The sequence below is a fragment of the Solanum tuberosum genome, unplaced genomic scaffold, assembly GCF_000226075.1.
Source record: "Solanum tuberosum cultivar DM 1-3 516 R44 unplaced genomic scaffold, SolTub_3.0 scf00308, whole genome shotgun sequence".
Lineage (NCBI taxonomy): Eukaryota > Viridiplantae > Streptophyta > Magnoliopsida > Solanales > Solanaceae > Solanum > Solanum tuberosum.
Window position 1 is genome coordinate 182,104 of NW_006239234.1, and position 53,861 is coordinate 235,964.

Consider the following 53,861-nt stretch of genomic DNA (forward strand, 5'->3'; position numbering starts at 1 on the left):
TGATTAACGTTTCAAGGACACTTCATCCAATTCTAAGTGTCAACGATCGCTAGTCAGTATAAAACCCAAATAAATGAGTTTGGGTCGAATCCCACAGGGAGCAGTACGTGTTTGAGATTCAATAGTAAAGTGTGAACATGGTCAAATCAGTCATAGGAATAGACATTATCGAATAAAAACATAATTCAAATCAAGGGGTGACACAAATGTCAAATCATAGGGTTTTGGTTTGAAATTGTCAACTACAACAGCAGCAAACAATATGAAATAACAATAATGAAACGAGTTCTTGGGATGTGATTCGATTATAGGCTAATATAGACAAATGAGTAATTGCATCGGTTTGGAAATAGCTTGATATTAGTGAGTAAGCTAGACTATAGAGGTAAACTTTCTCTCAAACAATTTACCCCGAATCAAGTCGATTTCTCTCGAACATTGACAAGCATGCAAAATAAGAACAGCCCACACCTTAGTCCATTCACTCTCTCGAGCTGAATGTGTGGAATTGGGTTTAGCATTCACTCTCTAGAGCTGAACCCATATCGACCCAATACCCACTGACCATCAATCAATAATCTTAATTTTAAAACCTCTCTCTCAAGCAAGCCAAAAACGCAAGGGTAGAACTGTATTTGTAACTACAATTCATAAATTAAACCACAATTAATGATTGAACTCACGTCTAAACAGCATTTAAACTAACAATTAGCAATACCCATAAATCAGCCCATAATCACATAATCACACCCCAAGAATTGGGATTTTAGCTAGACATCATAAAAAGATAAAATCCATTACCAAATTGTGTTTCCATCAACTTGGTAAGAATGATTTCGTCCTTACAATGGTCCAATTCGGAGAATCTCAAAGACTCACTTCCAATTTCTCAAAAGTTAAAAACTTCAATTATTCAAAGCTAAAGAAAAACTAGAGAAAACTTGTCTCATATTTCAAAAATCTCTAAATATGAACACAGGCACTATTCAGAATGACTAATGATAGATAGATACTAAACTAAATGTTCAAAAATGAATTTACAGTCACCAAAAATATGTTGCGACGAGCCTCGACGCAGTAAGTCGGGCTCGGCGATCCGCCCTTTGGTCAATTGCATCACCCTTCTTCCTTGGCCTTCAGCATCCTCAAGGTCTGTAACTCTGGGTAATCCAACACTACATCGCGGAACCACTCGGCGATCCGCCGACTGCTCCTTTCTCTCGCCAACTTGGTTCTTTCCTTCAGGCTTGTCACACTGGAACTTTAGGTAGTCAAGAAGCCATTCGGTGACTCGCCAAATGGACTTAGCGATCACTGGACTTGCTTTTCTTCATTCTTTTAGCTCGCTTTGTTCCTTTTTGCAAATTAGTGTCCTTGCTTTGCTGCTTAATCCATACCTAGAAATCAAAGGTTTTACATCAGTTATTGGCACAAAATAAGCATTTGAGGATACTAAATCATTGTAAATAAAGACCTAAATGAGTCCAAATCTTGAACTTATCAGTCGATTAGAGAAACTCCCACAGAAGTATTTTGTATTCTTATATGCATTCCAGAGTTTATATTGTATCTTTTAATACATACATAGTTACTATTGTATTTCTAAATACACAGAGTTGTTATCTATATTTTTAAAAAAATTCTCTATACTCTGTTCATATTATTGCTTTATATTGAAATGAGTTAAGTTAAGTTGAGTTGAGCCCATGTATGTTCTTTTAGTTGCTTTCAAGCTTATGTCTTGTTTTAGTATTCCCCTCGCATGCTCGTACATTCAATGTACTAATGCCATTTGGCCTGCATCGTTGTTATGATGTAGATAGAGGTAACCAGGATCAGCATTCAATGCTTCGTTGATCCAGTTGAGCATTCAGAGTCTTGTGGTGAGCCTCCTTGCTTTAGTAGTTTTCAGTTGTTAGGATGATCGGGGGTCTTGTCCCGACATCCCTTTATCGCAGCTCAGCCCTCTTTGTTGCCAACAATTCATCATCTTCAGGCTCTGAACAATTTTAGAGGCTGCATAGATAGACAGTTAGTTAGTTCATTTGTCACTATTTTGTTATTGGCTTATGTTTTGAAACTTGAGTTGCCATCTTGGCTAGTTGAATGTTTCTTTAAGACATTCTAAGTTTATTTCATGAGTTCATCATTTGAGGCTATTTTTTTTTGTTTAAGTCTTCCGCTATGTAGTAAGCTAGCCCAAGGGTTCGCTTGGGGCCAGCAATGGTTCTCGAGTGTCAGTCCTGCCCAGGGTATAGGCTCGGGGTGTGACAAACTTGGTATCACAGCACAGCATTCAAGAATCCTAGGGAGTCTATGAAGCCGTGTCTGTAAAGTCCCAAAAGTTTTTTCCTAACTCGTGATTGCGCGTGTCTTTCTGATCATACCTCAATGAAGAGTTGGCATAGTTCATTCGGCTAGAAGAAATGCTGAACCACATGAACAAGGGGTACGTAATGCACCAGAAGTTCAACCCAAAGGAGAGGTCACCATTGCTGAGTTCTGTTAGGCCATCCAGATGTTGAGCCAAGTTGTGACCAACCAAGGCTCAAAAATCTCAAAAAAAAATTGGCAAGTCGGCGATGGGAAGGCATTTTAATGAATCGCTGACAGATTAGCCTGCTGAAAGTTACAATTTAATTAAGGGTTAGGGGCGCAGACAAAGGGCAATGAGAGAGAGAATTGACAAGAATTAGCTGATACTTCAAGGATCCGTGAATTCTTGAGGATGAATCCACCGAGGTTCACTGGTTCAAGTGCTACTGAGGATCCAGAAAACTTTGTTGAGGAACTTAGAAGTTCTTTTAGATCATGCATGTTGCTGATGCAGAGAGGGTGGAACTAGTTGCATACCAAATGAAGGGTGTCGCTAGGATCTGGTTTGATCAATGGAAGAAGAACCGAGCTGAGGGTGTACCACCTGTGAGTTGGGCTTGTTTTGAAGAGGCCTTCTTGGGGCGTTTCTTCCTCTGAGAATTTAGAGAAGCAAAGGTGCGAGAGTTTCTTACTCTTAAGCAGGATTCTTTAAGCATTCATGAGTACAGTCTGAATTTCACACAACTTTCCTGCTATGCTCCGGAGATGGTTGGTGACATGAGAAGCAGGATGAGTTTCCTGTCAAACAAGGAAGGCAAGGCAGCTATGTTGATAGGGGATATGGACATAGCAAGGCTAATTATCCATGTACAACAAGTGGAGGATTACAAGCTGAGGGATAGAGAGGAGTTCAAGAATAAGAGGGATAAGACATCAGGGAATGAGTCCAGGTATAAAAAGATTAATGCAAACCGGTCTTACTTCCAACATAAACAAAAAGTACATGTTACATCATCTGCTAGTGCACTTGCACCAAAGAACAAAGGCGAGTACAATAGTCAGAATTTCAGAGCTAAATATGCCTATTCTCAAGGTAGTATGGAACAAGGGGGTAGTGAGTCTCCTGCATGTGCAAAGTGTGGTAGGAACCACTAAGGGATGTGTCGTGATGGCTCCACTGGTTGCTTCAATTGTGGCCAAAATGGTCATTTTATGAGAGAGTGTCCGAAGAACAAGCAGGGTATGGTAATGGGGGCAATAGAGCACAATCTTCTTCAATTGCTCGACCAGACAGGGCTGCATCTAGAGGAGCTACATCAGGGGCAGGCGGAGGAGGAAACCGTCTTTATGCTATCGCCAGTCGCCAAGAGCAGGAGGATTTGCTAGATGTTGTCACTGTTATGATCCAAGTCTTTAACTTTGACGTTTATGCTTTACTAGATCCAGGATCGAGTTTGTCCTTTGTAAATCCTTATGTTGTGATGAATTTTGATGTTCTTCTTGAGAAACTTAGTGAGCCCTTCAGTGTTTCTACACCTGTTGGTGAGTCTATTCTAGCAGAGAGAGTCTATCGTGATTGTACCATTTTCATTAATCACGAGGGCACCATGGTTGATTTAGTTGAGTTAGACATCGTAGATTTTAATGCCATTCTAGGTATGGACTGGCTTCATGCATGTTATGCCTCAGTTGATTGTAGAACACGAGTAGTCAAGTTCTAGTTTCCTAATGAGCCAGTTATAGAGTGGAAGAGTAGTTTAGCAGTGCCTAAGGGTTGTTTCATTTCATACCTTAAGGCAAGGAAGTTAGTTTCCAAGGGGTGTGTCTATCACTTAATCCGAGTTAATGACTCTAGTGTTGAGATACCTCATATTCAGTCAGTTTTAGTAGTAAAAGAGTTTCCAGAAGTCTTTCCATATGATCTTCTCGGAGTCCCGAGCGAGTGAGAAATAGACTTCGGTATAGATATTCTTCTTGATACTCTACCTATATCTATTCTGCCATATAGGATGGCACCAGTAGAGTTAAAAGAGAAGTTGAAAGATATCATATAGAAAGGTTTCATTCGACTAAGTTTCTCACCTTGGAGCGTTCTGGTCTTTTTTGTAAGGAAGAAGGATGGTTCTCTTAGAATGTGTATCGATTACTGTCAGTTGAACAAGGTTACTATCAAGAATAAGTATCCTTTTCTGAGAATTGATGATCTCTTCGATCAACTTCAGGGTGCCACTTGTTTCTCTAAGATAGACCTCAGATCTTGCTACCATCAGTTAAAAGTAAGGGAATGTGATATTCCAAAGACAACTTTCAGGATCCGTTATGGTCATTATGAGTTTCTGGTCATGTCGTTCGGCTTAACTAATGCACCTACAGCGTTCATAGACCTTATAGATAGAGTATTCAAGCCTTATTTAGATATGTTTGTTATCGTATTCATTGATGACATACTAATCTATTCGAGGAATGAGGAAGATCATGCTAGTCATCTCAGAGTAGTTCTCCAGACTCTAAAAGATAGAGAGTTGTATGCCAAGTTCTCTAAGTGTGAGTTTTGGCTTGAGTCTGTGGCATACTTAGGCCACATTGTTTCCGGTGATGGAATTAGAGTCGATACCCAGAAGATAGAGGCAGTGCAGAATTGGCCTAGACCCACATCTCCAACTGATATTAGGAGTTTCTTGGGGTTGGCTGGATATTATAGAAGGTTCGTAGAGGGTTCTCATCTATTTCTTCTCCTTTGACCAAGTTGACTCAGAAAATAGTAAAGTTGCAATGGTCTGAAGCTTGTGAGAAAAGCTTTCAGGAATTGAAAAAAAGGTTGACTACTGCCCAGTATTGACCTTACCAGAAGGTATGCAAGGCTTTGTTGTATATTATGATGCGTCTAGATTTGGTTTGGGTTGTGTTTTAATGCAAAATGGCAAAGTTATAGCTTATGCCTCCAGACAGTTGAAAGTTCATGAGAAAAATTACCCAACCCATGATCTAGAGTTGGTTTTCGTAGTATTTGCTTTGAAAATATGGCGTCACTATATTTATGGTGTTCATGTAGATGTGTTCACTGATCACAAGAGTCTTCCGTACATGTTCAGTCAAAAAGAGCTTAATCCCATACAGAGAAGGTGGTTAGAGTTGCTCAAAGATTATGACATGAGTATTTTTTATCACCCAGGTAAGGCTAATGTTGTTGTTGATGCCTTGAATAGATTGTTTATGGGTAGTACCACCCATTTTGAGGAATATAAGAAAGAGTTAGCTAAAGAGGTACATAGATTTGCACGATTAGGAGTTCGACTAATGGATTCCACAGAAGGAGGAGTAGTGGTGATGAATGGGGCTGAATCATCATTAATGTCAGAAGTAAAAGAGAAGCAAGACCAAGATCCTATTTTTCTTGAATTGAAGGAAAATATTCATAAGCAAAAAGTAATGGCTTTTGAACAAGGGGGAGATGGCGTATTGAGGTATCAAGGTAGGTTATGTGTACCAAGGGTGGATGAACTCCAAGAGAGGATCATAGAGGAAGATCATAGCTCCAGATATTCTATCCATCCGGGTTCCACAAAGATGTATCGTGATTTGAGAGAAGTTTATTGGTGGAGTAGTATGAAGAAGGTCATTGCAGAGTTTGTTGCTAAGTGTCTGAATTGCCAACAAGTTATTAAGGTAGAGCATCAAAGTCCCGATGGTATGGCTCAGAATATAGAACTTCCGGAATGGAAGTGGGAGATGATAAATATGAATTTCATCACAAGTTTACCAAGGTCTCGCAGGCAGCATGATTCTATTTGGGTGATTGTTGATAGAATGACTAAATCAGCCCACTTTTTATCGGTAAAGACTACCCATTCAGCAGAAGATTATTCTAAGTTGTATATTCAAGAGGTAGTCACACTTCATGGGGTGCCAGTTTCGATTATATTAGATAGAGGTGCACAATTTACTGCACAGTTCTGGAAATCTTTTCAGAAAGGCTTGGGTTCAAAGGTGAACTTAAGTACTGCTTTTCATCCTCAGATGGTCAAGCGGAGCGCACTATTCAGACTTTAGAAGATATTTTGAGGTCATGTGTGATTTATTTCAAGGGTAATTTGAATGATCACCTACCTCTCATTGAGTTCGCTTACAACAATAGCTACTAATCTAGCATCTAGATGGCTCCTTATGAAGTTCTTTATGGGAGAAGATGTAGATCTCCTATTGGATGGTTTGAAGTTGGTTAAGCTGGGTTGATTAGACCAGAATTAGTTCATCAAGCTAAGGAGAAGGTGAAAGTTATTCAAGAGAGGTTGAAAACAGCACAGAGTCGTCAAAAATCCTATACAAATGTTAGGAGAAGAGACTTAGAGTTTGAAATAGATAATTGGGTTTACTTGAAAGTTTCACCCATTAAGGGTGTTATGAGGTTTGGTAAGAAGGGGAAACTTAGTCCCCGGTAGATTGGTCCTTACAGAATATCCAAGAGGATTGACAATGTATCTTATGGGTTGGAGCTACCACAAGAGTTAGCAGGGGTCCATCCGGTATTTCATATTTCCATGTTGAAGAAGTGCATGGGAGATCCTTCACTTATCATACCAACTGAAGATATTGGTATCAAGGATAGCTTGTCTTATGAGGAGTTTCCTATTCAGATTCTAGACCATCATGTTCGCAAGTTGAGGACCAAAAAAGAAGCATCAGTCAAAGTTTTTTGGAGAAATCAATTTGTTGATGAAGATACTTGGGAAGTTGAGGAGGATATGAAAAAGAGATACCAACATATCTTCGAATCTGGAGAAGTTCCAAATTAAGGTACGAATCCTTTTCTTGTCTTTTATTTTAAGTTGGCCTGTTGTAATTACATTTTTCTTGTGAGTCTTTGATCTAGGTGTTAGATATTAAGCCTTAGCCTACTAAGAGTAGTTTCATTCGAGGACGAATGTTCCCAAGGGGGAGATACTGTAACACCTCACTATTTGAAAGAACTAGAAAGGCTTAGAATTAGAAAGAAACCGTTTTTGGAAATAATCAAATTTGGAAAGTTTGACAAAGTTAAGCTAAGTATGAGTTTTGGGTCAACTTCAAACGACTATAAATCCTATCTCAGGATGAGTTAGGTGTTCTAAAATATACCATAGGAAAACACCTTTGAATTATCTTTTCGACGCCACTGATTTTAATCAGTTTCGAGTTCGTATGAGGGAGATATGCTCATTTGAAGTTGGGATGTCTAGACAAGGAAAGTCAAAACCGGATTTTTGAAGGATATTATGGTCTTTTCACTACCGAGTTAATTAAATTCATTTTTGGTAATTAAGTTGGGGTCTCAAATGATGGTATTCAGTTTACTCTATTGAAATAAGTTAGGGTTTTGAGAGAAGAGAAAACAAGAGGAGAAAAGAAAAGAAGAAGCAATGAATCGCCAAGTTCTTGAAGATTTGCTTGTGGATTTCGCCAAGGGGTGATCCCTACGAGCTATGTGAGATCACATAGCGTTGGATTAGTTCACCCACGTGCCAATCATGATTTTATTCAGTGAATTTGTGTCTTGAAAGAAGAGTTTATGATTTCTTGATGACTATTGTTGAAAGTTTCGTTTGAATCTTGATTGTTGAATTTGTTAAGAAGATCTTAATTTAAATTCATGAAATTAGATGTCGTTTTGAGTAGATTCTTGCATATTTTGGTTATGTAGTCGAATCTAAGTATTTGGGGAAAGACCCAATCGAATCTAGAGGGTTTAGAGTTGAAAAACAACTAAGGAAGTTCATCAAAATTTTGGGAAAAAGGGGTAGGGCGCCGCGCCACTCAGAGCGCCCCACAAAGTGTTCTGTAGTTGGGGCTCTAGGGTGTCGCACCAGCCAGTGCACCCCAACTTCAGTTCTGAAGTTTTGGTTCTGGCACCCCGCGCCACTCAAAGCGCCAGGGACGCCAGGTCTTCTACCCTTTCCCACTTCTTTCCGTACTAGTTCCCTTGAAATGTACCTATGTTTTCTAGTGGATTTCTACACTCTAAGGTACGTCTAAACAACATGAAATCATCCATAACATGATATCATGAGCCTTGAATCCATAATTAATTCAAGAAAAGTTAAGAGTCAAGTCAAGAGAAGTTCATAGAGTTTTCCTAAAGTCTTTTACAAACGTTTTAACTTTGTTTTAAGACTTGAGTTTTGAGTTGAGTAAAGAGTAAAGATTGAAGTTCATTTCTTCAAAAGAGTATATCGGGACTATTTATTCCCAAAGATTAAATATTTTCACATTTAAGCAAAAAAGGAAACTTTAATTTCTAAAAGAGCCTTTGAGCTAGTTTTCAGTAAAGAGTAAATGCTTTCACAATTAAGCAAGAGAGGAAACTTTGATTTCCAAGAGAGTCTTTGAGCTAAGTTTTGAGCAATTATCTCAAACCACAGAAAGAAGTTATATTTTTAAAATAAGAGATAGTATCATATTTTGGGAGTAGTATTGAGTACCGATATGGGGGAGAGTTCAGACAACTCCTAGCCCCCATAAACCATGTAGCCATCATGGGTAGAAAAGGGCCATACTTTTTAGATGATTCATTAGTGCTTTTTAGCATAGACTAGTGGATTCACTTAGTAGTCGGGTTCTATACCCTCGGCAAGGTATAGGACGGCCCTGGCAGTGTGAGGCAAAATGTTGTATCATCACAATAGCTCTTAAGTGATGGTTGTCGGTTAGAGAAACTCCCACGGAAGTATTTTGTATTCTTATATACATTCCAGAGTTTATATTGTATCTTTGCATACATACAGAGTTACTATTGTATTTCTAAATACACAAACTTGTTATTTATGTTTTAAAAGTTTTACTCTATACTGCGTTCATATTATTGCTTTATATTGAAATGAGTTAAGTTGAGTTGAGTTGAGCCCAGGTATGTTCTTTCAGTTCCTTTCAAGCTTATGTCTTGTTTAGTATTTCCCTCGCATGCTCGTACATTCAATGTACTTACACCCTTTAGCCTGCATCGTTGTAATGATGCAGATACATGTAACCAAGATCAACATCCAATGCTTCGTTGATCCAGTTGAGCATTCAGAGTCTTGTGGTGAGCCTCCTTGCTTTCCGGAGGATCTCGATTTACATTGCTTTAGTAGTTTTCAGTTGTTAGGATGATCGGAGGTCTTGTCCCGACATCCCTCCCAGTTTTAGAGGCTTCATAGATAGACTGTTAGTTAGTTCATTTCTCACTATTTTGTTATTGGCTTATGTTTTGAGACTTGAGTTGCCATCTTGGCTAGTTGAATGTTTATTTTAAGACATTCTAAGTTTATGAGTTCATCATTTGAGACTATTTTCTTGTGTTTAAGTCTTCCGCTGAGTAGTAAGCCAGGCCAAGGGATCGCTTGGGACCAACAATGGTTCTCAAGTGCTAGTCCCACCCAGGGTGTAGGCTCGGGGCGTGACACCCTTAACTTTCCACTTCTTTATCATGTCCACCTCCATACAGATGCTCCATGGAGTATCCCAAACACTTTCAACGGCATTCTTTAAAAATAAAGAATCAGTTTCCAATATCAATATAAACAGATTGTTGTTCACACAGAATTCCAGTCCATCAATGTACAATCTCTTCTTTACCTATTGATTTGGCAAAAATAACATTTTTAAATACCAACACTTAAGCAGAAAGGTGTATAGAGAAATAGAAACATATGTTTATATTACCTCGCAACCAACTAAAAATACATTTGGTGTAATAATGTTGTGTCACGTATATTTTTAATATATTTTTGTTGTGAATTTAATTAAGACCTATAAAAGGAGAACTATAATGTGCATCAACTAAATAATGAATAAGGTATATATAATTTGATAAAGAATATGATATGTTTAAACGGTTGGAAGCTAAAGGTGAAGAAATAAATACATGACACATATTAAACTTGTAAATAAAAAGTTTATAGAATTTGTACATGTCTAAAGGTAGATGAAAGTTCTTCCCAATTAATTTTTATAAAAATAAATAAATGATAAATATACTTTTAAAGGACATTTTATTAATTCAACTTATGACTTAGACTCTTTCAACGTTTAATAGAACTAGTTTCACGGCACGTGCGTTGCACGTGTGTATCATATCATATAGTATACGATATTGTAAAATAGAATTAATATTACTAAGTTAAAGTTTTTAAGTGAATAATTATAACTGAAAGAATATTGGACAAGTGCTTTTAAATGATTAATATAGATTTTCATAGAGTTAATTGTTTTTTGAGACAAAAATGACCAGATATCATTGAAACGTTTCAAAATACATTCAAAAAAATTTAATATGGGGAGAAAGTGATATTTCTTAAGTAGTATTGTTCTTTACGTTACTCAATTCGGTAAATAAACTTAACCAACAAAACAAAAAAATAATATCAAGATAAAAAAATGGTCAGCAATAACTTTTCCTCTTGAGGTTATGACTGTAAATGATGGACACCATTTAAGTACAATTATTTTCTTAGATATTAATACTTGAAATTTAATATGTGCATGACACTAAGAACGATTGTCATAAATATTTTAATATTTTATCTTTAAACGTGATATAACTTTTAGAAAATATTACTATTCAATTAATATTTGAGTAAGGCTATGATATAGATGTAATTTTACAAAAACAAAAAGTGTTCTTATAGAGTGAATGTCAATACTTTTATAAGTAGAAAGTTATAGATAAAAATATATTACGTCAATAATTAGTTCTAAAAAATAATATCCTTTGTTTTGCCGCATACATATCATATAGATGTTGTCTTATGAGAGTATCTAGTATCTTATAGATGTTCTATCGTGACATAAAACATTAAACTTTTTCAATTAAAAAATAAAAAGATGAATAAAATTTAAAGTATTATTTATAGAATCTTTAATTTGATTTAAGATCATTTTATGATTAATCACTATTTTCTTTTCATTTTTATATAGCTAGAAAAGAGTGTATCTTGTGACATAACATTTTCTTAGATCAAAATGATCCCAAAATAACAGGAAATTCATACTTAAAAATATCATACTCAACATAAATATAAAAACGTAAAAATATGTGGATCAATTCATAGCCAATGAAGAAGGAAGACTAAAATATATGTTCATGATATATTCACGCTAGTGTTTCATTTGATTGAAATCTCTTTTGTCACCAACATTTTACTTTCTCCGTTCAATTTTACTTACATATCTATTAAAAAATAATTATTATCATGGTTATATTATCATATTATAAGTAAAAGTGAAAATCTATTTTTGAAACAATAGACTTAACATCAAAACTACTAATTCAATGGACTACGTTGATGCCCGATGTTTTAGCAAAATTAGGAAGAAACTCCTTCATTTGATGTTAAAAGAATATGAAATGGAAATACAAAGAAGAAATAGCTTACCCCAATCATGTGCCTTTTTTGTATTTGTTTATTATTATTGTCTCTCCCACATTTTTATCTATTTATTTTATTAGAAAAAATAATCAACAATGTGTGTATTTAAAATCTCTCTCAAATGAAAATACAAAAGAAATTATTCAAGAAACAAAATAAGAAAAATGAAAGAAAATTCTCGAGCACTTTCTATAAAAGTTTTCTGTGTGAAGCAAAGTGATAGAAAATAGCATACACAGCGGAAGCATTCCAGAATCATACATCTTGCATGAGTATAGACAACAATCACAAATACATATCACACACAAGGTATGCTGAAAATTAACTCAGGATTACCTCTTGAAGCGTGTGCAGATATCTTGAAGCAAATCCAACTCCAGCTCTACAGTCTTCTACAATGATCCCAAATAACAATTGAACTCTCTCAATACTTGGGTGGGCAAGTATCGTATAGAATCTTGTATCCTCTCTCTCTCTTTCTAGATCACAAGAATCCCTACTTATAGAGATTTCTTCCTAGTCCAAAGAGGATTCCTTTTCTTTCAAGAAAACCCAAGAAACACACGTTTCTTTTTTTTTTCTAGAAGAAGCACGCTTCTTTTTTCTTTTTTTTCAAAAAATAAGATTCTGAGTTCTAGTTAAATTGGGCACTGGAGGGACCACAAAATTTATTAGTGAGGCTTCCTATTATGGAAATAATTCCAAACCATTAATTCGAATTATTCTTACCATAATAAATTACAAATCATTTCACTAGAAATTCGTAATTGCACTCCTCTATTTATATTTCGAAATTCACCATTAAACACTTATGTAATTCCCCATGTTAAGATTTCAGATACTAATCAATAAATTAAATTACTGACGAATTTAATTTAATGATTAATTTTCTTTAGAGCAACACTTAACTTATTTCGTGTGCCAGATTCATAAATCTACCGGCCGGGTTTACACATGAAAACTTATAAGTTTCTCATAAAAAGGTGTATCATCAATCTCTATACTGAGACATGGATTCCATCAACTAACTAATTATTTCACCAATATATATTATTATCACCCAACTTACCAGGCATATTGATCCATCTCAGAATCTCACCTTTTAATAAATCAAAACAATAATTAATATATACAGATCATAATAGTTATACAATCATGTGCATGTTTTGTATTTGTTTATTATTATTATCTCTCACACATTTTTATCTATTTATTTTATTCGAAAAAATAATCAACAATGTGTGTACTTAAATTCTCTATCGAATGAAAATACAAAAGAAATTATTCAAGAAACAAAATAAGCAAAATAAAGGAAAATTCCCGCGCACTATCTATAGAAGATTTCTGTGTGAATCAAAGTTCATAGATAATTGCATATTTCTTTGTTCTCTTCTTTTCTTCTTTAATAGAAAGTCAATACCTAAATTTCAATGCTAAGAACTTCCGCAAAACTTATCAATGGATTCGGAATGAATCATTTTTGAAAATTTTAAATGATCTCAAATTGTCACAGAAAAGAGATCCCCAAGAATTTATAAGGAGTGAATGGTTGTGATTTATGACCGAAGAAACATGAAGGTAGAAATTATTGTGACTATTCGTAGGAAATTTGTCTTTTCTTAATGAATAAAATATGTAGGTTAATTAAAGAGTATTAATGTTCAAAATGATATAAATAATATTGATGTATGTATGTGATGAAAATCATCAGAGGAAAATATGAGTGTGAATGGATGAATGATTTGCTACAATTTGTTCACCAACTCTTTCTTATTTGGTACCTCAAATTTCTTTGGGTTTCGAACTTAATCAACTATTGCAAAGACTAGTTGAGATTTTTTAAGAAGAAGAAGAGTATAAAACCAAAAAAATTGTAGTTTAAAAGTGAGAGGAAACCCCTCTATTTATAGCTAACAAATAGTAGTATGAATACGTTATGATTGTGTCTTGTTAGATAAGTCACAACCCTTCAAAAAAGTCCATGCTAATCGGAAAAGACATAACCCTTTGAAAAAGTCACAACTCGTCGGATAAGGCACAACCCTTTGGTAAAGTCATATCCCTTTGAAAAAATCACAATCCTTTAGAAAAGTCACAACTCATCGGAAATGTCACAACCCGTCGAAAAAGTCACAACCCTTTGGAAAAGTCAAAACTCATCGCAAAAGTCACAATCCATTAATGTGAAAAGGTATCAACCTTTAATATAACATAATGAAATAAATTGAGTATTTTTAATTGGAGTATTATAGTAATTCAACATTCATGTTTGGGAGTTCATGCTTTTAAGGTAGTATAGATGATCTTGTTGACTTATATTACTAAAATCTAAACAAAATGAAGCTTAGTTACTCCATTCTCATAATATTTTTTACATGATTTTAATTTGAGAAATAGTTTTTAGTAGTATCAATTAAGGGTCGAAGGAATTCATAAAGAAACAACCAAAATGTCCAAAAGCAAAATTGTCGTCATAAAGCTTCCGTTACTATAGAAAATTAAATTGTTAAATCTCATATTGTATAAATTATAGAAAAATAAAAAAAATGAAAGGGTGAAAATGAACAATATATGTATGTGTTCGCAACAGTATGTTAGATAGACGATAAAGTAACACAATCAAAATCTTTTATTCAAAGTAATAATTTTTTAGCAATCTTTATTTAAATTACTTCTATTTTTTTTTAAAAGCATATTGCATAAACTATTCAAGTATTATCAAACTCATCCTGTATTAATAGAAGTTTTGTCAATTAAGTAACACTTATAAGAATAATAACACAAAAAAAAAAAAATTCATAACAATGCAAAATGGTACATAATTACATAAAAATATAGGTTACATACCAAATTTATTTTGGACAACCATACCTTAACTCCATAATGGAAAAGAAAAACTTAAAATCATAAGCTAACATAAAAAAGATCCTAAAGAAATATATAGGCCATATCTTATACTTCTAAACTTAACACTTGAATTTTATTGTAAGAAAACTCCTCTTTTTAATTTCAGAATGAAGCTATCTGTTCTTCTCCTCAGTTAGTTTCTTGACGACATGTATTTATATCACTATCTAGAAAAAAGAAAAGAGAACAATAGATGATAGAAAATAAAAGAATATGATGATCTAGGGAGCAATTTATTGATATTGATAGTGATATTTAGCTGTCTTTTCATCTTTCAAATTTATTAATGGAGCACATTGAGTCATGATACATACATTTTATTTCGGTTTCAAAATTCAAAGAGTCACCGAATTGGAAGAGTTTCATACGTTATTTTGTCTTCTACTCTAATTGAATTTAACGTAATCAATTATAATTATAATGTCATAACTAAAAAATTAAAGTGTAGTTGTTGGACTTCATATTCTACCATTATATAATTAAAATATTAGTATTTAATAAAATAATTAATTTTATTTTGATTTAGTGGAGGAGCAAAATGGTAATCCAACTTTGAAAGTTGGAGCTTCCCATTTTAATAATATATGATATGATATATAATGATATGATGATGAAGAAGATCTCATTTTTAACACAACCTACCTTGATTGCCTAGCTAATGCTACCATCACAAGCAACCTCTCAAAGAATAAGGAGTGAACGACCCTTCTATCTAGATAAAAAAGATGGTCACATATGGGTGTACATGAGGATGAAGTAGTTTGATCAATTCAATTTTATTTCATTGGAGTTGATGATAAATCTTGAACAACCCAACCTCTTTACAGAGTTCCTTAAGGTAAAAGGCGAAACTGCAAATTTGATAAATGAGTAACTGCACATGTGAAATTATATTGTCTGTTTTATGCATAAAAAGAAGGAAGATATCCGGTTATCAACAAAAAATGATATAATTTGGCAATGTAGTGTTGTCAATGTGAATGGTAATTGACAGGTATGTAAAATTCATAGTTTAAGTTGTGAAATTGATTATAAAAAAAAAAACTTCTAAGTGAGCCTCTTCTTGCTCTCAACAGCTTCTTTAAGTTTCCTTCCAAGTGCATATGCCAAAGGAGGTGGAACAGCATTTCCTATTTGCCTGTGCTTGTGCAAAATGTTACCAGAAAATTGGTAGCTGTCTGGGAAACCCTGCAATACATGATACTTATTATTATTATAAAATCCCATCAAAGTACAATTTCTGCACCAACATTGACTTGTTTCCTCTTTATGTTTGAAAATCATTACTCTTCTTTCCTAACCAAGCAATTTCAAATTGTCATGCATTGATGAAAATACTACACCCTCAGACTATGCCTTCACATATTCTAAAATGTGTCTTCATTTTGTAAGACTTACTTGAGAACGCGCACATTCACGAACTGTAACAATCCTGTCTTGCTCTGGATGAAAGCACATCCCCACCTTACCCATCGGCTGGGGGTCAGTAATGGAAGTGGGGAAGTTCCCATCCCAATCCAACCTTCCAAACAGCCCCTTCCACTGGTTGTGCCTCTTAGCAGTGTTAGGCAGGCACCATGGAATCAAATCAACTAGTTGACCGTTAGATAGTTTAACCTGCACCACACAACACAAAACATCTTATACACCTACTTAACCCTTCAAATCACAAAGCACATATTGTTTCATCATAAGCACTGGATGATTGCCACAACACCTTTTCATCCTCAAGGTCACGCCAATCAGCTCCTGGCCGCTTGGGGATTCTTTGGCACCTGATTAGGTTAAGCTCATTCATCTCTTTTGAAATGTGATCAGATAATGTTATTGAGCTTCCCCGAATCTTCTTTTGGAACCAGGATACTGGGTCACCTTGATACTGCATTAAGAATGAATAGCATAAATTACAGAGTACGAACAAAGGCGTGATATGATTGCATAATCTATAGAAACAAAAGCAGCATTGCCCTCTTTCTTCCAAATTCAGAAAGTAAAAGTCCCTACTCAATACACTGTCTTTCCAGTTCTCTAGTCAATTCCTGGAAAAGGTGAAGGGTTCAAGGAAATTCAAGTTTAGTACCTTTATACAAGTCTTGCATGCCCCATTGACAACAACAGGAAGATCTCCAATTGTGTCTCTAACAGTAAGTGAACGGAATGGAGCTCCACTAGCAGTACTCCTCACAGCTGCATAGTGTGAAGTTTCAGATAATGCGATTTTTAATTCTGGGACAGCAAAAACATGCATTGGTTCTGGCCACTCTGGAAGAACCTCCTCTGGGGAGGCAGCCCAGATAAATGCTCTCTTCCTAGACTGAGGAACTCCAAAGGCTCCGGCTTCAAGGATACCAAACCTAACCTGATCACAAGAAAATTGATTGTCAGTTTTGATAATTAGTAACATACATACATATAGAATGTGTATGTGTATATATAGAGAGAGAGAGAACAATATGTACCTGATAACCCATCTCAAGAAGGGAAGCAACAGTTAAGCGAAATGTTTGTTTTTGGCTAAATGACACAAAATTCCTAACATTCTCCAAGAGAAAGAACTTAGGCCGATAATAATCAGCAAAGGATAAAAATGCCAGAATCATCTCACATTGTACTTTACTCCAGGTGCTCTGATTAAATCTATTCATTCCAGAAAACCCCTGCAAAAGAACACACCATTTAAGCTACAAAGTTTACTAAACATCAGGTTAGATGTGAAAGAGCTTAACAAACCTGACAAGGAGGGCCTCCATTAATGAAATCAACTTGTCCAGGAAGTGGCAAACTATTCAGTTCGTTCTCGTCCATTGCTGCAGCTAATTCAGAAGCCTCTGGAGTTGAGATACAGTCATCAGAATCTCCACACTTCTGCATGACAGCCCTGAATTGAAACCAATATCTGGTCATTACTGTTATGTACTTAGATATGTTCATAAAGGAAAGAGTAAAGATTGTATACCCAAGGACCTACCTCAAAATCACATTGCAATTATGTATGAACACCTTTGTCTTTGGATGATTAAGTCTAAATGCTTCTCCAGCAGGCTCTTCGTATTCAATTGCCCAATTTGTATCTGTGACACCTGAAAGAATAAAACTTTCAGACGAAAGTTCAAACTACATCCATTACAACTACAAATAAGCAGAGAGAAGGAAGTTACCCGAATGCTGCAGCCCCTCAGACAAGCCACCACAACCAGCAAAGATATCTAGTGTGGCCAAACGATTCTGAGGAGAAGTTTCATTTAGTTCCCCAACTTCATCCTCTCCTTCTTTTCCCTTCCCTTTCCTCTTCCTTGATGTCGCATCATCTAGCTTAATTTTTGAGAATCTCAACTTTATCTGAGCTGGCAACTGCTCAAAAGTACAATCAACTTAGACTTCACAAGAAAAATAAAATTCAGAAACAAATAGGGCAGATAAATAAAAGGTAAAATGTATTGTACTAAAAGGACTCTGACCAATTGCTGTTAAAATAAGAATGCAAGAGTACAAATTATGAAATGGGTACCTTTTTAAGGGATCCATTCAATGGATCATACAAATATTCACAAAAGAAAATATGGTCGAAGATGGCAGGGACGTCTTCAGACGAAATATCATACTTCTTCCTCACTTCACATTTACCTTCGATTGTTTCCACAGGAACTGTGTGTATATCCTCACTGTAATAGATCTGGAAGAGCAGTAGCAATCAGAAAATTATAAATGCAGAAAGGTTTGCATAGGAAAAAAAGTAAAATCCCCTAATAGACATCATTACCTAGCTGATTAAAAGTTTAAAACAAACTTCCTAACATGACATAGTAAAAGAATTAGCATATATTAACAACTCTATCCAGCTATTAGTGTGGAGACAAGTTATAGTATTATGTAGCATATACCTCCCGGATATCAGAAGTGTATGCCTTAACTGAAGATATATCCTCTGGTCTGAAGAATCTCCTTACTTTGACGTTTGTAGAATCTACTTTAGCTTGTTTAGATCCCTTGGGACCAACAATTTCTAGTAATTGACATACTACATAGGCCATCAACCCCACATTTCTTCCAGCTTTGAAAGTTCCACTTCCCTCTCTTTCTGCAGTAAAGTGATCGGGGCTTACATAAACAAAGTCATCAACTGAATACTCAGTCCCCAGATATACAAAACTGGAGTTGGACATATCAAACTTGAAGGATTCCTTTTCCTGATCAGTTCGCTGCAACTCACAGGAGTAGCATAAACCATTACCAAGACCCATCTTATCAAACGGGAGTCTGAAGAAAGCACCTTTCTCAGGGCTATAAAAGCTTTTGCAGTAAAATTCAGTCAGCAATCCCTTCCTCTTCCTGTCTTCTGCTTTTGCTCTATCAAGTTTATCAGCATTCGTGTTTCTATGCTGGTATCCCCAAGGCATCATTCTGATATTGACAGCTATACTTTCTTTGACATCTCCTAGTTGCAGATTCATGCATTCATTGATCAAAAATACCTCTCTCTCATTAGCTGCATTTCCAAGTACAGTGTCAGATCCTCGTTGCATCATTCTTCCATGAAGCATTTTGCTACCATCCAATTTTTCAAACATGTATTCAACAAAGTAAATAGAAGGAAGCTCATCTGGTTCATCATGTTCCACTAGAACTGAGTCCCCAACAGCTATCTCATGTCCATGAACTCTAGCCCTTTTAAACAAATGTTCACCAGAAGCTGTTTTACCTATTGATTCCCCATCCCACTTTATTTCTTTGCTGTCAGAACATGACTTAATATGCCTTCTTGTAGAAGGTGTATGAGCTTTCTCTGGAACATCCAAGTTCTCCTCCGGAACATCATCCTCTTCATTTTCCTCTTGCTCATCTGCTTCTTCATCATCCTTCACCTCACAATCAACCACCTCTTTTGACACCTCGGGTGAGTAATTGGAATAGTATTCCCCCCAGATTCTGTTGATTAGCCTTGTTGTAGTAGCCTGCATAGCTTTCCTTTTTACAGATGGCGCCATAGATGCTCTAGGATTTAAGTTCTGTTCAAGTCTCTGCATCACTTTCTTCTTCTTAATCACCCATTTTGTATGGTGCCTCTCTTCCATTTTCATTGAGAGACCAATCGCAAATGCACAATTCCTGATGCTTGCATCAGGAAATTCAGAGAACTGCTGCAGAATAATTTGCCCATGTACAACCACATATCTTTCCACCACATCTACATTAGATGATATATAAGCAGGATGGTCTTTCTTGAACTCTGAAACCCTTTTAATAACTTCTCCAAAAGAAAGTCTAGCCACACGATTCTGTTCCTTCAACAAAGTAATGATGCTCACTGCCAATCTTGCAGTCTTTATGACTGGTTCGTACCAAGGAGCATACTGTTTCAACGGCTTCCCAAGCCTATACCTGAATTAGAAATAATATGCATGAGTAAAGCATCTACAATAAATCTGCAAGCAAAAGCAAAAGCACAAAAAGAAAAACAGTCAAGTTTATCAGAATATAAGAAATAGTAGTCCCAGCTATTGGCGTAATAAAGGGAGGTACTTGCAAAATAATTAAATCACTCAAAAGGAATTAAGTGTAATACCAGGCCATATCAGTCCGAATTGATATAAAGATCATTGAGGACCCAAACTCAATCATCCATTCTTTTATAGCACTCAAGTAAATTGGCATACCATCAATCTCAGCTGATCTAGAACCACCTGAAGAGGAATGATTAGCATCAGTGTCAAAATTGTATCCAGACCCATCATCAGCAGTCATCACTCCAGACCCAAAAATGGTTACATCAATATCAGCACATGCTTTCATTGGCAGGAGTTCTAAAGAAATTAGCCTTGAGTCCGAGTTGTACAATGCCCAATTATGAAGCATACTGCGAGGCAACTCATCAATATGGTATGTATCAACCCCACTGTCAAAGACGATATACTCATCTGTCTCTTCATTAGATGTTTTGTAATATGCAGGTAAAGGATAATCACTTGCAATCTCATCCTCATTGATCTTGATGTATATTTTGCTGGATGAGGAAGACGTATTGCGGCCTTTCTTCTGCTTCAAGGAGCACCAATACTCCTCTTCATGTAACAATTTTGCCAATTTCAGATTTTCATCTTCTGGCGCTGGACCATTAGCCAAACCAGATTCATCTATCTTGTCTTCTCCATTTCCTGCTTTTGGGCCAATATGTAGAGCCTTACCAGATGATATATGCTCTGGTTGTGCAAGTGTCTCCTGCTTACTGCTTTCATCTTTAAGGGAAGCCAGGACAGGTAGCTCAACAAAAAGTTGATCAGTCTTCTTTGATGTATCATCCAGACCAATAAGTTGCTTATAGATGAACCCGCCCTGAGTGATGACAAAGTCCCTGATGGATACACCACCTGAAAAGCATTTTATGCCAGTCATCGCTCGGACAACCCCAGCAAGCAACTCGTCAAGGCTTAAATCAGGATTCCCTCCAGATGACTTTGAAAGCTTCTTATAAACCTCAACGCAAGCCGTTGCCTTGGCCAAGAAGTGGTCATAAAACTTCTTATAACTACCTGAGGGTTTTATACAATCATAATCAGCTATCTCAGTTGAGATCCAAATGACAGGAGTTCCATCTTCATAGCCAGAGATAGCCCATTCTTCAATACGCCCAAAGCCTTCACATCTAATTCTTTGTGCTTTTACTTTGTCGAGACTGTCCTCAAGTGGTAAAATGAGACCACTGATAAACAGATCATCAACCTCAGACATTCCAAAAGGTTGTGGTATTCCTTTTGAGTTATGAAATACAAAATCCGTTAATCTTCTACAGGGTCGTTGAGAATCTTGCAGACCTGCAGTTAACCTAATAGCCATATCCTCTTCCTCTACACAATGGTCCTTCTTTGTTTCAATGACTGAAGAATTTTTTGATAAATGCACAGATTTCTCTTTAAAATCTGAACAGGCAGCAGCTCGCTTAGGCCTTTTACGTGCAGCAGTGGGCTCCTCAATAGTTTCAGAAACAGGCTGCTTCTTTTCCTTCTTATCAGTTGCAGATGCCTTCCTTTTTGACACAGAATCTTGTTTGTGTTTGTTCTTTTTGTGTCCTGATTAATCAACAAAAATACAGAAGGATGAGCAATAGCAAGAACTGTAATATTTCTGTTATCATTCTCACAACAAAGACAAAGCACTCCAAGGAAATTTAGTACAGGGTGGACCAGAAGCTAAGAAAGAAGCTTTCTGAACTTCCCTGTGAAAGAGTCATTATTGAAAAGCATGAAGTGGAATTGAACATCAAAAGAAGCAGCAAAATTAAGAAAATGCAGCACTCAAAGTTAGGCAAATACACTTGAGTCAATTGGTGTGAGGGACAAGGTATAATAATCCCAAGGATAAAATGCATGATTGTTCTATCCTGCGCTTGGTTGGAGGTACTAGGCAGTCCTGAGACTATTTATCCCTCCATTTATACCTTAGTGATGGATAAGTTATCCCATATATATGGTGGAATAACTTATCCCGGGAAAACTTGTTCCCAACCAAACGACCCCTTAATTTCAAACAACATTCCATGCACTAGCATAAGCAAAAAAAGCATAAATGCTAAGGGGGATGATATACACATGGAAAAAACACTACAGGCCTGTGAAATGACCATCTCCTACAGGGCACATTAAATATTTTCCATTTCAAGAGAGTAGACTATATTGGCATAAGATTGCTTTGCTGACTCTAAAAGCTGTCAATAGCACAAGTCACTGCACCATGCAAATTTGTTAAGTTTTATAATCCACCTTAAGCATTATATCTAAGAGGCCAATACAGTAATATTGTGCATACAAGTAACACAACAAGCAATCTTACCCTTGCAGCAAATTCTTAGTATGGACATCACAAAGCAGCAATGAGGATTTTACTCCAAATATCTGAAGGCATCAATTAAGAGACTGGGTTGTGGCTGTCTATGTTTTAGCAATGCGGGTGTGAATATGGTGCACAATCACAAACATAAATTTATTTTACTTCTTTTATTTTATTTGTTGGTGTTTAACTGGACACAAAGTTTAGGACGTGGAATAGCTTTATGAACTATATCAATGGTAGTGGAGAACATTTTAAGTTGTGGCTACAATACTAGTTTGATAAACATCACATCAAGAGTTTAGAATTTGAATAATGAATTTGAAACCTTGAAAGTTGTAAAAGTTTTACAGAACAACTGAAAAACAAATCAAGGGGATGGTGTCGATGGTGTCAAGCATTGTAGTATTTTCTAAAATAGGAAGAATGCCATGTCAATGGAAACAGATGGATTTTATGCAATGATGAGGATTTTCAAAATAAAGATAAGGAGCATCACAAATTTATAGAACTCAAACATATATAACAAGAAAAGCACTGTCGTATCCTCAAGGACCATAGTATAAATACAAAAACTCAGCAAATAATGTTACCAAATTAAATCCACAAGGTAAATGATCTCTGCTAGAATATAAAATCAATATATACAAACAATGCCAAATAAGATTACCAGCCATGAGATGGTAATAGTTGAGAAGCAACCTCTTCTTGCAACTAAAGAAGATCTTAGGGGGTTGCCAAAAAGGTATACAATAGATTATGGACAGATCATTAGATGATTCTGTCAACTATAGTACAAACAAATTGAGATGAGATTGATTCATGAAGAATTCTCAGTAAGTGTTGCTGGTGAGACTGAAAAAGTTGTTTATGCCATAATTACTTCACTGGATTATTGAGTTGGGAAGTATGTTATTCTTTGAATGAATTTGGTATAAGTTAAGTGGGAATAGTTTTTAGAAATAAAAGAAAATAAAGTGACAACCCATAACCAAGAAACTGTTATGAATCTTTAGGGAAGGATCGATTCACAGGGCGATATATAAATCAATTCGTTAAAGGGAGGCTGAAACCTTAGAGTTCATTAAAAGAGAGAACTCCGATCGTTTCAGCTCTTTAAAGAGAGACAGAAACCTTAGAGTTCAATGGAAGAGAGAACTCCGATCTCTTGCTTTTTGCTTAAGTATGAGTTACTGATTTATTCATCAAAAGCCCCTTTAAATAGGAGTCTTATTACATCAATAGGAAGTCTAATTCTTATGAAAGTAGGAGACCTAAATCCTATTCCAAACTAATAACTATAACTTAACCTAATCCTTATGAAACTCTAAAACTAAACCCTATTCTAGAATAATAAATAAAACAACTAAAAATATAATTAAATACTTAAATTAATGACTTCCAACGCATCCCTAACAGAAACATTGACAATTAAGTTGAAATGGTAGAGGCCAGTGAGAAACAGTGGCAGTTTAACTAACTGAAATTCATTTAAATGCAGCTATATGTCCTCGGTTATAGTTTCTGCAGTTCAAGGTGGTTATAATAGTTGACCTGACCAATATTAGACAAGTCTCCATTTCAAGATCCCCAAATGAGAAACATAGTCTTACCAACACTCCTCCAACAGTTCATGAACCGAACGAAGTCTTACCAACACACTCTATGCAGAGAGAATAATTATGGATTTACTTAACCATACAAGCCTTCTAGTAAGTCTTCCTACCACCCACCTCCAACTTATTTCAACTAAACATGCATTCATAATAAAGAGCCGTTGATGCTCAAATTAGAGGAGCGATCCCCACAATGTGTTGTCCAACCTAGACATGTGTGAGGCAGATTCTCTGGAAAGTAGAAAGAGGAGTCAAGACCCTCATCTTTTGTCATTGTGCATACACCAACAGGGTCCCAACACGTAGGACTTATTAAGTTGCACATGGTCAGTCATCCCATAAGCAACAAATTTATTAATGTCAACTTAAGAAACCAATCCCCACAAGGTATTGTCCTTTTCGCATATTGGTGTGGCATATTATGTCTTAAAAGAGGGCTCATGAGGTCAAGAGGGGAGGTCCCATTTATACCAATAATGCCAAAATTTCAGAATGTGGAGTTCAAGCTTCAGTTATATACAGTCAAGTAAACATCAAACATTTGACAGAAGATCTGAGAAGTATCTTTTTCCGTAGATGACAAAACTGTACACCATGACCTCTTGGAAGTGTGTACTCTAACATCATTCAAAGATCATACTGAACTATGTTGAATTACACTTCCCCTTTATTTTCAACAGACGTGCAACTAAAATGCAACCATAAGGTTTCCACATAAAATCTCAGTGAGATCAAACTCATAAATGCAATAACTATCACTCGCAGTGTTGTGAAAGGTGATCACCTCGTCGCCAATGGCGAGAGGTGAGGCGACCCTTCATCACCTTTTAGCTTTGAGGCGAGGCAATCTTCAAAAGGGAACGTCATGGCGACCATGGCGAGAAAGGCAAGAGGCAAGAAAGGCGACCAATTAAGGGTTTTAAAAGTTAAACGGTAATTCTAGGATTTTCTTTCCAAATTTGCACAGTTGCACTTTTAGACTGCGACTGCGACTCCAACCAATCAACTCGACTCAACTTCTCCGACAACGCTGAAGTCCAACCAATACATATTTCTTCGTTTCTTCTTCAAACTTTTTCTTCCTCTGTTTCTTATTCCTTCTTCAGACAGAGTTACTACTACCTCTGCTTTTTTCTCACTCTTTTGACTTTTGTTCTATTTTTTCTCATTCAAGTTCTAGTTTTTTAGTATGTACTATTTATTTTTAGTTTTTGAATTAAAATATTTGCTAATATGTTAGTGCAATTGAGATTATGATTATTTATTTAAATATTTTCACTTTTTGGTATTAATTGACGCCTTACTTCAAAAAGGCGAGACAACGCTCTCCTAACCTAGTGGTGAGGCAAACCCTTGTCGCCTTTCACCGTCCAAAACACTGAATACTAGAAGACAGTAACTTAACCCTTCGGGGTAGCCCAGTGGTTTAGGCTTGGGACTTTCATGTTGGAGGTCTCAAGTTCGAAACTCCTTGCTAGCGAAAGCAAGGGGTTTGACTTCTAGGTCGAGCTCGTCACACCGGGCTTGCCTAGTGTGGATTACCTCTCCTATGTGGTTTGCGAGCTATTGCATAGGAGCGGGAGTTTTACCCTGTGCGCACCCAAAGGGTAGCGGCTGCAGGTTTCCCTTGTCATCAAAAAAAAAAAAAAAAAGACTAACTTTTGAAATTAAATATTTTGAATGAACACATGCCAAACTCTATGGAGGCAAAATGAGAAACCACAAACACTAACATCACTAATCATCCTACTAGTCAAGGGCAGACCTATGCAGTAGGTGCCAAGTGCTTCCATCAACCAGCACAATTGTTATAGTTGGATAGAAAATATTGAAAAGCAAATACAATGAACAATTGAGCACCCATAAATAAAAATATTTAATGGGAGCTTTGGTTCTGAACCAAAAAGTTAGCCAGACAGCACGTGAGAAGCAAAGGGTTCAATTCTATTTCATAAAAAAATTCTTTACAACAAATCTCAACTGGTTTCATACCTCAAACTATAAGGCTTTCTTCTTTCTTTTCAACCTTGATATTTTGCTAACTGCGTGACCATTTCTTTTATATTTAATTTTCACTTTTTCTATTTCCTATATCTCATTCATAAGGACAACAAACTAAAGCATCTAGAATATTTACCTTGCATCTTGATGATGCTATTATTCATTATTTTCGATTTATGAAAAGCGGAAGAATCTTGGGAGTCACTTAGTTTGAACATAATTTTTTCCATTTTTTTCAAATATCACATATTTTATGTCCAAATGACTACTTAGTGACTAGAAAAAATAAATTCATCATTCCATATCACTCGATTCAAGAACTAATGTCCTATTAAGGAATCTCAATTGAATTACCTTAGCAATAATAATACTAACAATAGTTTGCTTAGTATGACTTGCGACTAGAATTTAGATTTTTCAATAATAAAATATGAGATATGGTTAAACTCTCACCCTTCCACAACCTTAAAATCTTTGGTCCAATAGCAGAAAAGCAAATAATAATAAAACAGTGGATGGATTCGCACAAATTTGGAATCTCTATGGTTCGGTTCCTTAATTAATCAAAATCAAGTTAAGAATGTTGCAAAGAGAGGATTATATGAAGAGAGAAAGATAAAGATGCAGCGAAAGTAGAGTCGCAACGACAGAAAATGTATGTATATATATGTAAAAAAGGAAAGCAAAAAGCATAAATCAAAATTACCAGCATCAGTATGGATGAGCGCGAGAGAACCCATTTGGGAAGGAAGATTTGAAACCTGATATTCACTTCCTCAATGTCACTGCCCTAGCGCACACACACTATTGTCTACTGCCTATTTATTGGGTGAGAATTCAAGTGAAAAGGCGGGAATCAATTGGCGCCGCATTCCAAATTTTTGTCTTCCAAATCAAAAAATAACCTTTGGTCATTGCACTTTATTTCTGTGGGTCCTTACTTTATCATGTCAAAACTCCTCCTTCTCTCTTAATTTCTATTTTTATTTACTTTTTCTCCTTTCATAATAATTACATTTACACCCAAACCTTATAAATGGACTGTGCTTTCACCATTCCTAATCTTTGCTTCTTTATCCTCTAAAAAAAATTGTCACCAATTACTACATAGTATTGCACAATATCTTAATTTATTTCGTAAACTAACATATCATATATATAACTGCTCAATTTTTGTTTGTTTATTACTATAATTTTTCTGCCCAAACTCGGAGACGAACGTTTTGATTCCAATTTCTCATAGATTTGCTCTTGCGAACAAAATGGTACACTCCTCTCTCCGCCTCCTTTGTTTGGTGTCTTGCTAATTTACCATTCATTGATTTTCTGGGTTTTCCTTTTCAGATCTACCAAAAAAACCCTTACTGGAGGTGTATCTTTTCGCCTTCATTTGCTTGGTTTATGTCTTGTTTAATGTTCTATTTGTTAATTTGAATTGTTACTTTCCATTTAAACTTAATGTTAATTTGGTTGGTTTGTTAAATCCGATAATATCTCTTACATTTTATGTAACACCCCAAATTGGAAACGAGGCAAAAAGCAGCTTTAGGAAAAGCTGCAGGTGTGACCCACGAGGGTCAACCACGCCACGTGATTGGATCCACGCCCCGTGGGTGGGTGTCGTGGATAGGGTACCCTGAGAATTGTCTAGGAAAGTGACCCACGCCAGGACCCACGGCCCGTTGATGGGTCGACAGTCAATGGCTTGGGGTCCGTAGGTCCTGACCCCAATTTTCAAGTCTTTTATCCCCGAACCACGATTAACTAGGACAGACCATAGGTCCATCCACGGTCCGTCGGTCATGGTCTCGCGGATCAGGCCTGACAGTTATTTTTAGGGACTTAAGGGTCTTTTCTGGTTTTAATTAAATTGAATTTTAATTAAATTGAAGTGATGTCATTTTGCCTAGACCTAGACCACCTATATAAGTATTTTTAACCCCCAAAATCCCCCAATTAAGTTTTTCTCTCAAATCACCAAAGAAAACTCAATTCCTCTCTCAAATATTCTCTCTCTAGAAGGTAAAAGAAGAAGAAGGAGACTGAAACTAGGTCAAGATCAAGTCTTCCAATCTTCAAGCTTTGGTGGGCTTTGTGACTAAGGTATGATGGCTTTTAATCCATGGGATCCTTCCTCTCATGGAGTACCCTAGAATTTCACATTTTGAAGAAGAATTTCCCCTATTCTAGTTAGGATTTCTTCCATTGTTGTGGGTTATGATAAATGTTGATCCAATTGAGTGGATTATGATTGTTTATGATTGAATTGATAGAATTGCATGCATTTAGGATGAAATTGCATGTACCCATACATATCCTATGATTTTAGGGTTGAATTGATATGTTGGGTTTGATGCCATGTGAGGGGAACTCTATGGGTTAGATATCTCCTTATAGGGTTGATGATTTATTACTAGAATTGTTTTAGATGGAAGCATATATGATGAACATGATGTTAATTGCTTGAGAGTAAAGCATAGATGATGATCATGAGATGTAGTGCTTTGAGAGTAAAGCCTGGACTATGAATTATTGATTCATTGATGTTATGATTTGGAAGAGATACTTCCCATATTGAATTGCTAAGCATAATTGAATAAAGGTAAAAGGTTGACTCACATGAATGATTCTAGGTTGAAAGGATTGCTTACCTAAAATGAATCTAGACTAAAATGCTTAATGAATGATGAGGCTAGAGGCGATTACCCTTGACCTCCACATGTAAGGATATGAGGGGATTTCCCACGCTCCTTAGAATTGAACAAGATGTGAGTCCCCACGTTCTTACTATGATGAATGGACATGGAGGCGAGTACCCATGCTCCTTATGAAATGATGTAGAGGCGAGTACCCGCATCATATGATGAGATTGTGGAGGCGAGTACCCGCAATCTAAAAGTAAGTAAGGCAAGAGGCGAATATCCATTAGCCTTTATGAACTAAGCATTGAGGTGAATCCCCATGTCAAAAGTAAGTATGACTAATGAGATTATGTTATGAAGCTGATTGATTTGGAGTGTTGCTAGATATGCCTTCCATGATGTAAGCTTGACTAGAGGCGGATGACCTATGTCTTGGCTAAGGATAAGTAAGGTTACTTAAGGAAGTATTCCTCTTTCATTATTATGCTTATTATGTATTGATTATGATTTCGCTTTATGTCTTATATTGACCAATGCTTATGTTATGTTGTTTATGCTAGCCATCATATTTAGTACTTAATTGTATTAACACATACTCTTACCTACATTCTTATCAAATGTAGGATTCGGCGTTCCCGATTCACACACTTGTGGCTAGGTTCCTAGAGGATTGTGAAGGGAAGCTTTGGTGAGTATCATTGTATTCGAGGATTGGATCACCCTATCTCTTTTATGTCTTTCTCTTATGTTTGAGACTATTGTATGGGCTGCATCCCAAGATTTCTATTTCTTATGTTTAGATGGTTTGAGACAATGTCATGTTAATCTTCCGCTTGCTTTTATAAAGGACTTTGATTGTACTGAACTTTTTTAATTCTCGTTCATTTCTAATACTTTATGTTATGATATGCTAAGTGGCTTATATGAGGCCTCTTGGGGTCTTATACGGCTTGTTACATCTAGGGGTACCCTTGGGTCGTGACATTTTAATTTTTCTTTTGTTTACTTGGTTTGCTTCTTTGTTTCACTATTCTCCGTCTTTAATCCTTATAGCATGCTAAAATTAGTTGTTTTGCTATGTGCCTTTTTCACTTGCCACGTATTCGACAATTTGTACAGAAGAAAGAAGGAAGGAATAGTCATCATTGATTGAGTACAATTAGTAATCTGTATTGCTTAGTTGAGCTAGATTTTCGCTTCAGAATGATTATTAGGTCGTAATTGGTCCTTGGCTGCTATTTGTTGATTCAAGATAGAGCATAATCAACCTCTCCCCCCGTTAACACTTCTAACATTGTCGATTTTAGATAGAGTACGGTAACCTTCAACCCCATTGAAGAGTGGAAAATCTCTTCATATGATATTATAGTTGTACAATCATAGTACCATAGGGATGGTAAGAGTTCATAAGAGCCCGTTTTCCACTAAGACAATGTAATACGTAAGAGGAAGGACGACTAAGCAACTATGCTACATTGACAGCCTAAACTTAAAGGCTAAAAAAATTCCAACTCATTTCATACCCTTCTAATTAACCAATTATTATATAATTTCAATATTTCGTAATTGTTATAATAAGTTTTCGACTTACCTTTTTTGGGTATTAGTTGTCTGATTTTGAAGTTTAAAAAAAGAGAGAAACAAATACAACCTACATCATGTGTTTGTTTGTACTGGATAGTTGATTTTTGAAAGTAATATTCAAATTTGTCAACTGATTAAAAAGTTTCAATGCTTTACCGATAATTATGCAAATTCTAATAAATAATGCTCATCATTTGATTATTGTGTTTTGACCCTGATAGTACTTGCAAAGGTTCAATTTTATAGGTCCAATGAGTTGTTGATATCTGCTAAAGGAACATAAGAATACTTATTTGGGTTAGTCGAAAATCATCTCTTCAATTGACAGTAAACACAACACTCAAGTGAGTTCTCACTGGAGTTGGATAATTTGGTCAAAATAGTTCAACTTTGTTGGCTAATTAAGTATTATATTGACAAACCAAAGTAATATAGAAGAAAGGGTAAGCTTTATGTTTTCATGAAGTCCAATGGTTTGTCTAATATGTAGAGATGGTTTAATATTTTTATCTAGGTATTTCATATTTTGGTGGAATTTCTAGAAGTGCCTAATATTCTTATTGAAGGATTCCACCTTTGGTTTCTTCCTATGGATGGTGGTTGGATTATAGAAAAGATTAGTTCACTATCAAACCCAAATCAGGTGAGCCCGTAAAGCTATTGAGGTGTCTACGCAAAACTAATGTTTCATTTATATGGACAAGTACAAAAAATGTTATTAGAGTTCTGATGTGGTAAATGCACTCTATAGTTTCAGTGAGGTAAAGCTCAAGTTCCTAATACTGTTAATTGAAGGAATTAATATATAATCAATCCTAAGTTTGATGTAAAGCATATCATACTCTTGACTTGATTCTTAGCTTCTTAACTTGACTATTAAATTTCCTTGAATTGAATTATGGATTCAAGGTTCATGATCTCATGTTTATGGATGATTTCATGATGTTTATATGTACCTTAGAGTGTTGGAATCAACTAGGAAACATAGGTACGTTGGTAAGGAACTAGTACGGAAAGAAGGGGAAGAATGGGAAGAACTGCCGTCCTTGGCGCTCTGAGAGGCGCGGGGAGCCAGAGGGTGAATTTCAGGGGCTGGCTTGGGGCGGTCTTGCTGGCTCGGCTCCCCAGTGCCCAAACTTTAAAGCCCCTTTTGGGGCGGCGCCCCAGGCCCCTGCCTAGGTGCACTCCGACTTTTCTTGCTCGTTTTTCAACTCTAAACCCCCTATTTCAACTTGGTTCTTTCCCCAAATGCTTAGAATCGACTATATCCTCAATATACATAAGATTCTACTCGAATTCACACCTAAATGCATGAATCAAACTCAAGAAACATCAACAAGAAGAACCCACAAGATGTCAAACGTATTTCATCAAGAACATATAAGATTTGCTTTCAAAACAATACAACTTCGCTGAATTGAATCATGATTGGCGCATGGGTGAACTAACCCAACGCTATGTGATCTCACATACCTCATAGGGATCAACCCTTGACGAAATCCACGATCTTAGCTTCGAGATTTTGACGATTCTTGCTTCTTCTCCTCTTTTTTCCTCTTCATTTCTCTTCTCTAAAACCCTAACTCAATTTTCAAAAGCGTAAACTGACCAAGTTCAGTTTAGACCCCTAAGTAATTACCAAAAACTAATTAATTTAATTGGGTATGGAAAAGACAAAATACCCTTCTAAAATCCGAATTAGACTTTCCTTATTTGAACAACCCAACTTCAAATAGGCATATCTCACTCATACAAACTCGGAATCGCGCAAACTTGGCGGAGTTGGAAAGATAATTCCAAGATATTTCCTATGGTATCTGGAAGCACACCTAACTCATCTTGAGCTGGGTACAAACTCGGAATCGCGCAAACTTGGCAGAGTTGGAAAGATAATTCCAAGATCTTTCCTATGGTATCTGGAAGCACACCTAACTCTTCTTGAGCTGGGAGTTATGGTCATTTGAAGTTGACCTAAAACTCAAACTTAACTTATCCAATTTTCCAGATTTTTCATTCTTTCCTAAAATGATTCTTTCCAATTCTAACTCTTTCTAGTTCTTTCAAATAGCGAGATGTTACACATATCTCTCAAATTTCCACCTTGCCAATCTTTCCAACCACTATCTTTATCCTTGTTCCAACCTTGGTTACCACATTGTCGTTGATAATTGGTGTGAGAATCCGCCATTTGATTTCCCAAAAATTGAACTTCCTCATTGTATAATTCCTCAAACTTGGCCTCATTTGGGCACTGTCCAATGTTGGTTCCAACCGCATTTACCGACTTGAGTCCACCTCCCATGACATATTTAGACAACAAATCAAGTTGAGTCATTATTTTGGCCATGTTTTTATCTCGTTCATTGTCCTTCTCAATTTTCTCTTTGCTCAAACTCACTTATATAGTAGACACTTGGTCTTCTCTAGTATTCCATGCTCGGTTAACTTTGGTCATGTTATCTAGCAACAACGCAACCGCATTATACGGTTGTCTCATTAATCCATCTTGGACTAACTGATCAGCCACACCTTTATTGACTGAATCAAGGCTGCGATAAAAGTATTATAGCAACAATTTTTCTGGAATGCTATGCATTGGGCATTGCAAATGCAGCTTCTTGAACCTTAGCCATGTCTCATGTAGAGGTTCACCTCCAATACATTTGAAATTTTGGATCTGGGTTCGAAGTTTAACTTTCTTCGAGGATGGAAAGATTTTCTCCAAGAAGGCATCATTTAGCTCCTCCCACAAAGTGATATAATCATTTGGCAATTCTGCCAACCATCTTATGGCCTCTCCCATTAAAAATAATGTGAATAACCTCAGCCTCATGAACTCTTGAGAGATATATTTGAACACAAATGGTCCATATACCTCTATGAAATTCCTAATGTGTTCATGGGATCCTCATGAGTTAGGCCTCAAAATTTCCTTTCAGTTGGAGCAATTGTAGCATTGTTCTGGTTATGTGAAACACAACCCTCCCGTTTGTGGGAGGTATCCAGATGGCTCCCTGGTTTGAAAAATATTCATATGCATATCGTTCAAATCACCCATGTTGTTGTTTTGACCATAGTTACTATCGTTGTCACTACTATGGTCAATCATTGTAAAACACCTACAAATCATCCAACAACAACACAAAACAATAATCTACTACAACTAAACAATATTAAAATCCAATTTCTTAATTAGAATTCTCAACCACCATTCCCCGACAACAACACCATTTTTGATAAACACTCAAATGTCCTCCTTAACCCATTAAAATGGATAGCGGTAAAATACCCAACGAAGAGTCGGGGTCTAATCCCACACATAATGATATATCGTAGAGAATTCCTATCAAGAAATTTGAATTGTAAAATTGTTCATTTGTAATAGTAAGAACAAGTGGGTTGATATTCCACCAATTTAATAAAATCTATGGTTATCAATTATCACAATGAAACTATAATTTCAAAGAATTCAAGAGTTAACAAGCAATCTAGGGGTGCGTGGATTGAAAATCAATGTCACATAGGGGTAATTGTGGTGCTCTTTAGTGATGACCATTCATGAACAGGCTAGGTCATCTTCAATGACGCTAATAATTTTTAGATCTCAAAGCACATATGCATAGAATCTCTTTCAGTCTCATCTAAATGTCAATCTAAACAACCTAATATATTACTCTATTCTCTCTTCAGATGCAGAAATAGGGAAAATAGATCCGACCCATAACCTCTATTTTCAAACAAGTTAAAGACATCAATCCTAAATTGCTAGTATTGAACTAAGTACCCACTCTAATCAATCTCTTTTGAGCATCAACCGGAGATCGGAAGTAGGAATTAAATTTACAACCTTAACCCATAAATTAACCCCATGATAATTAGCCCAAATTCATGTATGAATAGTAGCAAAATAGAACATAACACAATACCCACTACATTAAATCAACACCCAACCCTATAATTGCACCACTAGATCTTGGGGTGCAATTATCCACCCATCACAAAAAGTAAAGAAAATATACCTGTCACGCCCCAAACTCAAGGGGCATAACTGGCTCCTAATGCCAAAACTCAGGCCCGAGCCGACCCTGCTGAACCATTTTCTACTAGTGCATGGCAGACACAATTAAGAAAACAAACTAGTATATCCCAGCTTAAAACTAAGCCCTTGGCCGGTAAGGCCCCTATCAACATAAATATAAAAGAAACAACTACTCCCAAGAGTTCATATAAAGAAATAGCCAACTAGCACAGAAGTCCTGACTGGGCCGTCGAGGCCACCATGATATCTATATAAAAAATGGAAGCAGGTATATATCAAGACAATATATCAAACAGCTCACAAGCTTCAGCAAACCAACAAAACTAGGCCAGCATGGCCATAACCTAGTTGTACACCTCACAAACTAGTTTGCAAGCCCCAAAGAGTAGTAAAGATTAGCGGGACAGGGACCCAGCCTACTCATAAAAATATACAGAACAAAAGCTAACAAACCTCCAAACTCTGGCAGCACCGGAGGAAAGGGGCTAGCCAACTAGATAGAAGTCAATCCTGCTACTGAGGAGGTCTACTCGGTCGTCTATCAGGACCTGCATGCATGAATGCAGTGTCCCAAAGCAATGGGACGTCAGTACAAAATAATGTACATAGTATGAAAGGTTGTAGACTAAATGAGCAAGTATCATAATATACCAAAAGCAATCAGGTAAGAAAATCAAATTTAGATAAGTATGCCAACCCACTACTGAATCTAATAAAATACAATAATGATCAAACATCAACCTAACCAAGCCCCTATAGGCCCGGTAGGTACAAACAACATACCACCTACTTAGGCCCCCATAAGCCCAGAAAGTGCCAAATCAGTCTACATAATCTTATCGGTAGCCCCTTGTCTTTGTAAGAAGTCACATAGCCCTATTTAGCAACGATATAACCCCGTAGGCAGCACGTATCCCTTTTAGGCAACATCATAGCTCTGTGGGCAGCACATAGCCTTGTAGGCAATACAAAGCCCTCTTTGGCGTCAAAATAGTCCCGTAGGCAACACATAACACTCTTTGGCATCAATATAACCCCGTGGGCAACACATAGCCCTCTTTGGCAATAACATAGTCCTATTAGACAACCTCATAGCCCCCATACGCAGTTCATAGCTCAACATCTAACCACAATATCCCCAAGGGAGACAACAAACAATTAAATAGGCCGAAGGCGAGTAATTTAGCTATAAACAATATATATGAATAATGTCCAAGTCATTCCTAACTTAGGGTTGTTCTGAACAGATTATGAGTCCCTAAAATGAGGGTTTATAACCCCTCAATCAGCTAACCTCTCACAATTACATCTACAACATAACTAACATTGACTACCCTATTATATCACTCCCAAGCTCTACGGAAACATGCCGAACAAAGGGAGTAGCCTTAACATACTTTTTCCTTTATTATTTATGCTAAAAATACCTCTATCCACACCACTACAACACTAAAGAAAAAGGTAAAATCAATCAGTAATTAAGGATAAAAATTACTACGACAATTCGACAATCGATACGGATTCCTATCGTAAACTACAATCCAAGACCTAAGGTATCCGCAAACTGATAAAAGGTGATTCCTACCTTTCTTTAATAACTAGAACACTTGAATAAAATCACTCCACTGGAAAAAAAAAACCCTGCTGCCACAACTTTCACAAAGCTACACCACACAATTCACCATCAAAATTATACAAAAACGACCAGATCGCGACGTAGGGCAATTTTCGATAAGAGGCCAAGAAGAGATCATGAACACACAAGGATGAATTGAGGAGTATTTCTTTGATTTTTGTGGGTTTCTCAGGATTTGGAATGAAGAAAAATAACGAAGATGCTATCTTATAAGTTTCCACCGACTTAGGGGACCACCTCACGTGCCTGCTTGCGCAGTCTCGCAAAAACGTGAATATCTCTCTATTCTGAAGTCGTATGAACAAACCGTTTGATGCGTTGGAAACTAGATTTGTAGACCTTAGATTTAATGGGTCGTGGGCCCCATAAAATGTTATAGATTGGGAGAAAACTTCTGAAACATTTGGCCCAAATTTCAGAGAAATCTTTAAAAAGGAACTCACGATAACTTTCACCCACTTTTATTTTCCGACTTACCTTACTTCAAAACTTGAGATACAACACTTGAACGCTTAAAATATGACATGCCACATCATTCTTAATTTATCACTCACCCTCTTTTTCTTTCCACGAATGTAAGAATTATTTTAGATGTTTAGAAAAGTCGGGGTGTTACATCCTTTCCCCCTTAGAAATATTCATCCTCGAATGAAAAATATGAGTCACACGGTTCTTAAGAGTTGCCAAAGTTTAGACAAAGTATCATTTGTGAATGTGACTATCCAGAACCTGAAAGGCATAAATTTTTAACCTAGGCGTCTCACAGGACGACATAAATAGCTAAGCACTATAGCTCCGCATTAACAGTGCGAGCAAAAATACAACGACGACAACCATAATAATAAGCAGTAATATAAATTTCTTTGATAGGTATCTTACCCCACTGCACCAATATAAAATGATATGCCATCACCCTGGGTATGAAACAAGTGAACATATTTGGACCTCATGCCATCCTCAGCTTCCCAGGTCACACGACAACCATAATAATAAGCAGTAATATAAATTTCTTTGATAGTTATCTTACCCCACTGCACCAATATAAAATGATATGCCATCACCCTGGGTATGAAACAAGTGAACATATTTGGACCTCATGCCATCCTCAGCTTCCCAGGTCACCTTTTCTCTATTCTTGTTTCTCCACAATACTTTAACCGAAGCCACCTTTTTGGTCCTCAATTTATGGACCTGTCGATCTAATATGGCAACTGGAGTTTCCTCGTAGGACAAATCCTATGTGATCTGAACATCCTCAATTGGGACAACCTGATAAGGGTCTCCTACGCACTTCCGTAGCATCGATACATGGAAAACTGGATGAACAAATTCTAGCCCCGAAGGCAATTCTAACTCATAAGACACTCGTCCTACCCTCCGGAGGATCCAATATGGCCCAATGAATCTTGGACTAAGCTTGCCTTTTTTGCCAAATCTCATAACACCATTCATAAGTGAGACTTTTAGGAATACCAAATAATCGACACAAAATTCTAATTCACTTCGTCGCACATCTGAGTATGACTTCTGTCGGCTTTGAGCTGCTAGCAACCTCTCCCGAATGAGCTTTACCTGCACCATTGTCTGCTGTACTAAGTTGGGTCCTATCAACCCTGACTCATCTACCTCGAACCTTCCAATGGGGGACCTATATTTTCACCCATACAAAGCCTCATAGGTTGCCATCCCGATGCTGGAATGATAACTATTATTGTATGCGAACTCAATAAGAGGTAAGTTGTCATCCCAACTTCCCTTGAAGTCTAGCGCACACACTCGTAACATACCCTCGACTGTCAAAATTGTACGCTCAGCCTGGCCATCTGTCTGAGGGTGAATGGCTGTACTAAGATTAACATGTGTCCCTAGTCCTTTCTGGAAGGACTTCCAGAAGTTGGCGGTAAATTGTGCCCCTCTATCAGAGATAATAGATACTGGGACACCGTGTAATCTAACAGTCTCTCTAATATAGAGCTCTACATAGTCTTCGGCAGTAAAAGTATCCCTGACTGGTAAGAAGTGGGCTGATTTTGTTAGTCTATCAATAATTACCCAAATAGAGTCAAACTTGCGACGCGATCGAGGTAACCCTGTAATAAAATCCATATTAATTGCTTTCCACTTCCACAAAGGAATGGATATCTCCTGAACTTGCCCAGCAGGCTTTTGGTGCTCAACCTTCACCTATTGGCAGTTAGGAAACTGTGCAACAAACTCAGCAACGTCATTTTTCATCCCGTGCCACCAATATATCTCCTTTATATCATGGTACATCTTCGTCGAACCAAGGTGAATAGAATAACGGGAATGATGTGCCTCTTCCATAATCCGATGTAGAAGCCCTGCAACATTCGGAACACACATTCGACCACGACTTCTAAAGACTCCAGCTCCTGCTATATCAAATACTAAAGTCTGTTGATTTTGAGCCTTGGCTCTGAGTATCTCTAAGCTAGGATCCTCTTGTTGCCGTGATTTCACTTCTACAACTAGAGATGATACAACTGTGTCCTGAATTGTTACCTCACTATCTTCTGCCTCTAACAATCTGACTCGTAAGCTAGCTAACTGATGAAGCTCTCATGCTAGCTCACGCTTCTCAACACCTAAATAGGATAAACTACCCATAGATCTTCGACTGAGGGCATCGTCTACCACATTCGCCTTTCTTGGATGATATAAAATATCCACATCGTAGAGTTTCAGTAACTCAAGTCATCAACGTTGTCGCAGATTTAACTCCTTTTGTTTAAAGATATATTCAAGGCTTTTATGATCTGTGAAGATGTCAACATGAACGCCATACAAATAATGTCTCCAAATCTTTAACGCATGCAGAACTGCAGCCAACTCTAAATCATGGGTCGAATAGTTCTTTTCATGCTTTCTCAACTGCCTTGAAGCATATGCGATAACCTTACCATGTTGCATTTGAACACATCCAAACCCAACACCAGAAGCATCACAGTACACGACATAGCCTTCTAAACCCTTTGGCAATTTTAGAATTGGTGTTGATGTCAACCTGTCTTTAAGCTCCTGAAAACTATACTCACAAGCCTCAGTCCACTAGAACTTAGTTGCTTTTTGAGTCAACTTCGTTAATGGTGCTGAAAGTGAAGAAAACCCCTCTACAAACCTTTTGTAGTACCCAGTATCCCTTAGAAACTACGAACCTCCGTCGGAGTCATGGGTCTGGGCCAAGTCTTTACGGACTCAATCTTTTGTGTATCAACCGCAATGCATGCATCTGATACAATATGGCCTAGGAAGGCCACAGAGCTCAACCAGAACTCACACTTGGAGAACTTTGCATAAAGTTCCTGCTCTCGAAGAACCTGAAGGACTGCTCGCAAATGATTTGCATGCTCAGCTTTTGAACGTGAATACACCAAAATATCATTAATAAATACAATCACAAACAAGTCTAGATACAGCCTGAATATACTATTCATCAGGTCCATGAACACTGCTGGGGCATTACTTAATCCAAAAGACATTTACCAAGAACTCAAAGTGTCCATATCTGGTTCTAAAAGTTGTCTTTGGAACGTCTTTCTCCTGAACTCGTATCTGGTGGTACCCTGATCTTAAATCAATCTTTGAAAACACTCAGCATCTTGTAACTGATGAAACAAGTCATCGATCCTCGAAAAGGGATACTTATTCTTTATAGTCGCCTTATTCAGTTGTCGATAATCGATACACATTCTTAGTGAGCCATCTTTCTTCCTCACGAATAACACTGGCGCACCCCATGGTCAAGCACTAGGCCTGATAAAGCCTTTATCCAGCAAGTCTTTTAGCTGATCCTTCAACTCCTTTAGCTCAGCAGGAGCCATTCTATAAGGAGGGATAGATATGGGTTGTGTACCTGGCAGCATATCGATAGCAAAATCAATTTCTCGTTCTGGAGAGATACCAGGGACCTCGTCTGGAAATACATCTAGAAACTTATTAACTACCGAAATAGACTGAAGAGTCGGTGGTTCTGCATCTATATCATGAACGCGAACAAGATGATAAATACAACCCTTAGCGATCGTCCTCCTCGCCTTAAGATAAGAAATAAACCTACCTTTCAGCATTGATGTATCGTCTTTCCATTCCAGAACTGCCTCTCCTGGAAAGTGGAATCTAACAATCTTTCTCCAACACTCAACATTAGAATAACAAGACGCTAACCAGTCCATACCGATAATGACATTAAAATCAACCATCTCTAACTCTACCAAGTCTACAGAGGTCTGACGATCGATAATTCCTACTGGGCAACCTCGATAGACTCTCCTGACAATAATAGACTCACCAACTGGTGTAGATACAATAAAGGGTTGATCTAATGACTCTGCTACTATACATAACTTCCCCGCAATAAATGGAGTAACATAAGACAGAGTAGATCCAGGATCTATCAAAGCATAAACACAATTGGAGCAAACAATCAATGTACCTGCCACAACATCTGGTGATGACTTTGAGTCCTGTCGTCCGGTTAATGAATATGTACGGTTCTGTCCACTACCAGAACTAGATGCTCCCTCTCTGCCTCCGCCTCTACCTCTACGTGCTAAAGTTTGGGATCCACGCCCTGTACACTGTGCGGATAAGGAGGAACCTACTGCTGACCTGGCCGACTGACCTATACCACCCTGACCTTTGGTAGGGAAGTTTCTCCACCCATTCCCCTCCTGTCCACAAGAATAACAACATATGGAACCCTGTCTGCACCTCCCGAAATGCATCCTACCGCAAGTAGCGCAATGCGGTGGGGCTATCCTAGCCTGGTCTGAACCCCTCTGCTGCTGCGATCTTGATGCTCGTGAGCCCTCACCTGTGCCTGACTATCCTTGACGATCAAATCTACTACCCTTGAACTGCTGTGGTGGAGGTTTAGGTGGCCTAATAGAATGTCGGTGTCTGGGACCATCCTGAGAATCTCCTTGTGAACCAGCGGGCCTAGCTCTATTTTCTCTCTCTCGACCCTCTCACTCATATACTGTAGATGTCGGCGATCCTCTATGCCTTGTGCAAAGACTTGAATTCGCGAGATATCCATATTATTATTTAGTGCAGCGGTAGAACAAGCGTCGATATAGTCTGAGTCAAGCCCTCCCACAAATTTACACACCCTGTCATGCTTCGTATCAACAAATGCTGGTGCATATCTAGCCAATGAATCAAATCTCAGTCCGTACTCTCGGACACTCATACTACCCTGTCAAAGGTTCAGAAACTGGTCCACCCGACCATCCTAATCTCTCTAGGAAAATAGTGATCTATGAAAGCTTTTGTAAAGTTATCCCAAGTGGGTAGAAATGCATCTTTTCCCCTAGATCTCTCCCAACTTTAGTACCAAAATACTGCAACATCACGCAATCGAAATGCTGCTAACTTAATTGACACAGTCGCTGAGGCATGACTCTGAAGATCCTATGAAGCTGATCAACAAAGTGCTGAGGTTCCTCTCTGCGATTTGTCCCTGTGAACTGTGGAGGATTCAAGGCAAGAAATTCATGAACTCTAGAACTTTTGGGCCCTTCAAAAGGTCCGGAAACATCTGGAATAATTGGCTAGCGCTGTGCAGCTATTAACTGTGCTAACATATATACTACACTCTTAAAATCTTGATCAGATGGAATAGGAGGAACTAGAGGTGGTACTGCTGGTAGAGCCGGAAGTCCTGTAACCCTCGGAGGCTTCTGAAATGGTGGAGAATCTATATGGAGCTGAGAAGATGTCTCCCCATGGGTCTCACAATGGGCTACCTCCACCTGTGGTACCTTGCCGGTACCCTCGCCTGCAGATGTATCTAGCCCTTGGCTAGCTGTGGTCTGTCCAGTGTCAGCTATCTCTATCTCCATACAAGTATCAATTATAAGCAAGAAACCTCAACCCTTAATACACCGCTCTATAGCACGAGGTGAGCAAAAGAAGGATAGTTATTCTAACATGCCCGGTAGCTTCTTGCTTATCGAATGTGGTGCACAACACATTTATAAACAAGACTCTACTAGACACGACTTGCAGACTCCCAAGGATACAACGTTGCTCTGATACCAAGTTTGTCACACCCCAAACTCAAGGGGTGAAACTGGCTCCTAATGCCAAAACTCAGGCCCGAGCCGACCTTGCTGAACCATTTGCTACTAGCGCATGGCAGACACACGCAATCAAGAAAACAAACTAGTATATCCCGGCTTAAAACTAAGCCCTCGGTCGGTAAGGCCCCTGTCAACATAAATATAAAAGAAACAGCTACTCCCAAGAGTTCATATAAAGAAGTAGCCAACTACCACATCAGTCCTGATTGGGCCGTCGAGGCCACCATGATAACTATACAAAAATTGGAAGCAGGTATATATCAAGACAATATATCAAACAGCTCACAAGCTTCAGCAAACCAATAAAACTAGGCCAGCATGGCCATAAACTAGTTGTACACCCCACACAGTAGTCTGCATGCCCCAAAGAGTAGTAAAGATTAGCGGGACAGGGACTCAGCCTACCCATAAAAATATACACAACAAAAGCTAACAAACCTCCAAACTCTGGCAGCTCCGGAGGAAAGGGGCAAGCCAAACGGATAGAAGTCAGTCCTGCTACTGAGGAGGTCTATTCGGTTATCTATCAGGACCTGCATGCATGAATGCAGTGCCCCAAAGCAATGGGACGTCAGTACAAAATAATGTACAGAGTATGAAAGATTGTAAACTAAATGAGCAAGTATCATAATATACCAAAAACAATCAGGTAAGGAAATCAAATTTAGATAAGCATGCCAACCCACTACTGAATCAAATAAAATACAATATCTAACCAAGCCCCCATAAGCCCGGTAGGTACAAACAACATACCACTTACTTAGGCCCCCATAATCCCAGAAGGTGCCAAATCAATCTACATAACCTTATCGGTAGCCCCTTGTCTTTGTAAAAAGTCGCATAGCCCTTTTTGGCAACGATATAGCCCCGTAGGCAGTGCATAGCCCTCTTAAGCAACATCATAGCTCTGTGGGCAGCATGTAGCTCTCTTTTGCATCACATAGCCTTGTAGGCAATACATAGCCCTCTTTGGCATCAAAATAGTCTCGTAGGCAACACATAACACTCTTTGGCATCAATATAACCCCGTGGGCAACACATAGCCCTCTTTGGCAATAACATAGTCGTATTAGAAAACATCATAGCCCCCATAGACAGTTCATAGCTCAACAGCTAACCACAATAGCCCCAAGGGTGACATCAAATAATTAAATAGGCTGAAGGCGAGTGATTTAGCTATAAACAATATATATGAATAACGTCCAAGTCGTTCCTAACTTAGGGTTGTTCTGAACAGATTATGAGTACCTAAAATGAGGGTATATAACCCCTCAATCAGCCAACCACTCACAATTTCATATACAACATAACTAACATTAACTACCCTATTATATCACTCCCAAGCTCTAAGGAAACATGCCGAACGAAGGGAGTAGCCTTAATATACCTTTTCCTTTATATTTATGCTGAAAATACCTCTGTCCACACCACTACAAGACTAAATAAAAAGGTAAAATTAATCAGTAATTAAGGATAAAATTACTATTCGATAAGAGGACAAGAAGAGATCATGAACACACAAGGATGATTTGAGGAGTATTTCTCTGATTTTCATGGGTTTCTCCCGATTTGGAATGAATAAAAATGAAGAAGATGCTATCTTATAAGCTTCCACCGACTTAGGGGACCACCTTATGTGCCTTCTTGCGCAGTCTCGCAAAAATGCAAATATCTCTCTATTCTGAAGTCGTATGAATAAACCGTTTGATGCATTGGAATCTATACTCGTAGACCTTAGATTTAATGGGTCGTGGACCCCATAAAATGTTATAGATTGGGAGAAAACTTCCGAAATATTTGGCCCAAATTTTAGAGAAATCTTTAAAAAGGAACTAACGATAACTTTCGCCCACTTTTATTTTGCGACTTACCGTACTTCAAAACTTGAGATACAACCCTTGAACGCTTAAAATATGACATACCACATCATTCTTAATTTACTCACCATCTTTATCTTTTCACGAATGTACGAATTAATTTAGATGTTTAGAAAAGTTGGGGTGTTACATCCTTCCCCCCTTAGAAATATTCGTCCTCGAATGAAAAATATGAGTCACACGGTTATGTCCTTAGGAGTTGCCAAAGTTTAGACAAAGTATCATTTGTGAATGTGACTATCCAGAACCTGAAACACATAAATATTTAACCTAGGCGTCTCATAAGACGACATAAATAGCTAAGCACTATAGCTCCGCAATAACAGCGCTAGCAAAAATACAACGACGACAACCATAATAATAAGCAATAATATAATTTTTTTTGATAGGTATCTAACCCCACTGCACCAACATAAACTGATATGCCATCACCCTGGGGTATGAAACAAGTGAGGATATTTGAACCTCATGTCATCCTCAGCTTCCCAGGTCACCTCTTCTCTATTCTTGTTTCTCCACAATACTTTAACCGAAGCCACCTCTTTGGGCCTCAATTTACGTACCTGTCGATCTAATATGGCAACTGGAGTTTCCTCGTAGGACAAATCCTATGTGATCTGAACATCCTCAACTGGGACAACCCGATAAGGGTCTCCTATGCACTTCCGTAGCATCGATATATGGAAATCTGGATGAACATATTCTAGCCCCGAAGGCAATTCTAACTCATAAACCACTCGTCCTACTCGCCAGAGGATCCGATATGGCCCAATGAATCTGGGACTAAGCTTGCCTTTTTTGCCAATTCTCATAACACCCTTCATAGGTGAGACTTTTAAGAATACCCCATCATCGACACAAAATTCTAAGTCCCTTCGTCGCACATCTGAGTATGACTTCTATCGGCTTTGAGCTGTTAGCAACCTCTCCCGAATGAACTTAACCTGGTCCACTGTTTGCTGTACTAAGTCGGGTCAAATCAACCGTGACTCACCTACCTCAAACCATCCAATGGGAGACCTACATTTTCACCCATACAAAGCCTCATAAGGTGCCATCCCGATGCTGGAATGATAACTATTATTGTATGCGAACTCAATAAGAGGTAAGTGGTCATCCCAACTTTCCTTGAAGTCTAGCGCGCACATCCGTAACATATCCTCGACTGTCAAAATTGTACGCTTAGTCTGGCCATCTGTTTGAGGGTGAAAGGCTGTACTAAGATTAACATATGTCCCTAGTCCTTTCTGGAAGGACTTCCAGAAGTTGGCGATAAATTGTGCTCCTCTATCAGAGATAATAGATACTGGGACACCGTGTAGCCTAACAATCTCTCTAATATAGAGCTCTGCATAGTCTTCGGCAGTAAAAGTATCCCTGACTGGTAAGAAGTGGGCTGATTTTGTTAGTCTATCAACAATTACCCAAATAGAGTCAAACTTGCAACGCGATCGAGGTAAACCTGTAATAAAATCCATATTAATTGCTTTCCACTTCCACAAAGGAATGGCTATCTCCTGAACTAGTCTAACGGGATTTTGGTGGTCAACCTTCACCTGTTAGCAGTTAGGACACTGTGCAACAAACTCAGCAACGTCCTTCTTCATCCCGTGCCACCAATATATCTCCTTAATATCATGGTACATCTTCGTCGAACCAGTGTGAATAGAATAACGGGAATGATGTGCCTCTTCCATAATCCAATGTCGAAACCCTGCAATATTCAGAACACACAATCGACCACGACTTCTAAGGACTCCAGCTCCTGCTATATCAAATACTAAAGTCTGTTGATTCTGAGCCTTGGTTCTGAGCTGCTCTAAGCTAGGATTCTCTTGTTGCCGTGATTTCATTTCTACAACTAGAGATGATATAACTGTGTCCTGAATTGTTACCCCACTATCTTCTGCCTCTAACAATCTGACTCCCAAGCTAGCTAACTGATGAAGCTCTCACGCTAGCTCACACTTTTCAACACCTAAATAGGATAAACTACCCATAGATCTTCGACTGAGGGCATCCACTACCACATTCACCTTTCCTGGATGATATAAAATATCCACATCGTAGTCTTTCAGTAACTCAAGTCATCAACGTTGTCACAGATATAACTCCTTTTGTTTAAAGATATACTCAAGGCTTTTATGATCTGTGAAGATGTCAACATGAACTCCATACAAATAGTGTCTCCAAATCTTTAACGCATGCAGAACTGTAGCCAACTCTAAATCATGGGTCGGATAGTTCTTTTCATGCCTTCTCAACTGCCTTGAAGCATATGCGATAACCTTACCATGTTGCATTTGAACACATCCAAACCCAACACCAGAAGTATCACAATACACTTGAATACAATCACTCCACTAAAAAAGAAACCCTGCTGCCACAACTTCCGCTTTGCTACACCGCTCAATTCACCATGAAAATTACACCAATATGACTAGCTCGCGACGTAGTGCAATTTTTGATAAGAGGCCAACAAGAGATCATGAACATACAAGGATGATTTGAGGAGTATTTCTCTAATTTTCGTGGGTTTCTCACAATTTGGAATGAAGAAAAATGAAGAAGATGCTATCTTATAAGCTTTCCCCGACTTAGGGGACCCACCTCACTTGCCTGCTTGCGCAGTCTCGCAAAAACGCGAATATCTCTTTATTCTGAAGTCGTATGAACAAACTGTTTGATGCATTGGAAATTAAACTAGTAGACCTTAGATTTAATGGGTCGTGGGCCCCATAACTTGTTATAGATTGGGAGAAAACTTCTGAAACATTTGGCCCAAATTTTAGAGAAATCTTTAAAAAGGAACTTACGATAACTTTCGCCCACTTTTATTTTGCGACTTACCTTACTTCAAAACTTGAGATACAATCCTTGAACACTTAAAATATGACATAACACATCATTCTTAATTTATTACTCACCATCTTTGTCTTTCCACGAATGTATGATTTAATTAGACGTTTAGAAAAGTCGGGGTGTTACAATACCTTCAATAAAAGAAGGCATGATTAACATGAAATTAAACAATTTTAAGTAAACCCGCTTTGGATTCAACTTCTATTTATCAAATTAAAGAGAAAAGTTGAAAAATCCCGAAAGCTAGAAAGTGTTCTTCATTAAGGTCAAGTGTTTTCTTTCTCTACATTTCAAAACTCTCAACTATGGAATTATATTCAGAATGTGAACTCCCTAATTTCTCTCTTCTTTAGGCTATTTAGATATCCCAAAATTAAACCCAAAGACCTGATTCATAGCTAATTCAATGACATTATCGGGCTCACCGCGCTTATTTGATGAATCACCTTTTTTGCTTTAGCTCACCTTTTCATGCTCTAGGCTTCAGGTGTTTGAACCTTAATCGATGAACTTGTATAAGTCTGCCTTTCCCATTCGGCGTATCACCGAGTACCACCTTGGTTCATCTCTCAAACATTCAATTTTTCTCCTTGAACTGTCACTTTCGGTGATGATCAGCAAGATCACCCTTCTCATTTGGAGTTTTGCCTCCTCCGTTGGAGTTCACCGACCTGTTTTGATAGATACAAGGGCTATGCATTGTCACTTTGAGTGAGGTCAGGATCACTAGCCGATTCACGTTTCTTATTTGATGATCAACAATGTATAGTTTGCACTTCTTTTTGTATTTTTCTCCATTATTTCAAACATCATCCATGCCTTGTCCATTTGCCTTCTTAGCTTTAAATCATCAATGTTTTAAGAGAATTGGAAAAAATTAGGCATTGAGGACACTAATTATTGAGCTAAATAGACCTCAAATGAGTGCAAATCTGCCACTCATTAGGGGAAAAGGCGGAATTGGCCTCTTATCAACTTAAGGGTGTTATTCAAGTTTGGTTCAATAATGAAGGGAAGAGAGGGCAGTTGATGCGGGTCCTCTTGATTGTGAAAAGTTTAAGGTTGCTTTACTTGATAGGTTCTTTCCCATTGAGATGAGGGAGGTAAAGGAACTTAAATTCATTAACCTCCATCAAGGAAATATGAATGTGAAGGAGTATTCCATAAAGTTCACACAATTGTCTAGATATGCTCCTACTATGGTTGTCGATCCTAGGGCAATGATGAGCAAGTTTGTTTTGGGTGTGTCCAAAATGGTGGTTAAGGAATGCCGTACTTCCATGCTCATTATGGAGATGGACATTTCCCGTCTAATGATTCATGCTCAACAAATTTAAGAAGAGAAACTTAAGAAAATTTCTAGGGAAGCAATGAGGGAAAAGACTTTTGATGGTGACTTCTCACATTCAAGGTTCGATGGACATGGTAATTCTAAGTTCCGATAAAAGTTTTTCGGTCAAGTTTCCTCCAATGCTCCAGATCCTAAGTTCAATAAGGAAAGTGTGTATAACCCTAGGCCTCAAGTAGGAAATGGTAGTAGAAATGGTTCTTTGGTTCCCGCATGCCAAAATTGTGGCAAGAGTCATCCGGGAAAATGCTTGATTGGAAAGGATAATTCTTTTGGTTGTGGCAAGAGTTTTCACCGTTTGAGAGATTGTCCATCTAGACTTTACATTGCTAAATATTGTAGGCAAGCTCCGCCTAGTGATTCGGGTTCAAGTGCTCCAAAGAAAAATCGGTTCTATACACTCCAAACTCGACATGATCAAGAGGGTTCTCCCAATGTTGTTATCGGTAAGTTGAAAGTCTTTCATCTTGATGTTTATGCTTTGCTTGATCTTGGTACTACCTTGTCTTTTGTGACGCCATATGTGGCTATGAGGTTTGATGTTCTTTCGTATGTGTTGATAGACCCTTTTACTATCTCTACACCTATTGGTGAATATATTGTGGCTAAGAGAGTCTATAGAGGTTATCCCGTCTCCTTATCCCACAGAGTCACTCATGTTGATCTTGTAGAGATTGATATGTTAGACTTCGATATTATTCTTGCCTTCTTGGTATGAATTGGCTCCATTCTTGCAATGCATCTATTGATTGTAGAACTCGAGTGGTCAAGTTTTAATTTCCAAGTGAGCTTGTCCTAGAGTGGAAAGGGGAAATTCTATGCCTAAAGATCAATTTGTTTCTTGTCTTAAAGATAGAAAAATGATTTCTAAGGTTTCATATACCATCTTTTTCGGGTTAGGGATAATGGTTATCACTAATTGAGGGTGAAGAAGGATGACATTCTGAAGGCGACTTTTCAGATTTGATATGATCATTATGAGTTCTTGTAATGTCATTTGGCTTGACTAATGCTACGGTGGTATTTATGGACTTGATGAATAGAGTGTTTTGAAAATATCTAGACATGTTTATGATTGTGTTTATCGATGACATGTTTATTTACTTAAGAAGTAAGGATGAGCATGCCGATCATTTGAGGTTTGTGTTGCAAGTCCTCAGGACCAATAACTATTTTCAAAGTTTAGAAATGTAAGTTTTTGTTGATACCCGTGGTTTTTCTAGGTCACATTGTTTTCGATAAGGGTATTGAGGTAGATTCTAAGAAGACGGATGCGGTTAAGAGTTGGCCTAGACCTCAATCCTCTTCAAATATTTGAAGTTTCTTGGGTTTGACTGGTTACTTTAGATGGTTTGTGAAAGGGTTTTCTTCAATTGCCTCTCCATTGATGGTATCGACCCAATAGAAAGTTAAATTCTTATGGTCGGAAGCGTGTGAGATGAGTTTCCAAGAGTTGAAAGATAGACTTACCTCCGCTCCAGTATTGACTTTTCTAGAAGGGTTCGATGGGTTTGTCATTTATTGTGACACTTCAAGGATTGGACTAGGGTGTGTTCTTATGCAAAATGGGAAGGTTATTGCTTATGCTCAAGGCAATTTAAGATTCATGAAAATAACTACCGTACCTATGATTTGGAACTAACGGCGATTGTGTTTGACTTCATGATTTGGAGGCATTACTTATATGGTGTTCATGTTGATGTTTTTATCGACTACAAAAGGTTTCAATATTTGTTCAAGCAAAAGAATCTAAATCTTCGCCAAAGAAGGTGGCTTGAGTTTCTAAAGGATTATGAAATGAGTGTTCTCTATCACCCTGGCAAGGCGAATATAGTGGCGGATGCTCTTAGTTGACTATCAATTGGTAGTGTTGCTCATGTTGAGGATGATAAAAATGAGCTAGTTCGAGATGTTCATAGATTGACCGGATTGGGTGTTTGGTTAGTTAATTCTAATGAAGGTGGTGTTATGGTTCATAATGATTCAGAATTGTCTTTTGTGTCGGATGTGAAAGGAAAGAAATGTCTTGACCCAATCTTGATTGAGTTGAAGGAAGCTATGTTAATATTTTTTTGAGGTCTTCTCCCAAGGGGGAAATGGTGTGCTTCGATATTAAGGTTGTTAGTGTGTTCCCAATGTTGATGACTTGATAGATAAAATCTTATTAGAGGCCCATAGTTCTCGATATTCTATTCACCCGGGAGCCACTAAGATGTACCATGACTTACGGGAGGTCTATTGGTGGAATGTGATGAAGAAGGATATGGCAGGATTGTGGCTAAGTGTCCTAATTGTCAACAAGTGAAAGTTGAGCATCAAAAGCCAGGAGGTTTGTCCCAAAATATTTGTATTCGTACTTGCAAGTGAGAAGATTTGAATATGGACTTTATTGTTGGTTTACCCCGCACCCGGTGACAACACGACTTGATTTGGGTTATAGTAGATCGATGACAAAGTCAGCTTATTAGGTACTCCTATGTCGATGTAAGGAGGAGAGACCTTGAGTTTCATATACATGATTCGGTCTACTTGAAGATTTCACCCATGAAAGATGTAATGAGGTTTGGAAAGAAAGGGAACCTTAGTCCTCAATATACGGGAATTTACTAAAAATGGCATGTACTAGGTCAAGGAAGTACAAGGGGACCACATGAAGTTAAAAATTGGAGGCTACAAGTGTGCTGGAAAGTCAATTGGGCAAGCTAAGTCGTGCTTAGAAAACTGATTCAGTGACTCGCCAAATTGGAGCTGAGCTCACCGAATCAAAATTGAGTCTCCGATTAATTCGGCGAGATGAGGGTCACTTCGGCGACTCGCTGAACAGATTCGACGAGCTACAAGGAGTAAGTTGGCAAAGTGAACTTGATTTTTGGCGAAAAAAGTTTAAGTTTGGCCACCCGAGTTTCATTTTATGACCAATCTCATGTTCTAATTTCCTAGCCTCATTTCCTTGATTCCTACTCACTTCTTTGATACTAAAAACTAATTTCCAACTAGTAAATGTCCTTACTTAGTTGTTGATTGGTCTTGCGTCAGTTTTGTTTCTTGTGCTTTCTTTGTGTGTTTTTTTTAGTTTTTACTTCGTAGTTAACTTTTTGAGTCAAATCCGTTTGTTTTAATTGAGTCATCCATTTTTCTTTGAATAATGATCTATTCTGACCAAGAGCTTAGTAGATACTTTTGTACCAGCGAATTGAAACAAGGTTCAATGTTAGCCAAGACAATTTGTGAAGTATTCAGAGGTGATAAAATGCGAGTATTGGTGAGAAGATTTTACTACTAAACTTGTTTGATCATTTTGTAGGTACAAAGGAGTTATAGAAAGCGTATCATCATTAGCTTCCGACCCATGTGATTATGATATGGGAGACTATGATTGTAGTGATGGAGGCCATGGATGTGAGGATGATGTTGATTATGGAGGTTATGATGATATCCATGATCAAGAGCCGAATGGGAATAAGAGCTACTATTCTGGAGGAGATTATGAGGAAAATGATGATCATAGATCTTATGGTGAAGATGGAGACAACGAAAAACCTTGTGATGGTTCCTATGATGATGATGGAGCATGTGAGAGATCTTACTACCACTCTGAGAGTAAGATGGTTCCTATGATGGTGACAGAACATATTACACTTCCCACTCCAAGGATGAAGGTGAGGGGAGGTATAATACTCTCTTATATAAGAATTTTGAGGAGCATGCCCCAAAGGCTTTTGAAGATTCATATTCTTTGTCTTGTGGTAATCCTTGCCCTAGTCGAAGCGGTGTGTATGGTTACACTAGTTCAAGTCAAAGTCATCCGATGGAAGAATAGAGTGTGCATCTCTAATGTCTAAGGATACTACATCCTACACTTCTCATTTTAATGCACACTTGTCGGGATATAGGAACCAAGGCAGATATGGGGGATGTGTTAGGGGCCTCGGTCCCAAAAGGGTTAGTCTTTCTATTTTTGAAGAAAAGTGTGATGCCAAGGCGTATCTTGATTGGGAGTGGCAATGTCACAACCTAGGTGTACCCCCTAGATGTAACATGACGTATAGAACCCCGAAGGACTCCATACAAACCACTTAGCTCTCATAAAATAAGAAATAGAACAATAAGAGTAAAATAATAGTCCAAGTCCAAAACATTTTATTAAACGAAAAGCGGAACTCTAAACTCTCGTCTCAACATAGCCATCTAATACAATCGAATGAAATTGGGCTTAGCCCATATATCATGTTCAAAAGAGAATTACAAGAATGAGACTAAAACAATAGCTCTGTCCTCGAAGCATGAGGACTCACCAAAGTTCGGGAAATCACGAACTCAACAACTAGCCACGAGACTCGAAAACATGTCTGTCGGATCCTATATTTGTGAAAAATGTAGGCAAGACTATGCGTTAGTACAAAACAATGTACCAAGTATGATAGCCATGCATAAAACATTTAAAACATTCTAAAAAGGGACATTTCAATTCATGACATGCAATTGACCAAGTTAAACATCATATGAAAGAGTTATAAAACATAAGTCATAAATCATGGTCAATGCAAGCTAACTTCATCTTTAAAACCCTTGAACTAATATGTGATACTCCTTGAGTAACCTTAGTTCATTGTTACTTGTGGGAAATAGCCTTAACTGGCATAAGACCATGTGAGCTATAACATGGAATCCGATCTCTACCCCACACCGAAAATAGGTTGTTCTAGTTGCCTAAGGTAGAACCTTGAATTTCTAGCTTAAGTGGATCCACTAGCTAATAAACCTATGTGGGCACATAGTTATGGGATAAGGAGATTTCTACTATAAAACCCGAACTCTACTTTGTGAAGGCTTCCATCTCATGATATTACTTTGGAAAGGCGAACTCTACTACGTGAGAGCGTCCATCTCATATACAATATCCAGTCGGTGCTAAGCATAAATTCCCATGGAATAGTCATTTCTTACTTGACTTCATTACTCATGAAAAGATGACCTTGGACAACCAATTCAATCTAGTTTCATTAAGATAGCTCCTAATCTTTGATTTAATAAGGTGAGATAGCTTTTAAACCTAAGAATCCGTTCTATGTGAGAAAACCTTTCACATCATGATAGTATGCGTTTTAGTGAGGATATCCTTTCACAACACAACATCATCATGAGTGATAAAAGTAGATATGAACTAATCAGAGCCAAGTGATAAAAGCAAATATGAGTGATAAAAGTAGAATAATGGATGATAAAGAAATTCATAAATATGAACTAATCAGAACAGTAATTTTAAAAAAACAAGAATTAAAATATAGACAAGAAAGATTACAATATAATATATATGCAGGAGTATGTGAAAAATCTATACTAGCTCAAAGAAAGATAATATTTAAATTACAACATGAAATACAAAGAATAGAGTATAAATTAAAACATAATTTAAGATGAATAAAGAAGAATTTGCTATAGAAGAAAAAACTTACGAAAATCCCGAAGGATTAAAAATAAAGATTATATTCTCAAACTTAGGACGAAGGTATAAAAAGATAGGTGAAACTCTATACCTAATGATAGAAAAAGAAACAGTAAGATTAGAAGATAGTCTAACCGCAATGGTACGAGTAACTAAAGAAAATGAAGAAATAGACAGAAAAAAAGAAATAGATATGATAAAACAACAAGCAAAATTAGAAATAAAGCAGGTTGAAGAAATAAAAAATGATAAAATAATTGCCTTAGAAAAAGAATTAAATAT

The 53,861-nt window shown here is 37.5% G+C and overlaps 1 protein-coding gene across 1 annotated transcript; it reads right to left on the reverse strand.

Moving 5' to 3' along the window:
- Window positions 1-15,483: 15,483 nt before the first annotated feature.
- Window positions 15,484-26,850, reverse strand: LOC102587106 (DNA (cytosine-5)-methyltransferase 1B-like). Its single transcript, XM_006359917.2, has 12 exons — window positions 26,748-26,850; window positions 20,167-21,667; window positions 18,485-19,982; window positions 18,112-18,276; window positions 17,762-17,954; window positions 17,572-17,683; window positions 17,334-17,481; window positions 17,063-17,260; window positions 16,684-16,962; window positions 16,321-16,482; window positions 16,002-16,220; window positions 15,484-15,791 (listed from the first exon to the last, which is right to left on the reverse strand). Exons 1-12 carry the CDS (start codon window positions 26,779-26,781, stop codon window positions 15,651-15,653), a joined length of 4,650 nt encoding a protein of 1,549 aa, XP_006359979.1. The 5' UTR covers window positions 26,782-26,850; the 3' UTR covers window positions 15,484-15,650.
- Between the last annotated feature and the right edge of the window lie 27,011 nt (window positions 26,851-53,861).

Excerpts from the sequence above, each read along its gene's own strand:
- LOC102587106 (XM_006359917.2), bottom strand. The coding sequence starts at position 26,781 with ATGGGTTCTCTCGCGCTCATCCATACTGATGCTG. Across the intron at positions 18,277-18,484 it reads ACACTTCTGATATCCGGGAG|ATCTATTACAGTGAGGATAT; the intron begins GTATATGCTACA and ends CTGCTCTTCCAG. Across the intron at positions 16,221-16,320 it reads GTGACCTTGAGGATGAAAAG|GTTAAACTATCTAACGGTCA; the intron begins GTGTTGTGGCAA and ends TGTGTGGTGCAG.